A 72,089-nucleotide genomic window follows, 5' to 3' on the forward strand; every position below is an offset into this window, starting at 1 on the left:
TGCTACACTCTGCAAGGGTGGCATTCTAGCTTGGCTCTCACAACAATCAAGTCTACTTCTCAGGCCCTAGTGCCCCATTGGAACGTGTGAAAGACGCATTAATTCTCCATCTCCAGTTGTTTAATAAGCTCAAGATACCTGTAGCATCGTCATTTCCTAAGCATGTGCCCCTATACATACCATATATAAACCATGGTGTGGAACCGCAAGACTTGCGCTGACAGCAAGCAGCGTAGCCGTCAACGGTTCAGTGGCACCGAGGCCCACAGGACTGCGGAGCGCCCTGAACTCAATGTATTGTAATGATCATACATACAATGATCATTGTATTAAAAAGGATGTTTGCTGATCATCCAATGACAGAATCTATTAAGATTATATTGGTTATTGTTGTGCTCACTGTCGTGTGTGGTAGGTTTTGCTCCTACACTGAACATGTTAATAGACCTTTTTGTACTTTTTTTGCAAGAGCCAGCGTGCTGGATACAGCAATTTCTATTCATGTGCAGGGAAAAACAATAAAACAAGAGCAGCGCAGCCACAGAGACTGCCTCAGACTTCCAGTAGCCCTTAGAAGTCGTTTAGTTGCTGTAGTACTTGGACTAAGCCAAGAGGAGACCAGGAAGATGAGGCCTCTATATCTGGCACTGCTCCAAGTTCACTTTCTTGCCCATCAGTGCTCTGCACTGAAACATTCGTCCAGTAATCAAGTCAAGGAAGAATCTGAAAAAGCCCTTTGCATGCTACCAAGGTGCTGCACCAGTGGATGGTAACCAGCAGGGTATGGACCCAGTTGGATGTGGTAAAGGACACGAGAGGCCCCTTGTTACAAGTCAGTGCCCAAGGTAGAAAGAGAGCGACAGAGGGAAATGAAGGTTAAATGAAAGACTGCAATGAGGGCGGCCTTTGAGAACTGCTTCCCAACTGCTAGGTGTGAGTTTAGAGCGTGCTGGTGTTTGGATCTGCATGGGAATAATGTACTACTGGGGACTGTGTTAGAAACTCAGTGGTGATGTGTGATTCTGGTACTGGTCAGATTTAGCATATCGGTTTGGTAAGCTTCATTTTGGTTACCGGACACGCCAAACTAACATGAGCCTGTCTGACATTTTATGCTTTTTGATCAAGAATGTATCTTAAATTTGGAAACGTTCAAGGACTGCGGATCACTTGGACAGTTATGCATTTCCTGTCTGTTACATATTCCTGTGTGCTGCTGTTGTGAAGTTAAAGTTAATACAAGTAAAACAACTCCTAGGCCATAAGTGGGGTGGAGAGGGCCGGTCACACTCTTGGGCAGCACTGAAACTGCACATGCTGTAGTAATGAGGCCTATGCCACTGGCTTTCTGGTACGTCATGCAATGTTTAATGAACCTATGGGGCTCATTACGAGTGTGGCTGTCTGGACTGCCTCCAATGTGGTGGTCTGACCGCTACATTTCAACCGTAGCTGTCGAACTGCCAGCTGCGCCAGGATCTTGGATCCCAGCGGTCCGGCGGTGCCGGGGGTCCTAAATTTCCGCCAGGGCAGCACTTCAAGCAACACTGCCCTGGGTATTACAACCTTGTTCTCCGCCAGCAGTTTCATGGCGGTTCTACTGCCATGAAAAGGATGTCAGAGAACAGGTGCAGGGGGTCACAGGTGGGCCCATGGAGGCCCCCCTGGCCAGCACCATCGCAATGTTCACTTTCTCCTTCACTTTGCAGACAGTGAACATTGCTGGTGCACCCTGCAGGTGACAGTATTGACGCATGCTCGATTACGAGCCAGAGACAATGCTGTAGCCTGTTTCCCACTAGGCCAGCAGGCGGAAACGTAGGTTTCCGCCAGCTGACCTAGCAGTAAAGCCATAATAGCTCCAACAGGGAGGTCACCGCGTAGGCGGCGGACACAATGTCGAGAATTTGGGGGACAGAATTTTCCATCTGCCAAACTCATAATCAACCCCTATGAGTAGAGGCTGGGATCAACCAAGATTTTTTTTATCAAGCTGGTGAGATTTTGTGTTTTTTAAAACACTTGCTAACTGCACAATGTGTATGCAATAAATTAAATAACTACCTGCACACTGTAGTGAGTGAAAGGTTTGTGTTGTAGTGAGCTGAAACTGAGTGTTACAAGGTAATGCTATTTCAATGCCACACTGATCCACTTCCTCCTTCGTATGCACCAAGGTATTGGTTCAGAACAATTACCTGGGCTAGTCACACCTTTATGCAGTTAGAACATTAACTGTCTGGGGTGTCTTACTGGCTGCAGTTTGGTTTGGCTCATATCTCACATGATACCATTTCGTACGATGTCTTTGTCATGCCAAATGTTATACAATGTTATTTCATTCGATATAATTACTTTTTTAGACCTTGAAAGAGCATACCCCTTTTTATTTACAGAAAGTTGGCAAGTCTGCATTTATTGATGTATTACAATGAGAGTAATGCATGCATAAAATAGAATAAAAATGTAACTGCTTCTTTTTTAGGTGATACTCACTTTTTAGCATTTTATTCTGATGTTCTTCTCATTGCAGGGGTAAAAACATAATTCGTCAAACATTGGTCAATTGAAAACTGAGACATGCCAACTCAAAGAGGTGCCTTAGTCATGAGTTGGTAAACATGTTTAGACTGCAACTGAATGTATTTAGAGAAAGGGTAATAACAAGTGCCCTATTGGACTTGTTTTTAGGTCAAGCATAGCAACGCGCGCTACTTTTCTGACATGTTGGTATGTACCTGGGATTTTAACAACACCCACCTCACCCCCATCACTACCACTCGATCGTGGGCTTGCCATTCAAAAATCCTTTGATGACATTGGTAAATGGTTTAATTTTGTCCCCCCTTGGAGAGGTTTTGTTATCGCCTTGGCCATCGTCCCTGTTACATGGCTAATTGCACTTTTGCAGTTAAGTTTGACTGCAAGCAAAGTTCTTTTTCCTTTTGTGTGTCCTTTCACGCTGATGATTACGGTGGCCGTGGCAATGTGAATTGCCCTGCTTATATGAAACTGTTTAACTTTTCATTTTTTATGTGGCAAGAAAAGTCCGGTTAGGAGTTTACAACGGTAATAACTCTAATTTGAGCAAATGCAAGACCAATTCCATTGCAAATGCATGTTTGTTACTCTCATTTCTTGACGCCTAGTCAGGGGTAGTAAGCGCTATACAAATACTTCTTTGTACCAGAATTTTCCTTGCGGGTACAGCTTGTTCCAAGAAAACATGTTCATTGGAGATGGCCCTTTAAGTAACATTGCTATTCCAAGATGGCGACAATATTCGCGTTCCCTTGTGCGGAACGATGCAGAATGTGCCAGTAAGAAAACAACGAGCGCCTTATATATCAGCGTTGGAATTTCAGGCGGTCGCGAAGCCATCTTCAACTATGCTTTTGCATCCACGGCAATAGGACCTCAATAAAAGAAGTTAGGATGACACTGTTTTTTTGAGTGTTCAATGAGAACTACTGTGATGTCTGTGTTCTTGCTCCCTAACCGTGCGATTTAAATCGTACATTAAAGACTTTATCATGAATTATATTTTATTCCTGAAACAAGTCCTGTATGTGTTTAAAATATTAAGCTACACGTTTCCTGACCCGAAGTACGATAACACACTCGGGTGTTGTGCGCACATGCCCGAAGAGCATTCCCTTGACCTCGGTGGTAGGTGAAGCGCCTGGAGGCGGCCCCTGCGCGCGCCGGGCGGTGAGCTCAGCAGCGCGCGCCGCCTCCCCGGTGACAGCAGACGCACAGCATGGCCGGGTACCTGCGGCTCTGGAGCTCCTGCAGGGCGAGGGCCAGAGTGGGGCTCCGTGCCCTCGCCGCCCGCCCCGCCACGCCGACCCCGGCCGCCCCGCTGCGGGCGCGGGCGCTCCCCGGAGCCCGGGGGCCCTTCCACTCCCAGCGGCGGCACCTGCAGACCTCCTGGGCTCGCCCCAGCTCCCTGTCCGGAGGGGACGGCGGGGCCGAGAGCAGCGGAGGGGAGGACGGGGGAGAAGCCTACTCCGCGCCGGTCATGACTGCCCTCGCGCCGCTCATGATCCCCGAGGTCTTCCCCAATGTGCCGCTCATCGCCGTCACCAGGAACCCCGTGTTCCCCCGGTTCATCAAGATCATCGAGGTGAGGTGGGGGCACATGCCGGGCTGGACCCGAGGGATCCAGGTGGGCCAAGGGCCGGGTGGGTGTCGTGCAGGGAAGAATGCTTAACTTTTGGGGTGGCCTGTTCTACGGTCGGTGCATGAAATGTACCCATAATCTGCAATTAATTTGGAAACGAGAATGCCAGCCCTTGTTCTCAGCACCCGTGCAGTAGTTTTACCATCACTTCCAAAAAGTCAGCAGGTACGCTTTAATACTACAGTACCCGAGTCATGTTTACTCGTGGCTGGGGGTGAAGTGATAGGATCACAACAGTTATCCTGAACTTTAGACACCTTGTGAGGTTAGGTGCATAGTGCATATCTGTCAACTTGTTACCAAGTGAACGTTTACCCTCTTAAAATGACCAGAAACAAGGGGTGGAGTTCGGTTTACTGTCGTTTGCAGGGAGAGTCACCCAGTGAAGCCCTTGGTGGCATTTGCCCAGTAAACAGTGTAAACATGTTTGTAAAGTGGATGGCACCTTCCATTGGAGAATGAGTACACGTCACGTAAGAAGGGTTCCTTGCAGTGCAAGTGTAGCAATGATGGAGGAATAGATGCTGTGTAATTATTTTGCATGGAAATTCACTTAATTCAACCAGGCGTGTGACGAATGATGGATTGCCCAAATAGTATAACGTTAACCACTTAATTCTTTTGGTGGTCCTTATATAATGCTATGCATGGGGTATGCCACAAAAAGGAGGACGGTTTAATAACAACATTCAAAACAAAACTGACTAGTTGCACTATTAATTGCGCTAACAAAGTGCTCAGTAGTCCAAGTCCTATGTCCTTGCCGCCTAGGTGTCTGTTTCCTGACAACTGCATGTTGCAGGGAATACGCCCTCCATGGTAGGGGTGCAGTGACGATGAGCAACAACCCGGTGTCGCGGATGCTGCAGTACGTTGTCTCGTAAACATAATGCATGAGTTGAGAAGTACTCATGGTTCTTTACATTGAAGAATAGGAACAAGCTTAGATATCGGTGGCCTCCTGCGAGGACTGTACTGATAAAGTAATACAACTTTTGCCAAAGTAGAAGTTCACATGGGCAGCTGTAAGGCATTTACTATTCAGAGGGCCTTTTCTATACTGTTAACTTGTTCAGGTGCATGATGCTGTGTTGCTCCTATAGCAGTTTGCTGTGGGTGTGTTTCCTTGTGACAAAGACCTGTGTTTTTCAGGGATTGCTAGACTGGTGTGCTGAAGGAACAGTGGATGTGTCGGCGGGGGAAATATGGCATTGAAACGGGGCAAAGTGCTTGAGAGTGTGATGAAGAGTGTGCTCAAAGTAAGAATGTTCTAGCAGTTTGTGTTTTTAGGAATAGCTGATTGGACATGTTTTGTGGAGCAGGGGTCTGTCGCTCCTTTGCTCTGTGGACCACCAAGAGTGATGCCCTACACGGAGTTCCTATCTGAGGAACCTTTAGTATGCTCAATTTGACCTTTGTGGGCTCAATGCGATAGCATTGGCTTTACTGGAGGCACCAGCAGGCGTATGTGCCAAGGCTCTCGAGGGACTTTCCATACAACTTTTAAATTAGCCTGGGATGACCCGAAGAAAACCTTGGTCTGCAAGTTAAATAGTGAGTAGGTGACACATGGGGAGCCTCCTTGGTAGGGCTACAGTCCCACATGCGTTATGACCGGCTAGAATGGCCTCCTGTTCTGTATCTTGAAAGTTACCTTAGTCCTTGGGACTGAGTAGGATATGTTCTGGGTTGCCCTTGAGGGATCACTGCTAAGCCCATATGTTCATGAGACTGGTGGGCCGGCAAAGAAACTTCAGTTCAGTTCCTCCACTGACTCACAGACTTAGGTGCTCATTACGAGTCTGGCGGTCCTGGGACCGACAGACTTGTGGTGGTGGTCAGACTGCCGCCAAAGCAGTGGTCTGGCTTCCACATTACGACCCTGGCGGCACCGCCAGGTTGCCACCAGTTGACAGCCTGGCGGTGCCGGCGGTTTTAATCCGCCAGGACAGCGCTGCAGGCAGCGTTACCCTGGGGATTACGACTCCCATCTCCACTGGCTTTTGCATGGCAGTCCCACCGCTATGCAAAGACTGGCAGAGATGGGACCCCCTGCACTGCCCATGTACTTAGCACGGCAAGTGCAGGTGCCCCCATGGACAGCCCTGTTGCGATTTTCACTGCTCAAATTATGGGCAATGAAAAGTGCGACAGGTGCTGTCGCACCCAACGCACCGCAACATTCTCGTTGGCTCGATTACATGTCTATGTTGTGAGTTTCCAGGTAGCCTAGCGGAAAACTGATAATAGGGCCAGCGGGCGGAAAACCGTAGTGGCGTTTTTTTTTTCCGACCCAAAGAGTTTGTCGGGTGGCCGCCGCCGTCTACCAAACTTTTTAACAAGGGCCCTAGTCAGACTCACTTATTTATCAGTCACTGTTAGATTCAGATTCATTTATTTAAATGTCTGGGTGAGGCAAGAGCATGTTAAGCACTCACACCCCAACAGATTCCCTCCATTCACACGGAGCATGAAGTATCCAGTCTGCGTGGAACGGACAAACTTATTACATTCTCAGATAGCTGCCAACTGCGTTAGAAGTCGAGTACAGTGAGTGATAAACCAGAATGAATCATTTTGTGATCCTAACCAGCTATTCATGAGGCCACCGTGATGATATTGTAAACGTGCTGTTATCCCCAGAGGCAGCAAGCCGGCCTGTTTGCCAAGGATTTGAATAAAATGAGATTATTGCTCTCAGTCACTGGGCATGTTCAGGATTCTGGAGCCCAAGAACCAGATAAAGAAACTGACAGGAAGACTGGGGGGGCTGACACTTAGCAGGCCTCCTGGTGATCGTGTTTTCTGTATGTATGCATGGTGGGCCTCCCCTGTACGTGTTGCTGTCAATTATTGAAGGGGGGTGTTATGATGTTTAAAAGCTGCAATGGGAGCTATTCTGGGAACTAAAGTATACACTACCTTTACAGTGGCTTGAATAAAGTAGCAGGGAGTCAATGGGTTCGATGCTTCAAGGACGTTGCAAACCTATAGTCTGTCTGCCATTTCATATACTCAGTAGCTCCAGCCCTGGAAGAAATTAAACGGTGGTGTCTGGTTCTCCGCAAGCAAGTCATTCCGCAGACTGAAGAAATGCAGGGGTTGTCTGTACACCAGCAGCAAAGAAAGTGTCAACAATTGACATTGTAACAAAAGGTAGAGCCATGACTGTTGTAGTGCTGCGGGTGGGATTGAAAAGCAAGGTTCATTCCCACTAGCTGCCGATAACTAGTAATGCTTCGCTGCCATGTACCTATAACGCACACAGACGACATATCTTGCCCTATTAGAGCTTTGGAAATAGGTAATGAGAAAAAGTATACATTAAAATAACCGAACATATAGTCAGAAATCTTATGTACACACGTCTATTAACACCGATTAGTGCGGTGTCACTCTGGCTTGAAACATGTCTGCCGTGAGCTGGAGCGCTGCGAGGCGGCTTCATGCAAACTGGTTTACAAAAAGAGAGCGGCTTTTTATGTTTTTAACGCAGCCGGAGAGATCTACGAGCAGCATCTTGTGCAACCTCTGCTCACGTCATGCCGGGCCGCGATGGAGGCACTGACCGGCCTGAGCTGGGGGTTTCTGCCTCTTTTCAAGGGCGCTGCTCTCGTCCTCCAACAAACCTGCCTAATGCATCTGAATCGGGACATGTTATGGCAGAACTCTGGCGGTGATGAGGAAATCCGAGCTAGTTGTCCGGGCCAGTGTCGTGTTGTGGAAAATACAGTGTGGACAAGATTATCAGTGAAATTACATGAACAAAAACTGACCCTGCTAGTAAAAGAACGAGCAACAAGAAGTTTGAAAACAAAAAAGTCCAATCCTTCACTTGTATTCTGCGGTGTATTTTACACTTCTTTGCTTTAGTAGTATCACGTTTGATCAGACAGTTTCGTGTTATGGTTTTATGATGTGTCATTGTTCTCAACGGAGTCCTTCGTGCTGACACTTCCAAAGCCTTCCAGGCCTGATGGTGTTAGAAATGCCATCGACCCGTCTATTGCTAGCGAGGTGGTGCTCCAGTCACATGTAAATGTTGTCTCAGGTTGATTCAGAGCACAACCTATTTGTTTTTGTGTAATGCAGGTAAGTTGTGGCTACGCTGATTTCACCTCTGACAAGTGGTCAAGGATCTACTGTACATGTCCGCCAGTGAACTTTAAGCACGTGTTACACTTTGTGTGTGACTGTACTCGGTGTTCATCCGCGACTACACCGTGTGTGTGTTTGGGATGCTCACAAAGCACACTTTCAGATAAAGCTTTCTGTTATCTGCATAGGCGACTACGCATAATTTAATTATCTAGCATGGTTTTGAAGGATCTAATAGAGGCCAAATAGTTGTTGACTGGTCGTAGACCCGAAAGAGGTTGACTTGGAATAGTTAGATCATTTTTCTTTTGACCAGTTCAGCGAGCCCGAAGTTATGTTATTTGTGCTGATAATTTCCTGAAACACATAAGCGTCCAAGAGCTTTGTCTTCCTAGTTTTCTAGAATGGTAACAAGGGTTGAAGACTCATTGGATACTGACGTATTGTCATGGTCAAGAGTTACTTCTTCACGCTTTTTTCACCCAGGTGTAACGTACCACTTCTTAGTCTGACTTTTACACACAAACTGTTCCTGGTGGGCTTCAGTTGTTTGTGTTGTTATGATGCAGCCCAAAGCTTCTCTTTGAATGTATTGAGAAGACAGCTGTCGTGTTGTCAGGAGCCACACCACTTTACCCACAAAACTCACTGAAGATAAATGTGGGTGTGTATGAAAAAAACTCAGGGAGCCAAACACAGTCATGATTTTCCTGCAGGGCCTAATTGACTTCTCGAGCGTAAAGTTCAAGCCACGCCCAGGCACAATTCATAGGTAAGTACTATTATCAAAATAGTCAAGCAACTGTGCCTGATATCCAAAATTAAAATAGTTTTACCTCAGTCCGTAAACAGGAGAATTGACCAGACCAGTTGAGATATCTTCAGTAAATTTAGAACACACACTAGAATAACTTTGTTGCAAAGACTCCAAATCCAATTAGTGAGAAAATAAAAACAACAAACCGTCTGGAATAACCTGCTAAATCCCAGACGCAGGCTCCAGATAGGTTAGTTCAGCCTTCTGCTCTAATGCCCTACAACGTTTTGATCTGTCTCCCCGCCCTACAGCTCGGAGCCATATATGACCGTATTAATCTAATGTTGATCTATTTTGATGCCAGTATATGGATTGAAATTCAACGAATTTTTAGTTCTAACTATTTAGTCTTGTGAGATTATAAATGCTTCATGAGTCACATTATTCCCAGTTCTCGTTGCTTCCCAAATGCATCTTCGGTAGGCCCTTCTTCAGGAATCAAAGGGGAGAGGGAGCTTGTGCTTTGCATGGAAAGAGACCGTATTTTACACACATAAACATGTGTGATAAGTTTTAGAAAGCACAACAAACCTCCAACGTTAAATGCTCCATTCAAATAGAAATAATATAACGTGACATGTATACTTGGCAAGAGAGCACCAAATCTATGATGCATTTCACAACCAACTGTGTGGCGCAATCCAAAAATGTTGCTAGGCATAAGACAAAAAGACTCCCAAACTCACAGATTTTGTTCTGATATTGTTTGTGGCTCATAGCCTTTCACTATCTGAAGACTAAAAAAAGAAAAAGCCCCTCGGGTCAAGCGATGTAGATAATTTATAGCGTTGTACTAGAGGTGCCTTGGCTTGAGAGAATCTGATACCGACGGATGGTCAAGGTTTTAGATCAAATACAAAACCTCACACATGATCACGGGTGACAACAATAGTGTCCCAGATTAGATTATGAGATAAAATGAGCATAGGTCACATATATGATCACCATGTTTGATAACAGTTTACTCCAGGAAAAGAGTAGGTGAATGGGTAAAAGGAAAGCAGTGCTGTTCTTATGTCAGGTTTGATTGATGTAAATTATAACATTCTATTTCTCAGTTTTATTACATTGCGTCATGTTGCCCAACTGAATGTGAGTTGCTTTTCTTTTTGATTTAAGATCAATAAAAAGATGTGGCACTGCTGCTTGATCTGTCCAGTCTCTATATATTTTTTTTAGCAAGAGGCACATATTGAAGTAACACAAAGAGAAACAATTATGATATCCCCAGTTATAAGGGATCTTCCCTGGCAACCCCAAGAATGGCAGAAAAAGTTTAGGATCTGCTGTCTTGGTAGCAAAGCTCTCTACAATGGCAGATCAAGCTATCTTATCAATTTCCTGAACATTGTTAGGGGGCTAAGGGCTTTAGAGGAGTACAAACTCACTTTTTTTGGAACCTCCTAAATTTCAAACCTCTGAAGCTCTAGAGCAGTGTTGTCCAACCTTTTTATCGCCGCGGACCGGTAAATGTTTGATAATTTTTCCATGGCCCGCTTGTCCCATTGTGTGACAAGCGGGCCACGGAAAAATTATCAAACATTTACCGCCCGCCACAGTGGGGCGGCCCGGTGCCGATTGATCCACGGACCGGCACCGGTCCGTGGCCCGGGGGTTGGGGAACACTGCTCTAGAGCAATCTTTTTCGGCTTTCGATGCCTCCACCTGCTACCCCTTTTTTCCACATTTAAGATCAGCACAAAACATTCTTTCATTTTGATAAGTCTAAAGACTTACCTTTTTAAGATCTTTCTTGGTGACTTAGACCTACATACACACCCTTGCCATTAGACGGATTGTTTCCTTTTCATTGAAGAAATGTTTATTCATATTGTTTCGTTTGCGTATTGCTTGTCTTAGGGTAAGGTGTTCTATTACAGTTTGGTGCAGCAGTACTATATAAAACAATCTTAATAAATAATGCTAGACAGATGCTGTGTTGAGTAGGTCTGGAGTGAAGTGCTACTTGAAGAAGTAGCAGATTTTCTTGTTTTGAGTCATTCGGTGATGTCTTTCTTATAGAGGGGTATCTATGCATTGGTGATTTTGGGACTGGGTGCGTGCTCTGTCCTTGATCAGCATATTTTGTATGATTCAGGAGATTTATGTATATTGCAAAAAATGTTATGCATTTTCTTTGGATTCAGATAGAGTTAAGTTTGAGCTGCACAACGAGTTGATTTTTTTTGTCCAGAGAATGGGTGCCTGATGTCTCACCCCCCAAAGCGGTTTTGAAGAAAAAGATCATGCCATATTGAGGACAGTGCTTTTAAAACCCCAAAGGCACATCTGTTTCACTCCCCCCACGTTGGATAAATGTGTTTGTCGTTTTGAAAGATATGACGAATCACAGTAGTCACTCTCACGTTTGGGTCTAGGAAATGCTAAATTTTTGTGTTTTATATCCACAAACAGAAAGAGCCGCTCTTTAAGCAGCTCAATGATTTTTTTTTCTTTCTGAATGGGCAACATAGAACATTCAGGAGTAGAGAGCTGGGGCTATTTCTTGCGATTGCATCATGTTTGCTAGCAATGAATCACTGTTCAAGGATGCTGTGAGCTACCCACTGTCTCTGCTTTCGGCAAGCTTCGTCTGCTTCTGACCCTGAAGAAATGCTGATCACACAAGTGGTTTTAAATGTAATTTCAAGCAAACTCTGAATGCTTTTGTCTTAGTTACAGTTTAGTGCATTCATTAATTTAGAGAGATAGCCAGCTCCCCTGGTGAACTTGTGAATTGATGCCATGGGAGTACATTTTACAGTTTGGAAGTTAGGGGTGGAACACTAATTCCCTACTTAAAATAATTAGGGCTCCTAGTTTCTTAGTATTTATTTATTCAACATTTCTGTCTGTATTTATCCATATTTTTGCTCATTTTTTCCGTATTTATTCATTTTGATTGTGTTTACTGTATAAATAAGCTGCAATGGGTATTTTTATATATTTATTTAACTGATAAATATATACTCATTTGAATGTCCAAAAGGTTTCAGTGGTATAGAGAACACTACCGTTATCGGAAAAACACTTGCATTGTTGAATATTATAAATAACTGTACATCTGCACTTAATTAAGCCTAGTTTTGAAATCTATTGTCTTTTTTCAACACCCCTACCTCTTAATCTGTACACCTACTGACCTGGCACTCGTGGTTGACAGTAGTGAAAATCATCCCTGATTTCCATATTATCAGTATTTAGAAATATATACAGACAGGAAAAGATCAATATTTCTGTTTGTATTTATCTGTAAAATCAGAGAACACAGAAAACTGGGAGCCCTAATAATATTGTTTCCCTTAAATAGCAAGGCTTTTCTTTTCTGTATTTGATCCCAGTGCAGACAGATCTAATTATATGATGAGACTGAGGACATGTGGCCTAATGACTGCTATGATACTAATTCTACTATCTAGAGGGCTCATTTATATTCCGAACTATGGCACTTGACAAAGAATCATGTGCAATTGGGTCCAATCAGTTTATCTTATAATAAGCATACTGTACATATGTTTAAAAAAAAAATACTATTCATTGTTCGGTTCACTATTGTCCAGCTTGTATGTTACCAGTTCACTGTTCACATCTTGTCTTGGTTTCTGTTACTTGGTTATGACTGAACTGGACACCACTCAGTGGTCCGAAGTTTAACACTTCTTTTTCGAAATTTTGCTCCTTGCTCCTGCAGAATCAAAATCAAATGTTATTGTTATTTAAAATTATAATGTAAGATATTAAAAATTAATCGAATGAGGATGGTCCTAAAATGGAGGCACTAAAATGACATTATGCCATCATTGCAATAAGATACAATGCAAATGTTCAGCTCAGTTATTTTCCTGCAGATTTGCCTGCTGCAGTAATTGTTACGATTAAAACACACAACTTCTCCTTGAAGCTCTTACGCTATTTACGCACCTAAAACAGAAAGACGTAATCAGACGTCTTATTGTACAAGTTGCATTATTATTTACTTGTTGTTTTTGATTTTTTTCTGGTTTTGCCGCATGACAAAAGAGGTTAGTGTTTTAAATCTTTTGAATATTTTTTTTAGGTAAAAAATAAGAAGCTGGTTGAGCTGCTGCGACGGAAGGTTCGTCTTGCGCAGCCGTACGCTGGTGTTTTCCTCAAGAAGGATGACAAGTAAGTGGCTTTGAGGCTGCACATCCTCTCAGATGAATTCCCATTCTTGGAGAGCTTACGTAGAATCAAAGAGTAATGCGTATCCACACAAATGCTTTCCACGGATTCTATAAGTCTGGTTATCGGTTACACACTACTACTCTTTCCAGGCTTCTGGGAATGTGCACCAATGTAGTAATTGTTTCATCTAATTTCAAAACAATTATGTTAAATTATGCAAACGTGGTTTACCATGGAAATTTCAGTCAAAGAACATAATAAACTTCACTAGTTTCCAACGGGTAACTGGCTCGAGCATAAAATCTCTCAAGCGAGACATTTTCTGCGCGGACCAATCCCCCACTAGGGAAAATTACCCCAAATCGCTTAAGATTTAAGGGCGTTCTGCAAAATGCACATGCCCCGAAACTTTTAAAATTCACCTGCATAATGAATGTTTTGCCAAGGCCTACTCCTCTTCGCTGTTTTTGCTTGACCTGTTCCCAACCAATAACTCGATTACAGGTTTAGCCTTGCCGTTGACCATTCACTGCCTCATCTCGGCGCAAGGAGTAGGACTGCGACCTCACTAACTAAGTGTTTTTCATGATTGTTACTGGTAAAGCTCACCCTGCATATTATTGCCTTTCGAGTATATTGTTCTTCCCAGATGAGCCGACTCCTCTTGCTAAATAGGACCTGAGGAGGACACTTATGAGGACGTTTCATTATTAAAAAAGAGTTGTTGGAGGACTTCACCTTAAACGTTGGCTCCTCTGCTGGTTTTCACAGATACACACTGTAGAGCATTGGAGGTCAGTCCTTAAACTTGTTCTCGCCATTAGAGCCAGACCAAGAAGATGGTTTGGGCATTGTGTGTTGCTATGCTCTTGGTTCGCTAGGCACTTCAGTTTTTTTCTTCTCTTACAGCAATGAATCGGATGTGGTGGAAAACCTGAATGAAATCTACCAAACAGGGACATTTGTTCAGATTCATGAGATGCAGGATCTCGGAGACAAGCTTCGCATGATTGTCATGGGACATCGAAGGTAACTTGTGGGTTGGTCCTAAAGTTATTGGAAGTGGTGAGCATAGGAGGCGGGGCTGTAATAGCGCTATACCACAAAAAATATAGATTTTGTTTCTGTAGTTGAAGTCATGGGCGGTTTTTTTGGTGCACTATAAACTGTGTAAAATGTTAATGTGCAAATTACTTGCCTGGCATGGAAGTCAACAGTTGTCATGTAGGAAAGCCAAATTGCACCTTTACTCAAATTTGCAGTATGACATTTCTAGGCAGCCTCAGGACGTCACCTGTGATTAAAAATGCTTAAATATCGTTTTGTATTTAATCCTTCTGCCATCAGAAAGAGGGAGAGTGATATGCAAATGCATTAATTCAAAAGTACATGAGAGCTGTGCGTTTGTATATCCTCATTCACCAATGACTAGTACGCAGGCGCTCATTATTTTGTATAGATCCTGCATTGACCATGACAGCTTTCACAAAGTCCTCCTTTGCTAGTATACCGTGCATTGATGTATTTGTGCACACTTCAAAGACCTATATGTGGCTATATTTATATTGATTTTGAGATGAAAGTCCCTTTCCTGTAGTCCCAATCAGTTGATTCATTGTTCCTCGTTAATGAAGCAGTTTTTTTTTCTTCTTGGACAGGATTAGTGTCAATAAGGAGCTAGAGGTTGAACCAGAAGAATCTGAAGATGAGAACAAAAACAAGGTGAGAAGGAAGACCAAGCGGTCCCGGAAAGAGCCAGAAGACAGCCAAGGAGCCAAGGAGCAAGAGGTGGAGTTAGTCGTCGAGCCCGCGCCTGACTCCCCTCGGGAGATTCTCATGGTCGAAGTTGATAATGTGGTGCATGAGGATTTTCAGGTCACCGAAGAAGTTAAGGTCAGTTGCAAAAACATACTATCATTTGAGTGTTCTTTTCTATGCTTATTTACACAGCCAAATAATGATAGCTACACAAATGTTATTTCTTACTATAAATGAGCAACATTGCAGAGAATGAGAAAATGTTTTTGGGATCTGAGGCATATAAGCTCGAATTCAAAAATAGCCAGCCTGTGATTTTCGTGTTCAGAGGTTGTATTGACCTAGAACGGACGGGCTAACAAAACCACAAAGAGATTAGGTTTTATTTGATTTAGAGCATGGGTACTCGCAAACATTTTCCCAGGGGCCAAAAAGTTTGGTCGGTGATGTGACCGAGGGCCGCATCAATGCCAGCGGAATGGCAGTTGGGCGAGGGGATTGGGAGAACTGGCGGTTAAGTATTGGTAGGTGAAGCGAAGGGTATACATCTAGTGGCTGAAATGAGCAATATGTAACTAGAAAACCTGGGACTAATCTTAGCTTCCCCACTTTTCCAAATTGTGTGGTCCTAGGCAATTGCTTAATTTTAGGTTCTGGGTCTGCACCGTACAAATCTGCTTCTGTGTTGGTTTTAATAAACTATAATGTTGTTCATCTCTCATAGGAGCCCAGGCCACTCACAAGTGCACATAACATCTGACTTGCTTGTTTAATTCACTATTGGGTATTTGTCAGGGTAGAAGTGAAAATTAATGTTTCTAAATTCTTGTTTGAAAACTATCACATTTAAATTAATACTCCTCATTGTACTGATACAATAAATTATACTTAGGTGAAATGGACTGCGTGTTAATTTAATACACTTTTTGAATTTTGAAGTAACTGTTATATTTGTACACTTTTGCTGCAAGATGTCTTAAGAAATGAACTTGCTTCTAAAGTGAAGCTCAGGACTCCCTGGTTACTTCCTCTCCTTAACACCAGTTGACCTTGAAATAAAATATTGCCTCTATATTTACGATCTAGTGAAGAGGAACCCTGTACTCCTGTTGTCCCGGGGGCCGCATGTAAAGGTCGAGTGGGCCGCGTGCTGCCCCCGGGCCGTACTTTGAGTATCCATGATTTAGAGGAATCATGCAGAAGGTATGTCTAGCTTAGCAGAACAATTGTGTTTGCAGTATACAGCACAAAAAGCACAACTGTGTATATATTTGAGAATCATAAATCCTTAATGTAGATGGCGCTTAGATGAAGGCACATGATATGGAAAAGTGTGATGCCCCATTAAAGGAAAGCATTAAAATAAGATTGCCACTCAAGCTTTATGAAAATTCCTTACCTTTCTGCTATTTATGCTTCACAGGCACTTACGGCTGAGATTGTCAAAACAATCAGAGACATTATTGCCTTAAACCCACTGTACAGGTATGTGAAATTGATACATCTTTAATTGCTTATCAGTTTGTTGGTCACTCTGTGCTTTGTAATTGAGATTGTTGTCGCCCACCCTGAACCAAAGGGTCAGTCTGTAGACAAGAGGAGGCTGCGATTTTGTCCGCCCTCTCATATCTTTGAAAGCAAATGTGTGATCTTAACTAAATCTAAGGTAGAGAATAGTGGCTGTCATTGTGCTGCAGAGTAGGCCTTTGTGGCAGGAAATAGATCCAGCCCTCCTTGATTAGCCTGTCTGGGGTTGGGTTTAAGGAGAGGTTGTTAAACCTGGTCCATTCAGGTGATAACAGCCAGCCCTTATCTGGACCTTACTCCTGGGCTCGAGTTTGATGTTTCACTGTGGTCATTCTGCCCTTGACCACACTTTCAAGTAACTGTCCAATAAGTTGATATGTGCCCCAGGTACTGGTGACATTATTTTTTAGTCACGTTTCCTTGCCATTCAGATTAATTGTTGGTTTGCATTTATCTACAGTCTGGTAACTTGTTATACTGAATTTCTTCTTTGGTGATCATTACCCGTGTCACTTTCGCTCTCATTTATCATCACAAAGCTGTATGGTTATTTCTTCATAGATGTTTAAACTGAAAATCCAACATTTCAGCAGGGGTTACTGTAGAGGCCTTTAACAATGTTGTTCCCTTGGACAGTATCTGTTCAGTAGTAGAGGGTCGCAGATCTTGCATGAAGAAACAGATGTTTATTTTGTTCCCTTCCAGGGAGTCCGTGCTGCAAATGATGCAGGCAGGCCAGAGGGTGGTGGATAACCCCATCTATCTGAGTGACATGGGAGCAGCATTAACTGGCGCCGAGTCCCAAGAGTTGCAGGAGGTGCTGGAGGAGACGAATGTAAGTAGCCCAGCTTGATCTAAACCTGTTACATATATCAAGGTAGTGATAGTTAATGCTGGGGAACTTCTAACATGTCTCAGCTTGCGTTTGTCTCTGGTTGGTGTAATTTTATATTAGAAGATGGTGGTAGAGTGTGTTGTTGGTATTTAGCAAAGTGTATGACCTATTATATTCCGACAGTGTATGTAATACTGGGGCGCACAGTTATCACCAATATACCTACAATACACAGGACGGTAGCATACAGATAGTATGTAATAAACAGGTAAAGGTTAGAAAATCATTTACATGGACTAACAAAACCTTAATATTACTTTATGCGTTTTATTGATCTGTTGATGTCGACCAAATGTGTAAACCAGAGAGCATACTAGGAAAATTAATTCACTTCCAGTATTTTCTTGTCCATGTAGAAGCCAAACAGCTACCACTTGTTTCGTCCAGGTGGATAGAATCTTCTCCAGGCGGACATGTTTAGTGTTTAGACACACTTATTCTGGAGCAGTAGGCCTATAATAATCAGTGACCTTTTGAACTGGACGATATATATCCAGTAATTTGATAGGTTGATTTTATTTTTAGGCGGTAGTGAAGGTGTCCCCATGATAAAGGGATGTCTAGATCCTGTTTGGTTAGTTGGCAACAATGTGTGTATGAGGCCCGTAAAACAGGCTAGTTTATATCAGGGAGATTAGTTTTTCAGCAACATAAACGCAAATATCTCAAAGTTACAAATATCTGGAAGTAATTTTATCATGTATGTTGACCGGCCATCAGATCTGTTGTTTTGCTCTGATAAGGCTAAAGAAAATACGGGACAAATATATATACCTGAGATCCTTATATACGAATACTGGTGTGCTAACCACCTTAGTGTAGCTTTGGATGTATACATTTTAGATTAGAAAAGTTATTTTTAATTTCCCAATAAGGCCAAGACTCGACTGTAAACCAGAGCCACAGAGTGTCGAAGACACCCAAAGTGTAACTCTTTTAGTTTCATTTAGTTTCTCCTTATTGTTTTTGGTTTTGGTTAATGCTCACATACGTGTGCCGCAGAAAGATTATGGAATCTACTGTGGGTAGCGCCTGTACAGGGATCTGTGAGGCTATAACAAAGTGGGAGCGCTTAGGAGCGGCTGCAAGGTTAATGGTGACTGGGTTATCAGCACTGCAAATTGTGCTTGTTGTTGAACCTGTGAATTTTCATGATTTTCTGGAATGTATTTTTGGTAGGAACTTTTGTGAAAGTGCCCTTGTTGAGGCATTGCTACAATAGTCTGGACAGTTTTCAGCCAATAGCAAGTGATTATCAGGATTTTTGCTTCTTGTTGAGTTGACATTTTCAACATTGAATGTCTCAATGTTATTTTTTTCAGTCTACGGGTGAGTCATTAGTAGTTTTGGGGTGATAGGAAGCAGTGCCATATTCAGAGGACACTGGTGTGTAATATTTGCTGTAAGAAAAAGTATGGCACAGTAAGTCACTATTTGGTCACGGCTGCAAAAAGATCTTAAAACATTTTCAAGTGTGTATTCTCTTTAGAAGTGAAGAGGGTGACTGGTGAATAGCACACAGTTTTAAGTTTATTAAAAATTACAATCTAGAGAAAATATATTTTGCCCTAATTTATGGTTGTCGCTCTAAAAATCAGATTTGAGGTAGAACTGGCCGAATGTTATCTATAGTCCCCAAGAAATTGTTGACTGCTAAGGAGCTTTCTTTAACCACCTGGAGAAGTCCTCTGGCCGGAAGGAGCTTTATTATCTATGAAGGAGTCCAATTCTGTATCTAGTGTGAGTAGAGAAACCTGGGCATGCGGCCCAGTTAGTAAATGTCCATGAAAAAGGTAGAGGTGAACGGTAGGGGAAACAACATGTGGAACGAGGAGGTCAAGAGGTAGTGTTACACCCTCTGCTACGTCAACATTACATGGGTTCATGTGCAAAAGACCTTTCCCAGCGGATTATAAACCACGTGGTGGAGATTAGTTGACTTAATGTTGACAATCGTGTAGATGCTGTAATGTTCTGTGTTTTTGGTGAAAGTTTGTCTCCAACACAATCTCTCAGAGATGTATAGTCTAACATACTAGTGAGGGTGTGCATCATATGTACACATGTTTCTGGAGTACACGGCTTGAACACCTCTGGCCAGTTTGGGATCCATTGTATGACCAGGAGGCTTGGCTCTCTGCCACATATTGAGGTTAATCAGGCAAATCATATTTATTGTGTATAAATGTATTTTAAAATAAAATCCTGACCCTCTTTTAATGGATTCTGTTACAAGGGATCTGAATGCATCCAGGCTGTTTGTGGGCTTCTGGAGGGGCGTCTGTTGCATGACCAGAAAGGGAGGTACAGTTGATTTGTGAGAGAGGTTTGTGAAAGAGACGGCCAGAAGAGCTCTACGGATGGCACATGGACTAAATGTCATGAAGCAGCAAGTAACATCATAGCCTGTGGGTTTGTAGAGAATGAATAGAACAGGTAGCTTCTAGCTCCTTTACAGTGTTATGCATTATTATGGTTATGGGAGTGATTGGTGGAATTTCACTGCGGGACTGGATAAGCCCTGGAGTTTCAGTTGGAATTAACTTATTGTCCTTCATTTGTTTGTCTCTTTCTCCCTCGGATTACTCAGTCATTTCTCCACAGTATCTGAGGTTTCCTAGATTGGGCTCTTGATTTCTCTTTGATAAGCCATCATTGAACCTTTTTTTCTTTTTTCCTATTTGTCTGCCTGACATTTTTATTTTAATTAATGTCAAACCCTTAAACAGAAGTGGCAGCATTTGTGATTTGACTTTGGGAAGGAGACTGTAGGGCACTTTTTAACCCTTGATAGCTTTGCTTCTGTTTGTTGTTTAATCTTACAGTTATGAAAATTTGTAAAATATTTCTCTTCCACTTGCTAGATTCCAAAACGTCTATATAAAGCCCTCTCCTTGCTGAAGAAGGAGTATGAATTGAGTAAACTCCAGCAACGACTTGGACGTGAGGTGAGGCTGTTGAGAAATGTTTCTTGTGCGTCAATGACTGGCCCAGTCTTTGTGACGAGGAGCGTAAAGGCCAGGGTTATTTTTTCTTTTCTTTTTTTGCAGAATGCAAACAGGTAAAATCATACCAATTGGATTATCTTACTTCCTTTAATTACTGGGTGAATTTCTTTATGAAAAACAAAAATTATTTTCCTGTTGGACAATTTTTAGATTGTAAGGTAATTTACCCAGAACCTCTTAAGTATGCAAAACCACAGAGAGTTTTTTCACAGGGGACCACGTTCAGAAAATATATGCTAAATTCTCTCTGCACACGTTACACTATCCTAACTATCCTTTGTGTGGTGCCTAAGAACTGTGTAATTGATTTTAAAAACACCACAGGGCTGTTGGTGTTTTAAAGTGCGCAGGCGCTTACACATACACCTCCTTTTACCCCAAGCTTTGTAAACCTTGCTGCATATATTCTGGATATTGTAAGGCACCAATGAGTGTTCTAAGCGTGGAAAGCCTTCATAAGGTCATCAATAGTCACGCAATATGATTTGCAGTACTCTTATAGAGGTCACTAGTAGGAAAGATCCTTTCTGTAGGGAAAACGTAGCATGGCTTACTATTTTCCCTACCCACATTATTAGTGGACAACATACCACAAGGTGTAAGTGGATAGTATTAGCCCTTCTGTTGAAAGAGCATAGAACTTGCTTCTACTCATGTTGCAGTAGGCAATTTGCATAAACTTGGAGCCTAACATATGTGTAAATTCCTGAGACAATGCCTCCTGTATTCAGCTGTGGTTGGAGGATTGCACAGGTGGAAGAGGGCATGGGTCAAACGCACTGCCACAATTTACGTTGTTGTGGTCGTACTCTTGTTGTACTGGGTATTTGCAGCTCCAGGAAACAGATTGTGCTCAAACAAGAGACTGATAAATATGGCAAAGAGTGTGAAACACAAGATCCCTCAAAGTTGCGGTGCCGTCCGGAGGTATTGTGTAAGGGATGGAATAGCGCCAACGAGCAGAAGTGGGAAAACTAATGCAAATGGATTTGGATCCAATGCAGTAAACAGGTGGAGAAAATATCATCAAGGATAATTTCTCTATAATTGTTATTGTGGTATGGTTCATAGTATATTTCCTTATGATAAAGCTGTGTATGAGTTTGAAATTAGAAAAATAAGTATTTAATTGGAGGCCTGTAACTGATGGGAATAGCATTAAAGAAGGGTAGAATTTAATTGGTAACTTTTTTTTCTTTTGTTTGTCTGCCTGAATAGGTGGAGGAGAAAATTAAGCAGACCCATCGCAAGTACCTCCTTCAAGAGCAATTGAAGATCATAAAGAAAGAGCTTGGGTTGGAGAAGGAGGACAAGGACGCCATTGAGGAAAAGTTCAGGGAGCGTTTAAACAGCTTGGTGGTTCCAAAGCATGTCATGGAGGTCATTGATGAAGAGCTGAACAAACTCGGGCTCTTGGACAATCACTCGTCGGAGTTCAGGTATGAGCCTTGTAAAAGTCAGTGTGTATTTCATTGTGAGTGCCTCCTCACCCACAGAGGAAATTAAAAGAATATTCAGTAGACTGTACCATCGGATGAAAATAAATTTGTGCACTCTTAGTGTCCATTATTATACTTTTCGCCGTAAGTTTTTGCTTAACAATTTAAATGTATGCAAATGGATAGAGTAAATAGGTGTGCTTCTGAAACAATCGTTTCCCGTAGTCACAATGAGAAAACTAATGATTTTATATATTTTGACGTATTTGGTTACATTTTGATTGGGTGCTTTTCCCCTTGTCACTTAGGCCCTCATTACAACTTCGGCAGTCTTTCCACAAGACAGCCGAAGTCGCGGGCGACAGAAGACCGCCATATTAGGAGTCAATTTAAATATTGTTTCTGATCCCGTCGGCCTGGCCGACGGCAGAAGAGGGGTGTTTCCACCACCAGCACCTTCACGCCAACAGGACTCGATATGTAATACGGCGCGGCCGTTACCTGAACGGCAGTGCAGTGCTGGCAGTGGAAAACAAAGACCCATCCCCTCCTGGGTGACCACCTCGCTGAGACAGGTAGACCGTCTGAGGGGGAAGGGTTGTGTGTGGTTTGTGCGTTTATGTGCAGCTTTATGGGTGGGTGTGTGTGTGAGTTCTGCATGTATGCGGAGGGGAGAGGGTGTGTCGCGGTGCGAGTGAGTAGGTGTGTGTATTGGGATGCATGCGAGTGGGGTGCAAGTGTGCAGATGAGGTGTGTGTGCGCCCGCAAGTGTGCAGATGAGGGGGGAGTGTGTAAATGTAAGCGTGCTTGCAGAGGGTGGAAGGTGCATAAATGCAGAGCGGGTGGGGGTGTGAATGATTGCAGAGGGGATGCATATGTGTTAGTGGGGGTGTGTATATCAGTGGGAGAGCGGGTGGGGGTGTTTGTATGGATATGTGAGGTTGGGTGGGGGTAGTGTTGGCAAGTGTGTGGACAGGTGTGGGGGTGTCTGCATGTGTCTGGACATGTGGGGGTGCATGTGCCGGTGACAGGAATGAGGATTCCTATCACCGGGTGCGTCTCGGGCAGGGTTTTCATGGCGGGGCAGCCGCCACAAAAAGCATGGCTGTTCACTGCCTCCCCATATGGCCGGCGGCCTTAGGCCTGCCGCCACCCAGAGGTGCTCCGCGATGGCGGTCCGACCGGACCAGCGGGGCTGGCGGTGTTGTGGCAGTTTGGCTTTGGCCAAACCGCACAACTCGTAATGAGGCAGTCTTTACTGCCGGGTCCACAGCGGTTAGACCACCACCACCAGTTTGGCGGTCTCATGATCACAAACTCGTAATGAGGCTCTTAGTCCTGTTTCTAAATCTTTACTAGGTGTTCAAGAAGTAAGTGCTAATATCAATAAATCGAGAATAAAACAAGCGCCTAAATTGCCTATATTGGGCAGCACAGTTGATAACTGCAGCAGCTAAGTTTTTCACTTTTTACTGTGAGTACCATCACAAATTAATTAATGTAGATACTTTGACTAATTTTTCTTATGGCTGTCCGCAGTTTTATTCTTTTTCACCACTGAGGTATCTGAAAATGGGGTAAGAAGTAGATACTACCATTTAATGGTTTCATGTTGAAAGGAGGAGCTCTGTTGGTAACAGAACAGAAAGGTTTGGATACTATATAAGCCGTAGGCGAAAACCCAGGCATTGATCTGCTGCCATTGGGTTTATGTGGTGCAAATGTCTGCTGGTTTATCAAATATTCCAGCTATTATCAGTCATTCAGTCTGATTGTTGCAGGGATTTGTAGGCCCTTGCAAGGTATCCAGGTTAAGGCACGATCAGGTATTGATGCGCTAATTGTGCAGTAGGGGCCTTTGCAATTTGCAGGAAGGTCATGTCTTGATCCATGCAAGGGCCTCATGATATGAGGTATCAATTATTTAAATACTGCGAGTCAGTGGCAAGAGCTCTTTTTTGGAAGAAACCACTACTGTTGATCCAGCGGCAGATATTCTGGATTTTTACCATTGTTTCCAAACAAATGCGAGGGGCGTGGTGTATAAAACAACTCAGCAATACAGACCAATCATGTTCTTTGTTTATTCTTTCCTCCAGTGTAACTCGCAATTATCTTGATTGGTTAACATCCATTCCGTGGGGTAAATACAGCCAGGAGAATCTGGACCTCGCAAGAGCGCAGGAAGTCTTGGAGGAGGACCATTATGGAATGGATGACGTCAAAAAGCGAATTCTGGTAAAGGACAAATCACATTTTGAATTTAATTAAGGTTATTTTATAGCCGCCTGTTACTCTTCCCTCTTTTAATATGGATTTCAAGACCTCACTATGTGTCAAAGCTGTAAAGAACCAGTTGTTCTGCATTCACCAATGAATCACACCCAAATACTCCAATATTTTAATTGAGTCACTGTGCTGTTCATAAGAAATCTGGGTGTGGCATACGGGTGTCGGAAGACTGACCTCTGTGGGATGCTGTAAACTAAGTGTTTGTTGCCTGTGCTGACGAAAATAAAACATCCTCTTCAACAGCACAGATCTTCCACTTAATAAAGTCATGGCCTTGAACAGTGCCCATTTTCGCCATTCTAAGGTGTATTAATGAACCTCTGTCATGGGCGAGATGCCTTTCAGCGGATACACAGAGAGAGGTCATGGCACCTCAGACTGCGCTAAAAATAAAATCACTCTGATCCAGCTGTCCGTCTCTGTTTATGATCAGAAATATACTTAATTGTTGGCAACACAGCTTGGAGATCCCTCCTGGATAAATCTAATTTATAATTTTCCCTTTAATGTTTTAGTTCTTTTGCCAACGTAAATCCATTTTGGTTTTGGTTTGGGGAGATAGTAAGGAAAATACTAAAATGGGAGGCGCGCTTGCATCAACTTGAAAAGTCCTGATGCCAAACTACTGGAACGTTTTATGCTCACTGAACACACATCAGCAAGCGTGGTCCCTCCGCTAGGGCAGAGAAGCATCTCACACCCTCCCCCCTTTCAAGGAGCAGCAGCTGCAAACCTTTTACTATAAAACAATAATAAACAATGTTTATTATCGTTTAACAAATTATGTTTATTATCGTTTTATAGTAAAAGAGGAATTGCGCATGTATGTTTGGCTGTCTGTCTCTGGCCAGCCGAACACACATGCTCACTGAGCGCTCTCCAACCCGGCACTGTGTTGCCGGATTGGAGGGTGCAGGTAGAGACTTTCACTCTGCCTCGTAGTGCCCTGGCTGGGCACTCCAGCCAATCCGAACGCTGCTGTCATGCTGCCAGCAGCATAACAGCAGCATTCAGATTGGCCGCAGGGCAGGCTGGGAGCTTGTGCTTGAGGCTGCAGAAGAGGAGCAGCGAGAAAAGTACTTAAAAAAAAAAAAATTATTCCCCCCCTGCACGCGGCGCCACTTCAAAGCACCGCGTGCCGCTCCTGCATACCAGGAATAGTACACTGCTGCATGTTGTATTTATGTCCTTTTATGTTTTACTGTGCAATTATATCACTGTTTGGTGATGGTGCTAAGTAAAAGTGGATCAAATGATCTGCAACCACTATCTAACCAATCTGCCCACTATCCACGATTGCCGCTACCAAAATCCTAAATCACAGCCACATCCATGCAGCACTCCTGGACTTTGCTGACCCCTTACGGCTCTTGGATAAAACAATGATGGTGTTTCACTACTATATATTCTAAAATGTGCTTCTCCGTGAAGCTCAATCGCAGGGTGTAGCTGATCTTCACCCAAAGCTGCCTCTCAACCCAAACACTGACAGCACACTGTGGACATTCCATTTACTGTGTATAACCCGTGATCTATCATGCTTGGATTTGTGTTTTAGCTTCTTAAACACTGCACTTTCAGCCATCACACCATTATGTACTCGTCTTTATTTCAGGAATTCATAGCTGTAAGTCAACTGAGGGGGACAACTCAAGGAAAGATCCTTTGTTTTTACGGCCCTCCTGGGGTTGGCAAGACCAGTATTGCCCGCTCAATTGCCAGAGCCTTAAATCGTGAATACTTCCGGTTCAGTGTTGGGGGAATGACAGATGTCGCAGAAATCAAAGGACACAGGTAAGCAACACACCTGCAAGGATTAGGATCGAGAGTGTTATCACCAGGTCCTGCATGGTCACTTATAGTAATGCCACAGATCAGTCCAATGAGATTGACAAGATGATGATCTAGGTTAATGTTCTCGGCAGATCACCCAAGGGTTTGTGAGGGCATATCTTAGTACCTCATTTCCAGCCTCCTCCACGCCAACTGTGAAGCTAACATTGGTGAAGGAGAAGACCAAGGTCGGGTCTCTAGAAATCCAACCCACCAGCAAGTAGCTTATGTGAAAATGTCCAGTTAACTTCAATGACTTCTGTTGGGGGAAGTTATGATTACACATATATGTGGGTGACATATTTGGAATCGATATGTGATACATCTGAATGTTGTGCCCCTCTGTTGACTCCATAGGCTCTCTGCATATGTTGCATATATACTTTTTGAGCTGAGAATTTTTTTTCTCCAAATTGTGGTTTAGATTGAACTCCTTTAAATATTCTTCATTGTTTGTTATGAAATGTTAAATACATTTTATGAACATATAAAAATGTGGCCAAATAATATGTTCTTGGAGCGTGTGCACTGCGAAACACAGATACTGACCTTTATTATTAGAAAGAAATGTCAAATCCCTACTATTGTTTTACTTAGAGGGGAGGGAGAATGAATGAAAATATAATTGTGTTTTAATATAAATAAGTTAGAGATTACTTTTATCTTTGTATTCCTTGAGTATTATGTAACTTGTTTTATAATTTCTTCCCTAAACCAGGAGAACATATGTTGGTGCAATGCCTGGAAAAATTATTCAGTGTCTAAAGAAAACTAAAACTGAAAACCCTCTAGTTCTTATTGATGAGGTACGATATTGATGTTGTTTTTTGTTTGTCCCATTTTGTCCAAGTTGGCGTTAGCAGTGATTTTTTTTTTTTTTTGCATGCCAGCTTGAAAAGTCAAGAAATAGAGAAAGAGTGACTGCCCTACAGCAGGGTGGGTTGGTCCACTCCATTTTTTAAGTGAGATGGCCAATGTGAGAAAGCTGTTTACCGGAACAGCTTGGGCTACCTACGCTGAATTTTATCCTGGTCAGACCAAGTGCATAGAGTTGACTCTTCGTACATCTGGAGGCAGTAAGTGGCTTGTAGAGGAACTCATGAGTTCTGTGGGGACTTAGTGACAGCCAACACTTCACAACCATGAAGAGTCTAACAAGTTGGAGAAGAGCAAAGAATGGAGTGTTGACTGAAAGGGAAGGACGAGATCCTTGTCCGTGAACTCTAGAGCTTGTGATTGGTCAGTGCAAGTAGCAGTACGCCGGTCTGTACTTTGGGATATGGCAGCTCTTGAGGATGTCAAAAGCAGCAGCTCTTGATCGCAGCAGGATCCATAAAGGTGAATAAACTTGTTAAGGCATACAATAGGCAGGCCCTATTTTTATGAAGTAGAGAGGGGATGTGTCCAGCCTGCCTGTCTCATCATTCCTTGTAACTCCTCTTCCCAGATTGTGCATCCTAGAAAGCAGACACACACACACACACACAAAGGCAAAATAACGATTAAGGTGGCAGGAATGATAGATGGAAGGACAGAGTGTTTGGTTCAAGACCGAATGATGAGCATCCAGATAGCCCTAGGGTGACAGTGTTGCACTTTACAAATTCTGATTGATTGGTTGATCCGTGCGGGGAAAAAAGTACTCCAGACCTCCCCAGAGTCCTTGTTTAAGTATTTTGTAGTACCTAATCTTAACCTTTTGAGCATTTGACTTTATCATGTTGTAGCACAGGTTAATTAAAAAGTTGATGTGTCAGGAGGCCACATATACATCCAAGAAACATTTCTTCGAGGCTTTTACAAATAGCATAGTTAAATGACTATCGGGCACGTGTTGGTCTTCTCAACCTAGTTGGATTTATTTGACTGGAAGAGAAATATCAGAAACCATTGTGGGAACCTTTTTCGAGAATGCCAGGGCAGACAGGGTTTACTGGGCTTATGTTGTGACAGTCATAGTCTCTTACCACTGGTCATGTGTGGATTAACTTTAGTCTTGAGCACAAAACTGAACACCAAGTACATTCTTTTAATGCTTGACCTTCTGGGTAGTAGAGCAGAGAAGTACTGGACTTATTCAAAGAGATGGTGAGGGTTCGAGACTTGGAACTCAGTGAACAATTTAAGAGAAATAAATACATCAAGGACCAGTCAGTGATTTTTCCTGGAAGAAAACTTCTTCACACACAACACAAAACCACATAAGATTCTGTAAGACACTGCATTGGTTATACTGGGTCACCTGAAGACACAGCTCCTGCGGTCCCTTCAGAGTCCCTGTGGACATTCTACGATCTTCTTCTAAGATCCTCCTCCTTAAGAGTTTCTCTAGGGGAACAATGCGGTCCTTCAATGTCTGTGCTGCTCCTTGTCGTTTGAATAGATCACCTCCCACCACTTTCAGAGTTCCATCAACTTCAGAGTTGGCAGGTCAAATAATGAAAGCCCCCCCCCTTGTTGGGGTTGTATGCTCCAACAGTACCTTCACACTCTCTCTCTCTAATGCAATGTAGGGCTGTCCTGTACTCCTGTCAGTGGTTGGCAAGCTCATCGTTCCAGGTGGCATGTTCTGTGCACGGCCCACTGAGCCAGTTTGTCACCTGGACAACACCTTGTGGTATGCAGATCTGGCGCTTGCCCAGTCAAATGAGTGAAGGCAGTGATTGCAGCAGCAGTGGATCAGCTGTGTTCAAGCAATGCTGTTTACAGTCTGGGGCCCTTGGCTTGCAGTTTCTTCCTTCAGTCCATACACAAGCCTCCCATCTAAAAAAAAAAAACTATTAAACCTGGCTGCAGGTTGTAATCTTCACAGTACTCTGGATCTTGAAAACAAGTCTGTTCATGGCAACGACTTGGTCAGAAAGTTTAGCGCCATGCACTTCAAGGTGCATCTTCGCCCGGTCGACTCTTCACACGCCACTTTGAGTAATCTTGAGAAAGCCTGCCTAGTGCGCATGTATGCACGTCCTGTGGGCTGAGGTAGGGGTCAAAAAAGTTACACCTAGCTACGGGGAGTTTGGGGCAGGAGTGTATGCTACAACAAATGGGGGTGAGGACCTTTCCACGCCCCAGTAACTGCTTTTACCGCAATTTAGCATAATGCACTACTTGTAGGAAAATGCATATCTTTAAAGATATTTTATTGGTGTACAGTTGTGTCTCCTGAATTGCTGCCGATTACCTTTTGCACAAGAATGTTATATTTTGCTATGCTGAAACTTGAATGTTTTATCACATCTGTTTTGTGTTGTAGGTGGATAAAATAGGACGCGGCTTTCAAGGCGATCCATCTTCAGCACTTCTCGAACTTTTGGATCCAGAACAGAATGCAAATTTTTTGGATCATTACCTCGACGTTCCTGTTGATTTGTCTAAGGTACTTCTTGTGTTAATCAGTTCAGGCAAAAAAACGACAAGGATAGAAAGTACCTTCTCAAATTATTAGACTTACTAAACAAGATACTTTATTGCGGGACTCCTGGCAATTCAAAAGGGATTCAGATGTCAGTTGTGCATTTGTAGTTTGCTTGGTGGGACCACTAGTTTCAATGTTGTTTTCACATCACCTTTGTCCCATGGACGTAACTTAGGCCTTTGTGGGAGCTCCTTCACGTATGTAGACTGCAGTATACCTAAGATCTTTATTTGTCTACGACATGCTAGCCAAATGAATTGTTATCGTAATATGTGCTTTATAAATAGTTTTCTTAACACAAAGTTATTGTCAAGAGCAGACCCTTGTTTAACTTGTTAGAATCTGTTAAAGCTAGTACTAAACCAGCACTTTTCTCCTTACCGTACCCGTCCCTTACACTGGTGGGTGGGAGTAAAAAAAATTCTAGCTTTCGCGTCAAGAATTTTCAATTCTATTAAGGACACAGAGGCGAGGATTATTCTATCTCTTTCTTTACTGAGCCAAACACAGCAGCCAATTAAACATTAGTAAACAAAAAACTTCACATCCCAAGATGCTCTGTACCCCAGTCATGTGCTCCAATCACCTATTGTGACCCTAGTCCATATCAAGCATGACACCCCAATGTCCTATCCTCTTTCTTTGTCCAAACAGATAACAACAATAATTATTTTCCAAACTTCTCTGTAAATGTTGTTTCACTGAATCTTCTCATCCAAACCAGACGACTGAAGATAACTCAACCGAAGTAGCAAGACGAATCCAACATCTTGAGAGCTGAACCAAACGGTTTCTTCCATCAATATCTTTATGATCACCATCATGAATTCTTCTGATCGGATCCTAGGATAAACAATAATAAAAAATAATACCACCTACTGACAGGTTATTACTTATACCATTCTTTAAACATTTCACTATGTATAAAACAGGGACGGCATAAAAGTTATCATATTTAACAACTGAATACGTCAAAATATCGATAAATAATATATGGGAGGGATAATCCTCGCCTCCGTGTCCTTAAAAGAATTGAAAATTCTTGACGCGAAAGCTAGAATTTTTCTTATTCTATGTCAGGACCGGAGGCTCAGATTATGCTAGTTCAAAGCTGATCAATGACAACAGAGGCCACATAAACAACAGGTTTAAAATAAAACTTACGAAAAGTACATTCGGAAGACCAATCTTCTGTCTTCATCATATCTTCCAAACTTGATCCTAGAGTATAAGATTTCGAGGCCATGGCTCCCCTAACAGAATGAGCTCCAAAACTACTGGTATCAGTACCAGCTTCACTCATTAACCATTTAATCCATCTCAAGAGAGTGGCTGATGAAACTGGTTTAAATGGTTTCTGTAAAGAAATCAATAATTGACCATCCATGGTCTGTCTAAACTCTTCCATAACCAGTTCATAATCTTTCAAACATTGTACTACACATAATTTTGAGTTATCTGGGTACAAAGGATAAGTTACTGACCTGCAATTAGTTTTAGTCCTTCTAGTAATATTAAAAGTCACATCATTAGGAGAATACATTCTACCAGATAAATCTAAAGCCTTGACATCTGAAACTCGCTTACATGAAATTAAGCATAATAACATAGTAAATTTTGCTGAAATCTGTTTACGGGATAAAAATCTATTACAGGGCCAAGAATCTAAAAAGTTTAACACAATGTTCACATCCCATAGCACTGAATATTTGGCTTGAGGAGGCTTAGAAAAACGAATACCTCTCATTAATTTACAGACAAGTGGATGTTCACAGTCAATGTGTTTATGTCCAGCCGAAATAGCTGATCTAAAATTATTAATAGTCCTATATGCCGAACCTGAAGAAGCTAATTCTGCCAGAAAATTGAGAATTAATTCAATATTTGACTCCAAGGGATTGATACTCCTTCCATTACACCAACTATCCCATCTACGCCATGCAGATGTATATCTCTTGTGAGTGCTAGAGGCCCAGGCTTCATTGATAAAGCTTTCAGCTTGCTGCGAAAGGCCTGGGGTTTTCCATTTTGCCCTGAAACCATCCATGCCATTAACATAAGAGTCCCCGATAGAATCAGCGGATGTTGATGGCCCTCCAGACTCAATAGTAAATTCTGCCGCGGAGGAATGAACAACGGACGGGCACAGGCTAGCTGTAGTGCAACAGGGAACCAGGGTTGAGACCTCCAAAATGGAGTCACCAAGACTAGGTCCGACTTCTGTCTCTGAACCTGAGACAGTACCCTTGGAATCAAAAGGAACGGAGGGAACGCATAACCCTGAAACTGAGACCAATTCTGTAGAAAGGCATCTGTCGCTAATGCTAGAGGGTCCGGTCTCCAGCTGAAGAATTTCGGAATCTGGGTATTGAGGCGAGATGCAAAGAGATCTATCTCGCAAGTGCACCATTCTTGAACTATCTGTTTGAAAATAATTGGATCCAGTCTCCAATCGCTGGTGTCCGTCAGATATCTTGAATTCCAGTCTGCAATGGTGTTCTGAACACCCGGGAGATACTCGGCCAGAATTACCAACCTGTGGCTTAAGCAATAATGCCAAATCTCATTGGCTATCTCTGCAAGAATCCTAGATTTCGTCCCACCCAGCTTGTTGACCTATCGAACTGCTCAGATGTTGTCCATTCTCAGAAGGATGCAACAGTCTGTCTTGAGAGGGGATAAGCTCTTTATCGCAAACGACCCCGCAAGGAGCTCCAAACAATTGATATGGAGATTTTGCTCCGTCATTGACCATCGACCCCCGGTCACTACAGACCCGCAGCTGGCTCCCCATCCCCACTGACTGGCGTCTGATTCTATCACTACCTCTGGATGTGACCCGAAAATGGCTCTGCCGTTCCACACCTCCATGTGATGAAGCCACCACTGGATTTCCTCTTTGACCTCTGTGGTTAATGGAATCAAGGTCGAGTAACTCAGACCCTGTCTCAAGTACTTGATCTTCAATCTCTGTAGTGCTCGATAGTGTAGGGGGGCAGGAAAAATTGCCTGAATGGAGGATGCTAACAGCCCCACCAGTCGGGAAATGCTCCTTAGAGAAATGGTCGGACTGACTATAGCCGAGCGTAATTCCCTCTTGATATTGCAGATCTTGGACGAGGGGAGAATCAATAGTGCTTGAAGAGAGTCGATCTTGAAACCCAAAAACTCTATCACTTGTGTCGGGTTCAACAAGGATTTCTGAGCATTGATCAGGAAGCCAAAATCCTGCAACAGACTGATTGCCCAGTTCAAGTGTATCTGCAATGTCTGTGGATCCTGTGCCATCAACAAGATGTCGTCTAAATAAATAATTAGACGTACTCCCTTCGATCTCAGCCTTTCCATCACTGGTCTCAACAACTTTGTGAAACACCAGGGTGCTGAGGACAGGCCGAATGGGAGAGCTGTGAATTCCAAGCACTGATCTTTTCACAGAAACTGGAGAAATCTCCTGTGAGGGGGAAAAATTGGAATTGACAGGTATGCGTACTTCAGATCCAGTTTCACCATCCAGTCTCTTTCCAGAAGGATATCTCTTAACATGTGAATCCCCTCCCTCTTGAAGTGCCTGTACACCATCCAAGAATTGAAGTCTTTTAGATTCAGGACTAACCGATGACCCCCTCCTTTTTTGTCCACTACAAAAATGGGACTGCAAAATCCGGAGGGGTGAGGTGTCGATAAAACTACTGCCCCTTTGTCTAATAGGGCTTGCACTTCTGTATCTATAAACCTCTGACTTTCTTGGGAAAAAATAATTTGCCCCGGGGGAGCTAACTGAAAAGGAGTGCTCATAAACTCCAGATGAAAGCCTGACACTGTCTGAAGGATCCAGGGGTCCCCAGAAATTTTTCTCCAGTTGTCTATACACAAGCCCACTCTTCCCCCAAGAATAACTTGTGAAGGTTGAATGAGACTTAACCAGAGTAGGAGGAGTCCTGGATCGCTCCTTGTTGCCCTTTGCGATGCCCACGTCGGAATCTAGGTCTACCACCTCTGCAAAAGGTGGCGTCTGATTGGTCTCCAGACCAATTACCTCGACCTCTGGGATAGTAGTGTTGGGGACTTCCAAAAGAGCCCCGGCCAGGCATTCGTCCACCATAACGCCCGGCCCTGACAAAAAGGCCTCGCTTAAAGACTTTTTTCAGGGACATTTGTGCTTTGTCGAGGGTGGAAAAGGTGGATCAAAATTTTGCCAATTCCTTAATAAAGGATGATCCAAACAGAAGCCCTTCCGCTGCTGGCCCTGCTTCTGAAGAGGCTAAGTCGACTAGTTTAGGGTCCATACGCATTAGAATGGACTTTCTGTGTTCAGCAGAAATGGCACAGTTGGTGTTACCTAACTGGCAGACAGCTCTCTGCGCCCAACTTAAAAGAATATCGGTATCCACAGGGGTGCCCGACTCTTTGGATACAACAGCCAAGTCTCGAATTTAGTCAGGGGGCCTGACATATCTAGCAGTTTGTCCTGACACAAACGCCATGATCTATCTAATCCTTTTTTCGGATCCTTTGAAAATAATTTCAGGAAGGTGACCATAGTAGGATCAATCTCAGGAGTGTCGGCAACGCTATTATCTAAATCTGGTCTAGGGCATTCTGCTCTGAGGCGGGACCGTACCTCTTTATCAAAATTTCTCCTTAACTTAGCATGTACATACTGTGCGACTTCCGGGGATGGGAGCCAATTAGAAGGTCTAGGATGCAGAATCTCCGAAGGATCAAAATCTAACAACTGTGAAGTGGTCTGTTTCTTCGCCTTCTTACTAGGGTCAGAAATATTAAGCTCGACTGAATCCTGATCTGAAGAGTCTCCTGAAGATGAGGAATTATCTAAAGTGCTGTAGTTATGCTCCAAAATGCATTTTTTACACAGTCTCTCAAACACGTCTGCATGCAAGTCGCCAGAGGAATCATCCTTTTCCAGATTCCTTGTCTTAGCCTGGGACTTAGAGGCTTCCTTAGGGATTTTCCCCTCAGGGATAGGAGGTGACTTATCAGGCATCCATCCTTGAGAGTGAGCGTATTCTAATAACGCTCTCACCAAGGCATCATTAACTGACTGTTGCACTCTATTGTCAAGTGCTTCAACTTTGTTTACCACAAGCTGGTTGTCAGTATCTTCAGGGTAGTACCCTGTGTCCTGGTCACTCCATTGAGCCATAACACTAGAAGTGTATACAGAAAAAATCAGTCTTAAAGGGGGAGTGAATAACCCCTTACAGGCACCAAGCTACAATGGAGCCTTTACTGTAGTGAGTGGAGGGAGCTGCCTGTTATCACTCTAGGCAGAGCCTTATATAAATTTTACAACCCAGATCTAAGAGATCTGGGCGTCAGGGAGGCACTTTGTGAGTCTCTGTTAAATGAATAACTTTTCTGCCAAAAGACGCGCGTCCAAATACGAGCCGATCTCTATAAAAGCTAAGGGATAAGAGATCGGCTCGTAAAACACGCGCGTTCGGCAGTGTGTTAAAACAAACGAAAGACTACGGGCGTACGGTGCTCCCGCTCCACAAGACAGGCTCAAAACGGGCCTTAAATGACGCAATTTGTGACACAATCAAAGTACAATAACAAAGCAGAGCACGCAAAATCACGTCGCTATAATTTACACATTCAAATCGATTTTTTTAAAGGTACAACAAACAATACGCATGAAGAGTAAAAATAGAAGTTACTTATCTGCTAAGAAAGAGGATATGACGGTGGGGGTCATGCTTGATATGGACTAGGGTCACGATAGGTGACCGGGGTACAGATCGTTTTGGGATGTGAAGTTTTTTGTTTACTAATGTTTAATTGGCTTCTGTGTTTGGCTCAGTAAAGAAAGAGATAGCATAATCTGAGGCTCCGGTCCTCACTTAGAATTCATATTGCTTGTTCGCTGTGTCGCTTATAAGTAGACCATTTCTTCTGATAGGGAAAATGTATTGCCTGGCTGCAGACAGCAAAGGCTCCCATTGTGCTCCATCTTTTTTAATCTACTTCTGCTAATGATGACCTAACCATGGTCTTCACCCTGTTGTCAGTGGAACAATCTTCTCTTTGCAGCATGTTGTTTCTGACAACTTCTGTACAGGCTTAAATGGAAATATGTCTCTTTTTTTCGGGGTGGAGAACATGCAGGCCGATTGTCTGACAAAGGCCATAAATGTCAGGGAGAGAAAGGATGTGATTTGTTCAAGCGTCATTGGTGCCTCCTGACCCGTATATGAATGTTTGTTTGGGTGATGTCTGATGTGACGCGAACTGAAATTGGTGTGAGTGCTGGTAAGTTGTCTGTATAGTTTATTTGATGTGTGTGTGTGTGTGAGATTCTCAGGTGGAGGACAACTTTCTGTGAGAAAGGTGGCATGGGTTTGTTTCTTATGCTCCTGTGTTGTATTCGCACCAGCCCGGTGGATTGCGTGTAAGAGCTCCCAGCTATCATCTGATTCCGCCCACTATGAGGTTCATATGCTGGATGTTTCTTTTTCTGGTTCCCTAACATTTCTCGGAAAACCTCAAATGGCTAAAAGGTCCCTCCTCTGTGAGGATGGTACCCTGTCCGCCGCTCCTTTACTCGGGTGAAGCCAAGCTTGATTAAATGAATCCCTGTAGCACACATCTTTAGGTACCATCTATGTTGTAAACCAACCTGATCTCTTCAGTCTGCTAAAGGGACGTATATACACCTATATTTTTAGAAAGCATGAGCGTCCAGATTTATTTGCCAATGGACAGTCTCTCCTGCTTTTAGACCCATTTTCCTATGTCCTGCCCGAACTGGGCATGACTGAATATGGAAGAACTGGTAGTCTGTGCCAAGGAGTTGACCTAGTCGATCTTCATCTTCTTTGTACAGATATCAACCTTCCCCTGGTTGCTTTTATTTTAACCTGTTTTTTTTGTGTTCAGGCTAGCCAATTCTTTCCATTGTGGTATCAACTTTTATGTTTTGATCAACACAGTGCAAGTGACAACTGAGAGTTGACCATTGAGATTGGTGTGAGTGTAGGTTAGTCGTCTCTGTTTTAGAGTTCTTCTCATCGCAATTGATTTGCTTCCTGTAGGTGCTGTTCATTTGTACTGCGAACATGACAGACACCATCCCGGAGCCTCTGAGGGATAGGATGGAGATGATCAACATATCTGGATACGTTGCGCAAGAGAAGCTGGCCATTGCCGAGGTACCAATATCTAATTCCTTTTATTTGTGCTGTCCAAGCTGGCGGAGATGGGCAATCTGAAACAGAGCAAACAGGACCAAACCACAGCACAGGTTTAGTAGAGTTACTAACAGGGCGTAGAACAGAATGTATGTAAATTGCTGCATGCATCTGCTTTAAATGCTTAGTTCTGTCAAATACATCTGACATAGGTGGTTCTTCAAACGTGTCAGGCTATTTTTCTGTGATCTGAGACCAGCAAGCAATGGGACATCCTTGTGACAGATTGTGACATATTCCTTGGACACACAGGAGCTATATACTACTGCAAGCTCCCTTAATTGCTCTGTAGCTTTTACATTTCTGGGGCTACCACAGGCCTACACTTGGTTGCTGGTATGAGGTACGATAACTCGATTTTTTTAAAGATATAAGACTTTAAGTGTTGTTTTTAAAATAATCATTTAAATGTCTAAAAAGGTTTATGGCTTTTAGATGACTTTTGCATAGCATGGGTGTAAGGAAATGCCTCCTTGGCATGGTTACCCCCTGACTTTTTGCCTTTGCTGATGCTATGTTTTGAATTGAAAGTGTGCTGAGGCCTGCTAACCAGGCCCCAGCACCAGTGTTCTTTCCCTAACCTGTAGTTTTGTATCCACAATTGGCACACCCTGGCTTCCAGATAAGTCCCTTGTAAATGGTACCCCTAGTACCAAGGGCCCTGATGCCAAGGAACGTCTCTAAGGGCTGCAGCATGTCTTATGCCACCCTGGAGACCCCTCACTCAGCACAGACACACTGCTTGCCAGCTTGTGTGTGCTGGTGAGAACAAAATGAGTAAGTCGACATGGCACTCCCCTCAGGGTGCCATGCCAGCCTCTCACTGCATATGCAAGTATAGATAAGTCACCCCTCTAGCAGGCCTTACAGCCCTAAGGCAGGGTGCACTATACCATAGGTGAGGGCACCAGTGCATGAGCACTGTGCCCCTACAGTGTCTAAGCTAAACCTTAGACATTGTAAGTGCAGGGTGGCCATAAGAGTATATGGTCTGGGAGTCTGTTTTACACAAACTCCACAGCACCATAATGGCTACACTGAAAACTGAGAAGTTTGGTATCAAACTTCTCAGCACAATAAATGCACACTGATGCCAGTGTACATTTTATTGTAAAATACACCCCAGAGGGCACCTTAGAGGTGCCCCCTGAAACCTTAACCGACTATCTGTGCAGGCTGACTGGTTCCAGCAGCCTGCCACAACCGAGACATGTTGCTGGCCCCATGGGGAGAGTGCCTTTGTCACTCTGAGGCCAGTAACAAAGCCTGCACTGGGTGGAGATGCTAACACCTCCCCCAGGCAGGAGCTGTAACACCTGGCAGTGAGCCTCAAAGGCTCACCCCTTTGTGCCAGCACCGCAGGACACTCCAGCTAGTGGAGTTGCCCGCCCCCTCCGGCCACGGCCCCCACTTTTAGCGGCAAGGCCGGAGAAAATAATGAGAAAAACAAGGAGGAGTCACTGACCAGTCAGGACAGCCCCTAAGGTGTCCTGAGCTGAAGTGACTCTAACTTTTAGAAATCCTCCATCTTGCAGATGAAGGATTCCCCCAATAGGATTAGGGATGTGACCCCCTCCCCTTGGGAGGAGGCACAAAGAGGGTGTACTCACCCTCAGGGCTAGTAGCCATTGGCTACTAACCCCCCAGACCTAAACACGCCCTTAAATTTAGTATTTAAGGGCTCCCCTGAACCTAAGAATTCAGATTCCTGAAACTACAAGAAGAAGAGGACTGCTGAGCTGAAAAACCCCTGCAGAGGAAGAACAGAAGACACCAACTGCTTTGGCCCCAGACTTACCGGCCTGTCTCCTGCCTTCCAAAGAAACCTGCTCCAGCGACGCTTTCCAAGGGACCAGCAACCTCTGAATCCTCTGAGGACTGCCCTGCTTCAAGAAAGACAAGAAACTCCCGAGGACAGTGGCACTGCTCCAAAAGAACTGCAACTTTGTTACAGAGGAGCAGATTTAAAGACCCCTGCAACTCCCCGCAAGAAGCGTGAGACTTGCAATACTGCACCCGGCGACCCCGACTCGACTGGTGGAGAACCAACACCTCAGGGAGGACCCTCCGGCGACTCCAAGACCGTGAGTAACCAAAGTTGTCCCCCCTGAGCCCCCACAGCGACGCCTGCAGAGGGAATCCCGAGGCTCCCCCTGACCGCGACTGCCTGAACTCTAAAGTCCCGACGGCTGGAAAAGACCCTGCACCCGCAGCCCCCAGCACCTGAAGGAACGGAACTTCTGTGCAGGAGTGACCCCCAGGAGGCCCTCTCCCTTGCCCAGGTGGTGGCTACCCCAAGGAGCCCCCCCTTGCCTGCCTGCACCGCTGAAGAGACCCCTTGGTCTCCCATTGAAATCAACAGAGAACCCGACGCTTGTTTGCACACTGCACCCGGCCGCCCCGCGCTGCTGAGGGTGTACTTTCTGTGTGGACTTGTGTCCCCCCCCAAGGTGCCCTACAAAACCCCCCTGGTCTGGCCTCCGAAGACGCGGGTACTTACCTGCTGGCAGACTGGAACCGGGTCACCCCCTTCTCTCCATTGAAGCCTATGTGTTTTGGGCACCTCTTTGACCTCTGCACCTGACCGGCCCTGAGCTGCTGGTGTGGTAACTTTGGGGTTGCTCTGAACCCCCAACGGTGGGCTACCTTGGACCCAAAACTGAGACCTGTAAGTGATTTACTTACCTGCTAAAAATAACAATACTTTACCTCCCCCAGGAACTGTGAAAATTGCACTGTGTCCACTTTTAAAACAGCTATTTGTGTTTTATGTGAAAAGTATATAGGCTACTGTAATTATTCAAAGTTCCTAAAGTACTTACCTGCAATACCTTTCAAATGAGATATTACATGTAGAATTTGAACCTGTGGTTCTTAAAATAAACTAAGAAAATATATTTTTCTATAACAAAACCTATTGGCTGGATTTGTCTCTGAGTGTGTGTTCCTCATTTATTGCCTGTGTGTATGTACAACAAATGCTTAACACTACTCCTTTGATAAGCCTACTGCTCGACCACACTACCACAAAATAGAGCATTAGTATTATCTCTTTTTGCCACTATCTTACCTCTAAGGGGAACCCTTGGACTCTGTGCATACTATTCCTTACTTTGAAATAGTGCATACGGAGCCAACTTCCTACAATGGGGAACTCCTGATGCACAGCAAGGGTGGTATAGAAATAGGTAAAAATAGGGACCTTGTGCCAAGCACATTGTCTGATCATGGGAGGATAGACTACTGGGTGCACACGCATGTTGCTGCCACAGGTGCCCATTTCAAGTGAGGTAGTCTTTGTCACCAGCTCTTTGATGAGAAGAAAAGGGGGGGCTGGTGTCTATACTGCACAGCTCTGCAGTAGTCAGCCAAGGCCTCAGAGTATTGGACGAACTGATTAAAGAATGCAAGCCCTTTCCAGTAACTTCAGCTGCTGGCATCTTATTCTAGTGGGAATATGGATGCAGACTTCTGTTTTCTGATGTCACTCTGGCCAAAACAAGGATTGCTGGCACTCTGGAGGGAAGTATGTCACATTAGTGCAGCAGGGTTAAGGAGATCACGACTGGTGGCAGGTGGCCAGCTTATAACTTGGTTTGGCCTTAAAGTATTCACTCTGTGTTTGCAGGAACGTACAAAATTGGCTCTCCTAAAATGGGTCTGCCTCAGGTTCACACATGCATATATCTTGCCTTCCAGATTTTGATTCTGCGTGGACCCTTCCCGACACTGCTTCTTTGTTTCGGACTGGACCGTGATACGGTGTCAACTGTTGTGGTCCAACTCAGCAGTACTCTGATACAAGGCCCCCAGCTTGGTCCATCTTAGCAGAGCTCAGCATGCCACAGCAGGGCGGGCATAACTAAATCTCTTGCTCTAGAGTGTGTGGCAAGTTCTCAGCAGTCTACAGCAACACAGATCTGCTCAGTCTCGCAGGTATTGTCTGTAAGCTTCAAAAGCAAACTAACAAGAATTTCTGCCTTTGGGACTCATTTTAGGCCAATGAATCTTTTGACCCTGATTGAAGACACCTTAGGACGAGATAGCTAATCAGCTTGTCAATTAATATGTCAATAATGTCATCAAAGTTCACAGTAATGCGACAATTCAAATTAATCAAAGACATTTAATAAACTCGTAAACCACCATGACCTTTCAGTCATGAATAACCACACCAATTTAGCAGGATTTTGTGAAGTTTATTCCCTATTGATTACAATTCTACTAATAAGTTTATTAATCTCAAACGAAGAAACACATTAGCATAGTCATAATATGGCAACTCTGATAAGATTTAATCAAAGCAAGAATTACGAATATTAGAACATAGCACGGCATCAACATAGGTTATCCTTAGCGGAGTAATGTTAGCACATTATTCAACAAAGCATAGATTCAGTCATTTGTCTATTTGCGTCAGTTTAGTGAATTCCTCTCTTAACCTCGAATTAGGATTGGCATGTTGGGCTTCATGCAAAACAATTTAGTAACACCAATTTAGAAAACATCTAGTTATGGTCTCTGTCAAAAGACGCAGTTGGTACCTAGAAAGGAAAAGCAAACAGACAATTACATTGTCATATAGTTACCCTCCGTATTGGGTCAGCACTCAGGTTCGGTCTTCGTCCTCAGGACATCAGTTGATTCGCCATCAGCCAGGAATTCAGCAAGTCGGGTAAAGGGGCACTTCCCTCATAAGGAGGTAAAGTGTAAAAGGGCAATATAAGGCAAGAATGGTTTTAAGAACCAAACAGCAAAGTCTCTATGCAGAGTGACAAAGTGTCTGGGTCATAGCAAAAACGTGACAGCATCTCCCTCTCATCTATCTCCTAGTCTCCTATTCTAATTCACCTCCTTGTGTCAAGGGTTTTTATCCCATTTTTGTTGTACATTCCCCTAAAATTTGGTTGGATGAGGGGTTGCACCCCACTATCTTCCTCCAATAGAGTTCCCATTATCTCATCAGATTTGTCACCCCATAACAGTTCTCACGTATTTTATTGGTCCTTATGATTGACGTCTTTAGTGGGTGGAATGTCCGGTATGATTTCATGCTCTCGTGGTCCTTTGCACTTCTTCAGTCAGTGTCCATTGTCTGTACCGGTTCAGGCGACCTTGTACCTGCAAGTGGTTTACACTGTTGCATTCAGCAAGAATGTCTCACTAAGCCAGTCGAATTTCATGAGAACGGATCTACTACAGTTACATTCATCTTCTAGCTTTGGAAAAACAAGAGTTCATGTCCTTCAGCAAGTCGGCACACTGCACGCTAGAAAAACACATTTTATATGAAACCAGGCATCTAGGCCTCGACTCATGCTAACTAAGGCTTAATGATTTATTAGAAAAACTTTAACATATAGGCTTTTATTATAAATGCAAAATTATACTTTATCATAATATTTCAACATTATTTGTCAGTTTCATTAGTCATTGTATATGGTGACGGCCACTCCCCGTGGGTACATTTCAAGCATGTGTTTTTAGCAAAACATATTAATACATTTTTTATGCGGCATTATTACACATTAGTTCATAAACATTTCATGTTAATATTGCTTATATAAGCTACGCTCTCTCAGCCCTTACCTTCCTCTAGAAGCATATTAAATTCAAAGTTAGTCTCAGACCTTTGGAGGAACCAACCAGGTGAAAGTGCATTTTCCTTTTGGCGCCATTTCTCTATCAAAACTAGTCTCAGGTGAGTGGTCTCTCTCCATTTTTGTCTTGCTTCCTGACAACTCTTCTTCAGCAACATAAATCATAGGTTGTGATGGATGGGCAGGATGCCCAGTGCATAACTAACTATGAAGGTTGGTCCGGCCTCACAAACACAGTTCTGTCCCAATCAAGAAGTAATTTCACACAACAGTGACTGGTATGGGCCACGCATCTTTGTTTTTGATTGCTGACATTTACTCTATTTTTGTGTAAATCTTGGATTCTTTTAAAGATACAAGACAAACCTCACACGGAAAGCATGCACCTCTTTGCAGATAGGAAGAATGCCAGTTTGGTGCTCTTAGAATCATGAAAAATGGTACCATCCATTAGTCCGTACCCAGCAAACGATGTTTCATACAGTGGTTGTCACTGGTGGCGATAAGTGTGCAGAATTGAGATTATTGGTTATGTTATGATGGCTCTTAGAAGAGTACTAGCTATGTATCAACCCATTAAAATTTGATACCGCAGGACTTAAATACTGATTCTAGTCTGCCACTGGCTTATTCAAGGATCTTGTATGTTTCGAGTAAGGAGAAGCTTTCTTTAGTTAAATAAGATTGCTTATTCGTACGTAATTTAGAAAATAGATCTGATTTGTATGATCAGTCTGGATTGTCATGGTGCACCCAGACAACGTCAATCTTGTTGCATCAAACTTTGAAATGTCACTGGCTAATGGGCATATAGTAGTCGTAGACGTATAATATTCATTTTGCAACTTTTTTTTTTTTTTTTAAATCACTTTAGTTGTTCTTTGATGCCTCTGGTAATAAGCTCCTATTTGATCTAATGTTTCTCTTTCTTGGTAAAAAAAGTATTTGCCATTTTCTTCCAGAGGTACCTGGTCCCACAAGCGCGTGTGTTATGTGGCCTGGATGAGGTGAAGACCAAGATTACGTCAGAGGCACTTACTGTTCTTATAAAGCAATACTGTCGTGAGAGTGGAGTCCGCAATCTTCAGAAGCAGGTGGAAAAGGTAAGGTAAAGGTTTGATGTGGCTCACATCTTTTCATACACTGATTGGCTGCTGATGAGCTTATGTGAGTTCTACCACTACATCTACAGTGGCTGAAAAGTACAGGTAAAGATTTCGGGTTGAATTGAGATTAAAGTATCGCAGAATCAGCTATAGCTGAATGTTATTTAGGCACCAGAGATCCCAGGCTTAAGGAGACTGGTGTGGGCAAAAAGAAGAATATTTGAATATCATTCATGTAAAAATAGCCAGAGTAACCAAAAGAAAAGATGATCAGGCATAAAGAGTTGTGGAGTGAGATTTGTGGAGGGTTCATTACAGAGCCTTCAGGTAACTAGACCAGTTAACATTGTTTTAGATGTTTCTGAGCACCACAAGTTGCAGGAGTGTTAGGGGAGGCTAGAAAGAGTGTATGGTGAAGCTTATGACCATTTTGGCACGCAAGAGCCCATTTTTGATGCTCAAAAACAAGACTCTCACACGAGGCTATCAAAAGTAACCCGATCCAGATTGGAATTTGGTATTCCTGTTTCGCACGGACAAATAAAAGTGAAGAAAACTTGTTACGATCTTTACTTCATCAAGGTATTACCTCTCAAACCAATTTGCCACAAAATCAAAATGCTTAGTTAATTTGATATTTGATTTGCAAGCCGTGGAAGAACAAATTGAATTTGAGGCAGTCACAAAGAAATATTTTACTTGTAGGCAAAAACCATCTTTCACCTCTGTTGTAAAATGAGAACCTATTTTCCCAGGTTTTACGGAAGTCTGCCTATAAGATTGTCAAAGGAGAAGCAGAGAGTGTAGAGGTGACCCCAGATAACCTACAAGACTTTGTTGGGAAGCCCATCTTCACTGTGGATCGGATGTATGATATCACACCTCCCGGAGTGGTCATGGGACTAGCATGGACAGCAATGGGTAAGTTAGACTTTTTTCAGATGTTTTGGCAGCAGATCTATGATACCTAGGTCTCTTTGTTTTTTGTTGTGTTTTTTTTTGCTTTTTTAAATAGCAGGAAAAATTATTCAGTGCATTTTTGATTAATAGGTAATTATGTTTAATAAGATTGTGGGTGTTTGTGGATATTCAAGACTCCTTATGTGTCTTGGCCAGAAGAACCCTTTATCACTATCCAACTATGGAGGATTAATTGTGAAAGAAAATGGATGAGAGTTTAGTTTTTTCTTTAAAAAAAATAAAGATATGTTTTGCAGTATACAGAGAGAGGATTATGCTGGCCCTGAAGAAATGTAAAAGAAGTATTTTGGAAGATATTTAATAGTGGGCAAGCTTTAGCACAGAAGAAGCTAAGGAAAGTTATCCCTTTGGTTGCAACACTGAAAGATACTCAATTCGTACTGGTAATTCAACATATTAAAGAGTTATCTATGTCCAATGATGACTTTGATATCTTAGTCAATCCCAACTGATTTACGTGTATTTTATTTTTAAGAGTCTGCTTATTTGATTTCATTGTGTTCCAGCAGTTACAGAAAGCTTGGTTGTATTGCACTAATGTGCTCTCGCTGCGCAGTCATGCCTTCAAAAAGAGGCCTCCTGTTGCAGATACAGGTGCGCGACGCACTGCAGACCGAAGAACGAAGCAGTGTTTTAGTTAAACAGGAGCATGGTTAAGTTTCAGTAGTAGATTGTTCCGTCATGTAGGTGCCATTCTCATTGGGGTCTTTCAATAAATACACAGATTGCAAGAGGTTGAGCATCTCCATGCATTAATGCCAAGCCCGCTCCACCCTAAAAGATAATAGTCTGGTTCTCTAAAGTCTATATGACGATGCAGCAAGCAAGAGCTGTGGTGACAATGCCTCTCACCAAGAGGCGTCATGCGCACCATTCTGCTGCCTCCGCACTGGTCTGATCCAATACCTTTTATGTGGGAAGAAAAAATGTACTTGTTGCAACCTCTGAGGTGGGAAGAGAAACTGTTGCATTCCAAGTGTTCAAGAAACATGGAAATAATGCCCTGCAGTGTGTGTAGAAATAAAGTAGTGGAAACAGTTTGAGTGGATTATTTCAATATAAAACCCTTAATTACAGCTTAAGTGTGGGTAAAAATGGTCCAAGGAGCAGCATTATTACAGTCTCAGAGGGGAACAAAAAACAAATTGTTTCAAATATGACCACAGGCTAACTGTATCAGTTGGAATTAAATTTTAATTTAACAAAAAGGAACAAAAGATATTTCAGTTGGCGCATTTTTGCAAAATGCTATAGACAGTGTTTATGATTAATTTTTGGGAGATTGATCATGCAGGGAATTCTGTGACCAGTTAATTTTAACTTGTGAGCAGAATGTGAGCCCTCTGCCTTTTAGAAAGGGATCCCCGTAACGAGTGGTGCGTGTCTGTTGCTTCTCTTCAGTCTTGCTTTTTCCTCACCCCTCTCCTAGGTGGGTCCACTCTGTTCATTGAGACCTCTCTGCGGCGGCTGCGGGATAGGGAGAGCAAGGACGGCTCCCTTGAAGTGACTGGTCAGCTTGGTGATGTGATGAAGGAAAGTTGCAAAATTGCTTACACCTATGCCCGTGCTTTCTTGATGAAGAAGGAGCCTTCCAATGAGTTCCTTTCAACCTCACACATTCATTTGCACGTGCCAGAGGTAAGCAGAATGCTGGCAAGCGTATCTCTGAAAGAGAAGTTCCAGTAACATGCTTTCTGACCCATAGAAATAGTTGGGATAGCGACAAGAGATATAACTGAGGAAACATACCTATGCTATCTGCCCATATTACAGTCATATGTGACTCCAAACCAAACAAAACCCATACTTGCAAGTCCACGTTGTCAGTAGGGACATGATATTTTTCCTGCTTTCTTAATAATTTCCTGCTTTATTTCCAATCAGGGAGCAACGCCAAAAGATGGGCCCAGTGCCGGTTGCACCGTAGTCACTGCCCTTTTGTCACTGGCCATGAACCGACCCGCGAGACAAAATGTAGCTATGACTGGAGAGGTATCTCTAACGGGAAAAATTCTTCCAGTTGGTGGAATCAAGGAGAAAACCATTGCTGTAAGATTTTTCTTTAAATATTCCTTAAAGTTGATTTCAAAGATACAGCCTGTGAGACACGTATATGTCTGTTTCATGTGCACCACTGTTCGCAGTGGTCCAAGCTCCCCAATACGCAGATAGCAGGTTCCTTATGTCCAACCTAATCATATGCGGCTGAAGACCTGGCACATCGTCAATTAAAGGTAAAGCCACCTGACCCTGTCTTTAGTGTCTGTTGTGGTGAGGAGGGCCCCAACCTTGGTTCATCATTACATTTTCCAGTTTCATATAATATTTATTTACATCAGGTCTTCTCTTACTCACTTACCTTAACTCACCAGTAACCAATTCTGTATTGCTTTCTCTGGGGTGCGTCTTATGCTTTGGCCTTACTGTCCCTCAGATCACAAGTCTTTTTTTTTTTTTTTTTTTTTTTTTAACCAGCCAATTGGAAATATTAAGGGTTTACATCCAGGGAGTTATGTAAGGGCTTCTTATAACTACCTAAGCCGCATGCAGGGCCGGCTTTAGAGGGGTGCGACTGGTGCGGCCACACTGGGTGATGCCCTGGGGGGAGCGCTGTATTTTGAAATAACTTATGATTTAAAAGCACCTGAAGCAGAGTTCCATGTGTGTTCAGTTGTCAGGCAACAATAAAAATGTCGAGATAACTCTTGTGATTACTGTTCCTGCTAGTAAGAGAGATCGTAGGTTTGACCAGAGGCAGTTTTGGCTCACCATAAAGTAGCGCAGAAGGTTGATGTGCCTGCTGCAAAGAACAGATCTGTATTTTATGTTGATTGCTGAGTGGATTAGTAAAGCTAACCTTTACCAGTGCTTTAAAACAAATGATATGTATTTGAGACAAGGGCTATTGAGAGATGAGGGGCACTTTCGTAGGATGATAGTGCGGGAATCCGAGGAGGTAATGAGGAGGGGGCGGTGCAAAAAAGATCCACACAGGACACCACCAGGGCTAAAGCCGGCCCTGGCCACATGTCTTATTAGATTGGTGTTATGTTATTAAACTCCATGGAGTCTGGGCTTCCCTGTGCATGTTTCCAGTTGGTAGTTGTAGGAAGTTGGCTCTGTATGCACTATTTCAAAGTAAGGAATAGTATGCACAGAGTCCAAAGGGTTCCCCTTAGAGGTAAGATAGTGGCAAAAAGAGATAATACTAATGCTCTATTTCGTGGAAGTGTGGTCGAGCAGTAGGCTTATCAAAGGAGTAGTGTTAAGCATTTGTTGTACACACACAGGCAATAAATGAGGAACACACACTCAGAGTCAATTCCAGGCCAATAGGTTTTTGTATAGAAAAATATATTTTCTTAGTTTATTTTAAGAACCACTGGTACTTTAAATGAAAGGTATTGCAGGTAGGTACTTTAGGAACTTTGAATAATCAAAATAGCATACACAGTTTTCAAATAAATCACATATAGCTATTTTAAAACTAGACACTGCAATTTTCACAGTTCCTAGGGGGAGTAAGAGTTAGTTAGTTTTTGCAGGTAAGTAAACCACCTACGGGGTTCAAGTTTGGGTCCAAGGTAGCCCACCGTTGGGGGTTCAGAGCAACCCCAAAGTTACCACACCAGCAGCTCAGGGCCGTTCAGGTGCAGAGTTCAAAGTGGTGCCCAAAACGCATAGGCTTCAATGGAGAAGGGGGTGCCCCGGTTCCAGTCTGCCAGCAGGTAAGTACCCGCGTCTTCGGAGGGCAGACCAGGGGGGTTTTGTAGGGCACCGGGGGGGACACAAGTTAGCACAGAAAGTACACCCTCAGCGGCCGGGTGCAGTGTGCAAACACACGTCGGGTTTCCAATGGAAATCAATGGGAGACCAAGGGGTCTCTTCAGCGATGCAGGCAAGGGGGGGGGCTCCTTGGGGTATCCACCACCTGGGCAAGGGAGAGGGCCTCCTGGGGGTCACTCCTGCACTGGAGTTCCGATCCTTCAGGTCCTGGGAGCTGCGGGTGCAGAGTCTTTACCAGGCGTCGGGATCTGGGAAGCAGGCAGTCGCGGTCAGGGGGAGCCTCGGGATTCCCTCTGCAGGCGTCGCTCTGGGGGCTCGGGGGGGCAACGTTGGCCACTCACAGCCTCGTAGTCGCCGGGGAGTCCTCCCTGAAGTGTTGTTTCTCCACAAGTCGAGCCGGGGGCGTCGGGTGCAGAGTAGCAAGTCTCACGCTTCCGGCGGGAAACGCAGTTGTCTTGAAGTTGCTTCTTTGAAACAAAGTTGCAGTCTTGGGTGAACAGAGCCGCTGTCCTCTGGAGTTTCTTGGTCCTTCTAGAGCAGGGCAGTCCTCTGAGAATTCAGAGGTCGCTGGTCCTGGGGAAAGCGTCGCTGGAGCAGTGTCTTTAGAAGTGGGGAGACAGGCCGGTAGAGCTGGGGCCAAAGCAGTTGGTGTCTCAGTCTTCTCTGCAGGGTTTTTCAGCTCAGCAGTCCTCTTCTTCTTAGGTTGCAGGAATCTGAGTTCCTAGGTTCTGGGGAGCCCTTAAATACTAAATTTAAGGGCGTGTTTGGGTCTGGGGGGTTAGTAGACAATGGCTACTAGCCCTGAGGGTGGGTACACCCTCTTTGTGCCTCCTCCCAAGGGGAGGGGGTCACATTCCTATCCCTATTGGGGGAATCCTCCATCTGCAAGATGGAGGATTTCTAAAAGTCCGAGTCACCTCAGCTCAGGACACCTTAGGGGCTGTCCTGACTGGCCAGTGACTCCTCCTTGTTATTCTCATTATCTCCTCCAGCCTTGCCGCCAAAAGTGGGGCCGTGGCCGGAGGGGGCGGGCAACTCCACTAGCTGGAGTGCCATGTGGTGCTGTAACAAAGGGGGTGAGCCTTTGAGGCTCACCGCCAGGTGTTACAGTTCCTGCAGGGGGAGGTGTGAAGCACCTCCACCCAGTACAGGCTTTGTTACTAGCCACAGAGTGACAAAGGCACTCTCCCCATGTGGCCAGAAACATGTCTCGAGTGTGGCAGGCTGCTAAAACCAGTCAGCCTACACAGGTAGTTGGTTAAGGTTTCAGGGGGCACCTCTAAGGTGCCCTCTGGGGTGTATGTTACAACAAAATGTACACTGGAATCAGTGTGCATTTATTGTGCTGAGAAGTTTGATACCAAACTTCCCAGTTTTCACTGTGGCCATTATGGTGCTGTGGAGTTCGTGTTTGACAGACTCCCAGACCATATACTCTTATGGCTACCCTGCACTTACAATGTCTAAGGTTTTGCTTAGACACTGTAGGGGCACAGTGCTCATGCACTTGTGTCCTCGCCTATGGTATAGTGCACCCTGCCTTAGGGCTGTAAGGCCTGCTAGAGGGGTGACTTATCTATACTGCATAGGCAGTGTCAGGTTGGCATGGCACCCTGAGGGGAGTGCCATGTCGACTTACTCGTTTTGTTCTCACCAGCACACACAAGCTGGCAAGCAATGTGTCTGTGCTGAGTGAGGGGTCCCCAGGGTGGCATAAGATATGCTGCATTCCTTAGAGACCTTCCCTGGCACCAGGGGTATCAGTTACAAGGGACTTACCTGGATGCCAGGGTGTGCCAATTGTGAAAACAAAAGTACAGGTTAGGGAAAGAACACTGGTGCTGGGGCCTGGTTAGCAGGCCTCAGCACACTTTCAAATCAAAACTTAGCATCAGCAAAGGCAAAAAGTCAGGGGGTAACCATGCCAAGGAGGCATTTCCTTACAGTAGTCCTGTGTATAGATGTGTTAATTCTTTGCCCAGCTCCTACAGTATGGCAAAATTCCATCCTAAGTTATTCCTACAGGTCCTGAAAAACATGGGATCAAAATGTTTGCTCGGATCAACAGAAAGAACGCAGGCATGGTCTTCTTTCAGAGAGCATTCCTGATGCCTGTGAAATATTAATGTATTTTTCTAAGAAGACTTTCAGTCAGACAGAAACCTAATGTTGTTTTATTTTATTTTTTAGATAGGGTGTCTCTCCCCTCAGTAGAAGAACCCACATGAGTGTCTGATTTTTTATTTTTTTTCCCCATGATGAAAAAGTCTCAAATATGAAAGCCTAGTGATCCTCAAGCTTCAGAGGATGAACATTGCTGACCTGACTAAGCCCTCCTTGGAAATGACATGTCCCTTTTAATAAAGCCTCCATCCTGACTTTCATTGTGTGTAAGATGGGTCCAAAATCTGCTTGCCTGTGAAAAGGTTGTTCTCCGCTCTACTGACTGTATCATTGCAATACGAGCCCAGATGTGACACCCTTAACCCTTGTGTGATACCTCCTGATAGAAAGGAAAGAAGACTTGAAAAATGTGACGAGCAGATACATCCGCAGTTAAACTGCACTACTGTTTTTAACGGCACATGTGAGTGATGCTACATTGTTTCTGTATTTGGTTCTTGAATACACAAGAACCAAGGCCATTACACATGATAATGAAAATCACCATTATAGATGAAACACTGGCTTCCGACAGCAACCTAGATGGGTGGTGCTGCTGGACAGAGCAGTTTTTAGGTCGAGCGTGCAAGCGCTTTGACCTGTTGTATGTATTGTGGGCTTTTAACCACACCCATCACTTTCACTCGTTTGTGGGCTTGCCTTTCAAAAATCACTTGATGTCATTGGTAAATGCTTTACGTTTGTCCCGCCTTGAGGCTGTTTTGTCACGCCTTGCAAACTGCCCCCGGTACATGGATTATTGCACGATTGGCAATCTACTTCAGCGTGGGCAAACTATTTATTTTGTCTCTCCCCTTTGTGCTGCATGCATTCACAGCGAGAACAGGCACAACAGCGTGAACTCGATTGGTGGTATTGTAGCACTGGTCACATTGTTCACAGTTACCTAATCAGTAATTTCTTGTAGCTCTTCAATTTAAACACTTGAAGTTGGTGAATGCTTTATGTAGAACGGAAATCCTCGAAGCAAAAGCAGCTCTCCCGGCACAGCTGGAGAGCAGATACTATGATATTCACTGCACTCAGGGAAACGCAACCCATAATGCTTTGCAGGGCATTAGTTTTAAAAAACATTTTTGCTCATAACTCAGCGTGTGGTGGTCCTAGGACAATAGGAGCACCACCAGAATGTTCACAACAACGTGCTCTTTCTGTCTACGCCATCTTTGGGTCCCCACACTAGGTTAGTGAGGACCCCAAAGTAATAATTACTCCCACCATTCAGTATCCCTTTAAGCTCTCTCATGGCTGGAACTTTTGTTTTACAGCTGAGTGTAGCTTGAGTTTTAAGGCTTTTGTTTGTAATATTCCTATAGACCTGCGTCCCCTGAATATATGTAATGTACTTTGCCCTCTAGGGTCTAAATGTAGGGTTACACTGCATTATTTATTGCCATTTTCTTTTTGTGTGGTTATGCCCTCTAGGGGCTAACTATGTAGTTACATGACCTTGTTTCTTACAAATGCTATTTTCATTGAGGTGTCCTCTAGGGGCTATTTTAAGCATTAGTCATATCAGCATATTAAAATATTTGTGGCACAGAAACTTGTCCCATAATGCTTTGCAGGGCATTAGTTTTACAAAACATTTTTGCTCATAACTCAGCCTGTGGTGGTCCTAGGATAATGGGACCACCTTCATGACATTGACCACAATGTGCGCTGTCTACATCGTCTCTGGGTCCTCACACTATGTTAGTAGGGACTCGAAAATAACCCCTACCACTATTCATTATCTCTTTAAGCTTTATCATGACTGGAACTTTTAGTTTTACTGCAGGGAGAAGTTATGTTTTAAGGGCCTTGTTTGTAATATTGCAATACTCCTGCTAGCCTTTATAATGTGTAATGCACTATCCCTCTACTGCATTACTTTCTCCCTTTTTTTTTTTTTTTTTTTAGGTCCAACTTAAGCATACGACCTCTTGTATACATTTAAGTATACTTCTTCTGTGGGCTTCCGGCTATGTCATTTGTTTGTGTCATTTAAAAACCCTTGCTTGCTAGTGATGCCTCTTTGTCCCTCCTCCTTCTTCTGTGTGGGCACAGGGACCAACTACTGTATATTTACGCTTTGTCCTCTTTAGCTGGTCTGTAGGGCCTTTTTAAAAAAAATTAAAAAAAACTTTGTTTCCTGTTCTTGTCCAGGGAAGCTTCCCTTTTAATTTGCAGAGCATTCTTGCTCTGAGCCTAGCTGTAAACACGGCTATAAACCAGGCTGTTACCTTGGTCACATTTGCTTTTTATGGGCTCTCTGCACCCTCTCTCAGCTGCCTGGTCCCCACCCCCCCCCCCTTCCTTGGTTTGGATTTTCTTTACCAAGTGTGCCTTCGTGGAGGATCACTTGTAATTACTTATAGCAGCTCCACCAGGGCTCTGCAATCCTTAGAGACAGTGCCCACTTCTGCTCCATACTTGGATCCCACTCACTGCTCCATCAGTGCACCTTAGTTCACACGCTCCAAGCCCTCAACTGTGCCAGGAACCTCATGCACGCTATCTGCCAGAAGACCTCAGTTCTTGTAGTCAGTACACTGCTGCTCCAGTACTAGGACCTTGGGTGCAGTTCTATCAGTGCACATCCATTCACACGCTCCAGGCCCCCAGCTTTTCCAGGAACCTCACGCACGCTGTCTGCCAGAGCACCTCAGTTCTTGCAGTCAGTGCACCGCTGCTCCAGTCCTGGAACCTCGGTTCACATGTTCCAAGCCCTCAGCTGTGCCAGTAACCCCACTCACGCTGTCTGCCAATTCACCTCAGTTATTGCAGTCAGTACACTCGGTTGCCGTACTGGAATCTCAGGCGCAGCTCCATCAGTGCACCTCAGTTCTACCCCGGCAAGGTCACTTCCTTTCCTATACTGGGAACCTCTCGCACACAGTTCCATTACAGCAGTTCAATTCTAATATTCAGTCCCACTGCCAAGCCAATACTGGACCACAAAGAGAAAAAAACAGCTCAGCCAGTGCACCTCAAGTCTAACATCCAACACCACTATTGATGGGAACCACCACAGCTTCGCCAGAATCCATTAGTTCTAACATTCAGTGCACATTTCTTCTCTGTATTAAGGCTCACACACACGCCCTTCAGGATTTCTCGCTTCATGTGTTAAGAGACAATGCCACTCCCTCGCCGGGCCCCACTCGCAACTTCACCAGGGCACCTCCAGGCTAATACTCGGACACATTGGCTCCATTAACATACATCACTTCTGACTTGGTGTGCCTGTTACTATTCCAGTACTGCAGCCCACATACAACTCTGTCAGTGCAACTCAACCACAACCTGCAGCACCCCATTATTCCAATACCAGGAATTACACGGTGATCAGTTTCTCATTCCTCATCCGCTGCCTTTCTGTTATTCCAGCACTAGGCCGGGATGCAACTCTGTCCATACCTCCCAAATCCTGACATGAAGCACCCCAATATTGCTGTATTAGGGGTTCACATACAACTCTGCTAATGCGCCTCCTGCTGTTCTGCATTGCATTCTGCTACTCCACACTGACTTCTGTTGGAGGACGTGTGGGAGCCAATTAAATTGATTCTTAGCTGCCATCTTTATTTGGGAGGGTCTGTTTCACCTATCTCACTCAGTTCTTTCTTTTACTCTGGTTACTCTCAATGCGTTCTTTCTCCCCCACTTTTCTCTTTACAGCTCTTAAAATCCACACATTAACAGTTTTGCTCTTTCTTTCAACATGGTTATTTCTTTCCTTGTTTCGTTCCTCTTTTTTCTTCATCAGGTATTCATTCTTTCACAATTTTTTTCTCTTCCCTTCATTCTTTCTTCGTCTTTTTTATTTGCTATTTCCTTTGACTCGGTATGCGTCTTTTCACTTTTTTAAAAATCTTTCTTCCTTCCTCTGTTTTTTTTCTTATCTTTATCTATCAATTTACGTTTTATTATAAATCCCTCGTTTTCCTGTCTGTATGTGGAAGCCACAAGTTACTTGTCAGAACCTGAAGTGTCAAAGTGGTTTTCCCATTGTGTCTGTGGGAAATGTTTCAGCACGTACATACCCTGGCTCTTTCGCTGCTTGAATCTCTCTCTAATGTTCATTTTTTCTTTCTTTTCACACTTTTCTTTTGCTAGCTTCCTTCCCTTTTTTCTTTTGCCTCACTTGTTTGCTCTATTTCTTCTTAGTTGTGTTTTCATTTTCTCGTTCTTTCTTGCCCTTCTTGCTTTTATTTCTTTACAGACCCTTTTTTTTTTTTTTTACTTCAGTCTTGTATTCATTTCACTTCTTTTTTTCTGCCCCATCCGCTTTCTCGCCTGAGGCCTACTTATCAATGGAGCAACAGTTGCAGTGGCACCGGGGCCCAGAGACCTATGGACCTCACTCAGCTCTACTTACTGCTGTATTTTCCTACTGAAATTGCAGTCAACCATTTTTCCAGGGCCCATGACACCGTTACTACGGCATTTGTCCTCTCCATCTTTACTCCTGACTCCCTCTTTCCTTTCACCCTCCAATCCGTCCCAAATTATATTTTTGTTATGGTGTTTAGAGCATTACACTAAAGCCAAACGTTTATTTCTGATAAGTTTTATGTGATAATTGAATTTGTTTTAAGATAGAGGAAGAAGGTAAATGGAAGTGCTTTAGTTAAATGCTGGGCCACTGGAATTATAGGGCAGGAAAAGACGAAATTACGAGGCTGGGTTAACCAATTTATGCGCAAATAAAGTCCAGTTATGAATTTATAATGCCAAAAGCTCTAACTCAAGAAAATGCAAGACCTATTGTATTGTAAATGCTTGTTTTATTTTGAGAATAGGCACGTGCCTAAAGAATTGTTTTCTTGTCTGTAAAATGTATTTGAAACAATATCTCATAAGTGACTGAGCATGTCTTGTGTTCTCTGTAGGCCAAAAGAGCTGGTGTCACATGTATAATTTTCCCCTCCGAGAACAAGAAGGATTACTTTGACCTAGCAGACTTCATCACTGAGGGACTGGAGGTGCACTTTGTTCAACAGTACAATGAAATTTATGACATTGTATTTCCTACCGAGTCTTCCCATAGTGGATGAAAAGAACAGAAGTATAACTTTATATCTTAACTTGCCTCGTTCACCATCGGGATCTAAACTGTTTGGCACATTGAAGCTGAAGCAGTTTTTAATGTTACACCAGTTCTCAAATATTGCTGCTAAGCAGACAGTGAGATAAACTGACCACGGCTTAATTTACTATTGCCTTTTTCTTCAGTGTATATTTCTTAATTTAGTAATGTATTAAATTAAATGAAAATGTATGGATTTTTTTTGTAAATAAATATTTTCAAATCTTCTTGTGAGACTAACAGCCCTTATAAATATGGGGCTGGACGGGGAACTTAATGCATATTGTCTCATTTTCATTCAAGGTCTTCTTAGTGCACGCAATCATGTCATGATGAACCAATTATCCGTCCTGGGCTTTCATTTAAAAACTTGATGCATTCTTGGAGTTGTAGTTCTTGTCCTATCATTTGGAGCCAATGACCCTAATTACTGAGGGTTGGAGGCACAGAAGCCATGCATGATAGAATGGGCACATGAAAAGAAATGTCCAGAATGAATTCAAAATTCCAGGCAATGCTCCATCATACAACTCTGTAATTCCAAGAATGGCTCTCCAAATATCTCATATTAGCCCAGCCAGTGCGCACCAAGGAGTGAGGAGCTGCAAAGATTGCTGCAGTGAATCTAGGGAGACTGAGAACCCGCCCTGAAAAGGAACAGCGACACCATGCACAGGTGGACCTCTGGGAAGCATCTGTTTCCAGTTATACAGAAAATCTTCGGGGGAGGAGGGGGCCTGGTCAGGTGCCCGGGTTCAAGGGCTCACTGTGGCAGGTATATAATAGGATCACAGATCAGTGACTAGGCATGGTTGGAGACACAGTAACTACATCAGTAGAGTTGGGGCTGGAGGTGGGAAAGAGGAAAACACTGGTCTTCCACTGTGCCTGTTGGTCGCTACATGTTTTTTTGGGTCCCCCCTCCTTTCCATACCATCCTGTACTATGTCTCCGCCCACTGATAGCCCAGAGTTACGAGGACTTCAGAACAAGTCTTTGCGAGGAGCGTTCCAGATTGGTAAAGTAATCTGGTAAACGCTCACACTGTTTTGGTGGTGTCCTACAGTTATATAAATGGTTACCTTCTTCAAGAAGGCGTAGTGATTGAATTTATCATTCTGCAATTTTTGTATTTGTGGCACAAATTAAAGAAGGAAAGTAAATGTTCGATGGCATCGGTCGCTGTAGATACGCATGTTCTGCAATAGCTCGCCATCTGGTGTTGGGCCGGAGTGTTACAAGTTGTTTTTCTTCGAAGAAGTCTTTCGAGTCACGGGACCGAGTGACTCCTCCTTTTGTCTCCATTGCGCATGGGCGTCGACTCTATCCTCGATTGTTTTTTTTCCGCCATCGGGTTCGGACGTGTTCCTGTCGCTCCGAGTTTCGGAACGGACAATTAGCTAATTTCGGAAGATTTTCGTCGGTATTGTTGCGTTCGGGATCGGCGTACTTACATTCAACACCGCATCGAAGATCGAAGAGCTCCGGTGCCCTTCGGGGTAGTTTTTTTCGATCCTCCGTCGGGGCCTGGTCGGCCCGACCGCGTGCTGAAGAACGCCGATGGAACGGACCCCGTTTCGTTTCTGCCCCAAATGCCACAATAAATACCCCTACACAGACCAACACTTGGTCTGCAACCTGTGCCTGTCACCTGAGCACAGCGAAGACACCTGCGAGGCCTGTCGTGCGTTCCGGTCCCGAAAAACACTCCGAGACCGTCGAGCCAGAAGACTTCAGATGGCGTCCGCACCGACAGCCCAACGGGAGTTCGAGGAACAGGAAGAGGAAGGTACCTTCTCGATCCAAGACTCCGACTCCGAAGGATTCAACGATACACAAACCGTGAGTAAGACGTCGAAAACCACACAGACACATTTACAAGGCCCAGGGGACGCCACTGCCACCAGGCCATGGCTCGACCCATAAATTCGGTGACCGACCATCGGCACCGAAAAAGGCCCAAACAGTGCCGAGATCGTCCGACTCCGGTCGAGACACCGGCACGCAGCCTTCTCGGGACCGAGAAAGTGCTGGAGACAAGCCTCGACACCGAGATGCCGGTGCCGACACGGCTCGACGCCGAGACAGCGGCACCGAAACAGATCGACGCCGAGAGGTTTCGGCCCCGAAAAAGAAAAGAGTCACCTCGGAGCCGAAAAAACACGCAGACAGGGTTTCGATGCCGAAACAAACTGCAAGCGACCCAGCTTCAGGCTCTTATACAGAAGAGCACTCGCTAACCTCCCAAATGCAGAAGCATAGGTTTGAGGAAGAGCTGCAAGCAACTGATGTGGACCATACGCAAAAGCGTATCTTCATACAGCAGGGGACAGGAAAAATAAGCACCCTTCCCCCCATTAGGAGAAAGAGAAGGTTGGAGTTCCAGACGGAACAGACACCACAACCAAAAGTGGTGAAAAGAGTTACCCCACCACCCTCTCCTCCGCCTGTGATTAACGTCTCACCAGCACAAACTCCATCACACTCCCCAGCTCACACCACCATGAGCCAGGGTGACCAAGATCAGGACGCATGGGACCTATACGACGCCCCAGTGTCAGATAACAGTCCGGAGGCATACCCTGCGAAGCCATCTCCACCAGAAGACAGCACCGCGTACTCTCAAGTGGTGGCTAGAGCAGCACAATTTCACCACGTACGCCTCCACTCAGAACAGGTCGAGGATGATTTCTTATTCAACACACTCTCCTCCACCCACAGCCCATACCAAAGCCTGCCTATGCTCCCTGGTATGCTCCGCCACGCAAAAGACATCTTTAAGGAGCCGGTTAAAAGTAGGGCAATCACACCAAGGGTAGAAAAAAAGTATAAGCCGCCTCCTACGGACCCGGTTTTCATCACTACACAGCTGCCACCAGACTCTGTCGTTGTAGGAGCAGCTAGGAAAAGGGCCAACTCTCACACATCTGGAGATGCACCACCCCCAGATAAAGAAAGCCGCAAGTTTGATGCAGCTGGTAAAAGAGTCGCAGCACAAGCTGCAAACCAGTGGCGCATCGCGAACTCCCAGGCACTACTTGCGCGCTATGACAGAGCCCACTGGGACGAGATGCAACATCTCATTGAACATCTGCCCAAGGACTTACAAAATAGGGCAAAACAAGTGGTTGAGGAGGGACAGGCCATCTCCAACAACCAGATCCGCTCCTCCATGGACGCTGCAGATACAGCTGCACGGACAATTAATACATCTGTAACTATCAGAAGGCATGCATGGCTCCGAACGTCTGGATTTAAACCAGAGATTCAACAAGCAGTTCTCAATATGCCTTTTAATGAAAAAGAACTGTTCGGTCCAGAAGTGGACACAGCGATTGAGAAACTCAAAAAAGATACGGACACTGCCAAAGCCATGGGCGCACTCTACTCCCCGCAGAGCAGAGGGAATTACAGCTCATTCCGTAAAACGCCCTTTCGAGGGGGGTTTCGGGGTCAAAGCACACAAGCCAGCACCTCACAAGCCACACCGTCCAGTTACCAAGGACAGTATAGAGGAGGTTTTCGGGGACAATATAGAGGAGGGCAATTCCCTAGAAATAGAGGAAGATTCCAAAGCCCCAAAACCCCTACTACTAAACAGTGACTCACATGTCACTCACCCCCTCCACACAACACCAGTGGGGGGACGAATAGGTCATTATTACAGAGCATGGGAGAAAATCACTACAGACACTTGGGTTCTAGCAATTATCCAACATGGTTATTGCATAGAATTTCTACAATTCCCTCCAAACATACCACCAAAAGCACAAAATTTAACAACACACCATTCCAATCTCCTGGAGATAGAAGTGCAGGCACTATTGCAAAAGAATGCAATCGAATTAGTGCCAAACACACAAATAAACACAGGAGTTTACTCACTGTACTTTCTGATACCAAAGAAGGACAAAACACTGAGACCAATCCTAGACCTCAGAGTAGTGAACACTTTCATCAAGTCAGACCACTTCCACATGGTCACACTACAAGAAGTATTGCCATTGCTAAAGCTGCACGACTACATGGCAACTTTAGACCTCAAGGATGCTTATTTCCATATACCAATACACCCATCGCACAGGAAATACCTAAGGTTTGTATTCAAAGGAATACATTACCAATTCAAGGTACTGCCTTTCGGATTAACAACCGCACCAAGAGTCTTTACCAAATGTCTAGCGGTAGTCGCAGCACACATAAGAAGGCAGCAGATACATGTGTTCCCATATCTAGACGACTGGCTAATCAAGGCCCATTCGTTAATAGAGTGCTCAAATCACACAAATCATATCATACAAACCCTCTTCAAACTAGGGTTCACCGTCAATTTCACAAAATCCAAAATTCTGCCACGCAAGGTACAACAATACCTGGGAGCCATAATAGACACATCAAAAGGAGTAGCCACTCCAAGTCCACAAAGAATTCAAAATTTCAACACCATCATACAACGCATGTATCCAACACAAAAGATACAAGCAAAGATGGTATTACAACTCCTAGGCATGATGTCATCATGCATAGCCATTGTCCCAAACGCAAGACTGCACATGAGGCCCTTACAACAATGCCTAGCATCACAGTGGTCTCAAGCACAGGGTCACCTTCTAGATCTGGTGTTAATAGACCGCCAAACTTACCTCTCGCTTCTGTGGTGGAACAACATAAATTTAAACAAGGGGCGGCCTTTCCAAGACCCAGTGCCACAATACGTAATAACAACAGATGCTTCCATGACAGGGTGGGGAGCACACCTCGATCAACACAGCATACAAGGACAATGGAACGTACATCAAACAAAACTGCATATCAATCACCTAGAACTTCTAGCAGTTTTTCAAGCACTAAAAGCTTTCCAACCAATAATAGTTCACAAATACATTCTCGTCAAAACAGACAACATGACAACAATGTATTATCTAAACAAGCAGGGGGGGACGCACTCCACGCAGTTAAGCCTGCTAGCACAAAAAATTTGGCATTGGGCAATTCACAACCAAATTCGCCTAATTGCACAGTTTATACCAGGGATACAAAATCAACTCGCAGACAATCTCTCTCGAGATCACCAACAGGTCCACGAATGGGAAATTCACCCCCAAATTCTGAACACTTATTTCAAACTCTGGGGAACACCTCAGATAGACTTGTTTGCGACAAGGGAGAAGGCAAAATGCCAAAACTTCGCATCCAGATACCCACACAAACAATCCCAAGGCAATGCCCTATGGATGAACTGGTCAGGGATATTTGCTTACGCTTTTCCTCCTCTCCCTCTCCTTCCTTACCTGGTAAACAAACTCAGTCAAAGCAAACTCAAACTCATATTGATAGCACCAACTTGGGCAAGGCAACCCTGGTACACAACGCTGCTAGACCTATCAGTGGTACCCTGCATCAAATTGCCCAACAGGCCAGATCTGTTGACACAGCACAACCAAAAGATCAGACACCCAGATCCAGCATCGCTGAATCTAGCAATCTGGCTCCTGAAATCCTAGAATTCGGGCACTTACAACTTACCCAAGAATGTATGGAAGTCATAAAACAAGCCAGAAGGCCATCCACCAGGCACTGCTATGCAAGTAAATGGAAGAGGTTTGTTTGCTACTGCCATATTAATCAAATACAACCATTACACACAACTCCAGAACAGGTAGTGGGTTACTTGCTTCACTTACAAAAATCTAACCTAGCTTTCTCTTCCATTAAAATTCACCTTGCAGCAATATCTGCATACCTGCAAACTACCTATTCAACTTCCCTATATAGGATACCAGTCATTAAAGCATTCATGGAGGGCCTTAGGAGAATTATACCACCAAGAACACCACCTGTTCCTTCATGGAACCTAAATGTTGTCCTAACTAGACTTATGAACCCATGCACTCCTGCGACATACAGTTCCTAACCTGGAAGGTGGCATTTCTCATCGCCATTACTTCCCTAAGAAGAGTAAGCGAGATTCAGGCGTTTACTATACAGGAACCTTTTATACAACTACACAAAAATAAAGTCGTCCTAAGAACCAATCCTAAATTTTTGCCAAAGGTTATTTCACCGTTCCATCTAAATCAAACAGTGGAACTTCCAGTGTTCTTTCCACAGCCAGATACCGTAGCTGAAAGGGCACTACATACATTAGATGTCAAAAGAGCATTAATGTATTACATTGACAGAACAAAAAACATCAGAAAGACTAAACAACTCTTTATTGCATTTCAAAAACCTCACGCAGGAAACCCAATTTCAAAACAAGGTATAGCCAGATGGATAGTTAAATGCATCCAAATCTGCTACCTTAAAGCTAAACGACAGCTGCCCATTACACCAAGGGCACACTCAACCAGAAAGAAAGGTGCTACCATGGCCTTTCTAGGAAACATCCCAATGCAAGAAATATGTAAGGCAGCCACATGGTCTACGCCTCACACATTCACCAAGCACTACTGTGTAGACGTGTTATCCGCACAACAAGTCACAGTAGGTCAAGCCGTATTAAGGACATTATTTCAGACTACTTCCACTCCTACAGGCTGATCCACCGCTTTTGGGGAAATAACTGCTTACTAGTCTATGCAGAACATGCGTATCTACAGCGACAGATGCCATCGAACTGAAAATGTCACTTACCCAGTGTACATCTGTTCGTGGCATCAGTCGCAGTAGATTCGCATGTGCCCACCCGCCTCCCCGGGAGCCTGTAGCAGTTTAAAAGTTACCTTCAATTATTTATATATGTATCATCTCAACCTTAAATAGGTGCATACTTAGTCACTCCATTGCATGGGCACTATTACTACAATTCAACTCCTACCTCACCCTCTGCGGGGAAAAACAATTGAGGATAGAGTCGACGCCCATGCGCAATGGAGACAAAAGGAGGAGTCACTCGGTCCCGTGACTCGAAAGACTTCTTCGAAGAAAAACAACTTGTAACACTCCGGCCCAACACCAGATGGCGAGCTATTGCAGAACATGCGAATCTACTGCGACTGATGCCACGAACAGATGTACACTGGGTAAGTGACATTTTCAATCCTGCAATTAACGTGTCACCGACATGATTAATTAGAATAAAGCCTAAGAGTTGGTGCAAAAAGGAAACCATGAAGGTACAGAACAAACTGTAGCCTCCATTGCTAAGCTGGACAGGAGTCTGTACCAAGTCCTAAATATTTTGCGGCAACCACCTGCTCCCCGAGGAAGGATGAAGTGCAGGTATTCTTAGGCATTGCCTCTTCCCTGAAGTTCGCAGTATTTCTATCTGGAAGGATAAGACTTGTTATTTGACGAAAGATGCATTCGTTGATTCAAATATGTATATTCATGAATTAATATTTACATACCTTCTGTTTCTAGGCTCTGTGACTAACAGGTGATACTAGTACCCAATCTAATGTTCTTAAACTGTTGGTCTTCAGAAAGGAAGAAAGGCTGTTTCGCCTTCAGAGATTCAAACTTGTGATTTATTGTTATATGCAAATGGTTTTGGTTATGTTGAGAATACACATGCTCATGAGAGCGCACTGTAATTTCCCCAAGAGCGCTTGGCTTCGAACGTGGCTTTCAGATCGGAGCGGTGTTCTGTTGAGCCGGTTGTAGGACGCGCCTGAGACTGAGCATTGGGGGACACTTGATTGCTGTATTTAATACAATATTTCAAGATAAACTCACCCTGTTGTGGAAATCCAACTGGAGTAACTCCTTTCACGTTATTGAGGGGGAGACACTCGTTTAACGAGTTGTCCCCTATGTGGGTAATTGAGGAGTCTGATCCAGATAAGAATATTCCGAGTTTGGAGTCTATAAAGGACAAGGTGGGAGGTTCACAAGTGAAGGCCAAGAGTAGATATGATGAGATTAAGAGTAAAAGACATTGTTTTTAAAGTTGGGGATCATGTGAGGGTAAGAAGACCCACAAATTGAAAGGATCCAAGTATTTTCAGGAGACTAAGGTGGTCCAGGTGTCCAAGCATTCTGTGAGGATGGGAAGTGGTGGAGTAAAAGGAAGGTAGCCATTGTGGAAAGGGTTGCAGACATGTTAAGTTTCCAGTCACAGGATAAGGGCTTTGTAGACAAAGAGGGTGGGGCGAGAGATGCAAGTGATTTGCAGGAAGGAAGGATGTTTTATGAGCCTTTGAGTGTTAGATGGTGAGGATCAATTTTGTGCCTCTCATAACCAAATTCCTTTCAAAAACTTAATTCATCTTTAACCTTGAAGAATGGTTTCAGTTCATCCATAACTCGACACCCCCCCCCCCCCTCACAATATAGCCCTTCAAACATGTTAACACCGGATCGTTTACAACTTTGCTTTCCCATCACACTCTTGAAATGACACCACCCGATGCAACAAGGCCATCAACAATTCCAATCACCATCTCCACTCTCACTTATCGGGCATCTGGACAAGAAAGCAGCTCTGCAATTTCCACCCCCTTCAATATGCTTCATCTTGAAATTAAAGACCAGCATTTTAGGCAACAACCGAACCAACCTGGGACTAGCGTTGCTCATGTCTTTGTCGTTCCATAAATACATTAAAGGTTTATGATCTGTGCCCAACAGAAACTCTCTGCCCCACAAGTAAGTCGAAAAATGGTGAACACCCCACACACAAGCCAAAGCTTCCTTCTCAATAGTACTGTAATTTCTCTGAAGAAGAAAGTCTGTGGGAAGCAAAAGCCACCGTGGTTTCAAGTCCCTCATGCAACTGAGTGAGCATGGCACCATTCCCCCAGATTCCTGGCATCCACAGTCACTACAGATGTAGCCTTGACATTGAAAGGTTGGATGGCAGGTGCTTCGATGATCAACTTCTTCAAAACACCGAATGCCTCCACTTGTTCTTCTTCCCATGCATATTTTGCATTGTTCCTTAAAAGTTTCCGGAGAGGTTCACTTTGTAACAATCTTGAGTAGTACTTAAACAGTCCCAGAAACTATCTCAACTGATCCTTGTTTTCAGGCTGTGAACATTTCTTTGCCACTAACAAATCATGCTTAAGTTTAATTCATTTATCGTGTGACCCAAATATTCTACTTCTCAACATAAACTTGCACTTCTGTTTAGAAACTGTCATACCATGCTCCTCCAATATGCCCAATACTCAATCCAGTTTGCTTAAGTGAGATTAAAATATCGTCCTGATACGTCAAGACTCCTCTCTCCGAAGAGCTGGTACATCAATTTCTGGAAAACAGAAGCTGCAGATGCCAACCCGAACGGCATTCTCAAAAATCGAAATGCATCAAATGGTTTGTTAAATCCTTAGACTCATAAGCCAGTTCAACTTGAAGATACACTGCCCTGAAATCAATTGTTGAAAATAATTTTGTGCCACTATGCTGCACCAGCATGTCGTAAATTCTTGGCAATGGAAAACAATACACCTGTATATTTTTATTTAATTACCTCAAATCAACACGTCTCAGATCTCTTGACTTCTTAACAGGTACAACAATGGGAGAAATCCATTCAGAGGATTCAATAGGTTCGATGACCCCATCCACACACAATTGATTCAAATGATCTTTAAGCTTCTGTCTCATGCACAGTGGAATATTCCTAACCCTCTGAGTGACAGGAACAGAATTCGGCTTCAAAATGATTTTGTGTTCATATCCTTTCACAACTCATCCTTAAAAACTTCCTTGTGTTTCAACAAGACCTGATCCAAGGAACCAACACTTTCATTAACTAAAGAAATTGGTTGCGAGGTACCAGGCCTAAGGGCCATCCCAAACTTACCCTGGTCCTTCCACCCAAATATGTTGTATCCACGTTTGGCTACAGATACCTTTGTACAAATAGTTCTGTCCTTATAATGCAAGCTCTCCATGAAATAACCACACAAGTCTAGTTCTTGACCTCCAAAAGCAATCGTGTGTATATCTGGAGGATTCAACTCCACATCATTCCAATTCTCCAAGAAAAATCTGTCTGAAATAAGTTATCGGTGACCCTGAGTCAACTGTGACACGAACGCACCAGTCACCCATCTTCACCTCACACACTGGCTCACCACACCCAAGAACTTCACCTGGAACTGTATCAGCCATCTTAATTGACACCACTACTTTCTTAGAAAACTCATATCACAACACTCCACATTAGACGACTGGAGTAACTCCTTTCGCATTATTGAGTGTGAGACACTCGTCTAACGAGTTGTCCCCTATGTGGGTAATTGAGTCTGATCCAGATAAGATTATTTCCAGTTTGGAGTCTATAAAGGACAAGGTGGGAGGTTCACAAGCAAAGGCCAAGAGTAGATATGAGATTAAAAGACATTGTTTTCAAAGTTGGGGATCATGTGAGGGTAAGAAGACCCCACAAACTGAAAGGATAGAAGTATTTTCAGGTGACTAAGGTGGTCCAGGTGTCCAAGCATTCTGTGAAAGTTGAGGATAGGAAGTGATGGAGTAAAAGGAAGGTAGCCATTGTGGACAAGGTTGCAGACATGTTAAGTTTCCAGACACAGGATAAGGGCTTTGTAGGCTGAGAGTGGGGTGAGAGAGGAGAGTGATTTGCAGGAAGGAAGGATGTTTTATGAGCCTGGAGCGTTCGATGGGGAGGCTGTGGGTGCCGGGCATGATACATGCGGGACGTTGGACCGTCAAGATGAGATTCAAGATGGGTCCTTTAATAGATGCCTTCCTAAAAGAGTTAGTATCAAACCCAAATATTTGGATGATTAGGTGTTAAAATAATCTGTGTTATTGTCGTTGAAGAACGGAGATGTGTTAAATACCAAAGGTTTTGGTTATGTCGAGAATACACACGCTCACGAGAGCGCACTGTAATTTGCCCACAAGCACGTGGCTTTCAGATCAGAGCGGTGTTCGGTTGAGCCGGTTGGAGGGCGTGTCTGAGCATTGGGGGACACTTGATCGCTGTATTTAATAAAGTAACTCAAGATAGATTCGCCCTGTGGCGGAAAGCCTATCTTCTTTAACCACCACATTTATCAATCACCTCATAGCTCACAGGGCTGGTGCCCTGGGCCCTCTGCTGCCTTCTGAATGCATTTGTCCTGTTTTTTTTTTTTTTTTGCACAACGTGGGGCGAACGGTTTTGTTTAAATTGAAAAGTCCTGTATGAACACTGCCTTAACATTACAGGTGAACAAAACACAATAACTTTAAAACAGCAACTTCAAAAACAAGAAGGGGGTGGGAGGTTAAAAGGGCTTCTAAAATGTAGTTAATTACATAGTATGTTTTTATGGATTGGTAGGGAATGCCGGGGACTGATCAAACATACAGGTTGATATGGATATTTTTTTTTCTGTTAACGATTGACATTTACAGCAGGGTTTACCGTCTGATTAGACAGAGCTTTTTTTCTATGAAAACAGGTCAGTTTCTAACCTGTCACAGATGTGTGTTCAATCAGCTCTAGACCCATATTACCAAAGAGTGACTCTTAACTGACCACCAATAATGCTTGCATCCTGCTGCACTATTGAAACACTCCGCCTAGAATCTTCGATTACGTAGGTCACGTTCAGAATAAGGGAAACACCCACTTCCCCGTTCTGTGCATCACTGATAGAATATCATGACTGCAAAACAACAAAATTGTCATAGGATGGCCACGGGCAGCATTTTCCTAGTTCAGAATATTGGAAAGTCTGGACATGCAAATTAAATATGAAATAAAACGTACCTGCTTTCTTCGGGCTGTTCCACATCTTGTATTTTGGCAATGCTACTCCACCCTTTGATCACAAAAGATGTCTTAACCTTGTAGCACCATTCAAGCTTGCCTGGTCAAATCCCGAAGTTTATAGTGACTTTTCAACCTAACCCGCTTCAATTGGTGAAGTCTGGAGATCATACTTCAGGTAAAAGTGCACTGCTATGCATGGTTTCCCATGGTTCAATTTTGGGCTCTCTTCAATAAGCATCTGGAGCCAGAGTTAGTTGTTCAGGCCATGGGAACTTCCCTGTACTGTGTTTACTGACAACATAAAACATCCTCTAGATATTCTCAATCTGCGCATTAGTTTCACAAAACCTAAGAGATTGATGCCAGGTGACTGAGGCCCAACTCAGAAAAACCAGGGAAGAGATTTACTTAGGGTTGTTCTGCACCTGCAGGGTTTTAAGAAGTAAATCAAGGCAGTATACCTAAGCACAAGACAACTTCTTGATGAACCTAGCAAGTAGGATTTCTATCTCCAAAACTGAAAGCCTTTGACTTGTCACTGCCGTCTTCTCTCGATCTTAACCACATATTAACAAGACATAATCCATCTCAAAACAAATTAAGCACATGATTGCCTTAGAATAGCAGCCTGTGCTCTTGCCCATACTATCACAATATCTTCGTAGGTATGCTTCAGTCTTCCCTCATCGGCAAAATTATTCTCTACAACCAGACATAGTTTCAACAAGTCTGACCAATTCATTCCAGGACAGCTTCCACTGGCTACCCAACAAGGAAGTCATTGCATTAAAATGGATAGTCTACATTACAAAGCATGGCAGACGACAGAGCTTTCAGAAGCAAGCATTCTTTGCATCTCGAATTACTCAAATGCACAAGTGCTACCGCCCAAAACTGCAGTACGTCTCTTCTGTCCTTGAGGTTACATTTAAGAAGTCATCTTTCAATATCTCAAGTTATAATGGGTCTTATTAATACCATGATCACCATGTACCGGTTCTGATAAATGGAAAGGGTCCTCATATTATTAATGGTGGACACTTAAGCTTGCACCCCATGCAAAACTTGCACATGCTTGCATAACTTCATGTGTTTCTGAATGTCATCCAGCTCATCCCTTCTGGGATAGAATGCCACTTTACCACCAGTGTTATTTTTTCAGCAACCGGAAAATACAAGTTGCAAATCCTTATGCAGGTCTTGGAAAGATGTCTACACAGAAGTCAAAGCCCTGCTTCTTGTATTGTGTCTTTTTCTTACAACAATGGAAACTTAATTCCGAAACGGTCCAATTGGCACAATACACCCTTTACTGGCTATTGTGTATAGCAAAACATAAAAGTGAGACTTTTTGTGCAGACCTTGGATTCCTGCTGGTGTCAGCATCACTTAGTGAATATCCAAATCAAGATGTGCATGGTAGAGAAGGGAGCCAGACAATGTGATATTGGTGGAGCTAACACAAAATGACGCCCACTGTTCTGTCAAGGATACATTCTCAAAGTACAATTCATAATCTTTTTTTAGAAGCTTTTTCTTCAGTGCCATGGTGCCAACCTGGGCAGTGCTCCCGGGATAGCAGGCAAAGCATTCCCAGGCACAGCACCCTTTCCAACTTACTTCTGTACTTGGAAACTGTGAATGAGATATACATTTTGAGAGGTTGAGTGTAGAAACTCTGAAGATTCGAGTATGTTACACAACACTTAAAATGCAGTTCTTTCACAAAGTGGTGGTTTTATAATGCCCTACTTCCACGTGCTGATGTGGCTAGATTGCAGTAGGCCAATCCTTCATGAGTAAAACTCTGCGCAAGTTCAATCTAATTGAAGTAGATAAAATAAAAAAAGTACCCATCTCAGTCTCATCAGCAGGCTGACTCCCTTCACAGCTGATTGTCTAATGACCATATTGCGTAGTGTACCAGAGTTACAGTTGTGATACGCTTCCGACTAACCAAGGTTGAGAAGTAATCCACATTAATCGGTAGGGAGCACTGCTATCTTCGTTGGATGCCTATGTGCTTCGCACAGCCATATTTGTGTACAACTATATTGAGGGGCATATTTATACTCTGTTTGCACCGAATGTGCGTCAAATTTTGATGCACAATCGGCGCAAACCCTGCCCCATATTTATACTTTGACGCCCGACCCCGTGGGCGTCAAAATTCCACCATGTGCGTCATTTTTTGGAAGGGGGAACCAGCCTTGCGTTAATTATATGCAAGGTAGGAGTTCCCTTCCAAAAAAATGACTAAGGCCTGTGCCCTATAATTATACTTAAAAAAAACGACGCACAGCCTGATGGGTGCCATTTTTTAACGCCTGGGTCAGGGCAGGCGTTAAGGGACCTGTGGGCTCGGAAGGAGCCCAGAGGTGCCCTTCCCTGCCACCCTTGCCCACCCCAGGAGGACACCAAAGGATGGAGGGACCCATCCCAGGAAAGTAAAGGTAAGTAAATTTTTCAGATTTTTTTTGTGGCATAGGGGGGCCTGATTTGGGGCCCCCTACATGCCACTATGCCCATGCCCAGGGGACAGAAGTCCCCTGGGCATGGCCATTGGGCAAGGGGGCATGACTCCTGTCTTTGCTAAGACAGGAGTCATGTCAATGGAGGTTGGGCGTCAAAAATAAATGGCGCAAATCCTGTTCGAGGCCTGAATTTTGCCTCAGACCTGACTTGCCCCATTTTTTGACGCACAACCCCCATTTTCCCATACGCCGGGGCTGTCTGGTGTGAGTCATTTTTTTTGACGCACACCGGTCCGCAGCGCCGGCTAACGTAGTTCCATAAATAAGGCGCCCGCATTGCGCGTTGGAATGGTGTTAGCCGGCTGTAACATTTGACGCACAACTGCGTTGGCGCAGTTGTGCATCAAAAAGTATAAATATGGGCCTGAATGTCTTGAAGTTTACTCTTTTCCAGACTGACATTTGTGTTACTTCTGCTCCCGAGATCTAGTTGCAGGTTAGGTATAAGCCAGTAGTAGCTGGGTCTTCAGGTTCTGCTGCATTTTTTTTTTTTTTTTTTAAAGAAGGCCATAAATGGTAGCAAGTTTGAACAGTGTTGAGACTTGGCAATAATTGACTGACACTCAGCCAATCAATGTCATTGACTATTCATTCTTCTACACAGGACGAGATTATTGGCAATTTTGATACCTCTGCTTTTTTCAGTGTTTAAGAAAACTTTTGGCTATGTGTAAAGAAATTCCGGAAGTATTGTAACCAAGCGAGGAGATGGGGTGTTAATCTCAAAACGTTGGATGTTTCCAATTTGAGATTTAAAAGCAGATTTGGAATTCTTTTACAAAAATCCGGAATTTCTCTAACAGTATTTTAGCCTTGGTCAGCGGTTTCTTTCAATTTCAGGAGCTCTCCTGGTACATTAGGTGTCCTCAAATTTTGAGAAGTGTAGTTCCATTTTAGGCTCTTTGGACAGCTCCATTGTACCTCCCCAAGTGGAATTTGCAATTAGATTTGCTGATTATTTCTCATGGGTAGACTAAGTTGTCCTCTGAGAAGTTCCATATCCAGACCGCATCCTTTCTTCTTAGATGCGCTGTTCGGCACTTGGGCTGTTTCCGTTTCTTACGCCATGCAGCGGAAGACTCAAGTAGTGGAGTCGCTGTTATTCAAAGTATTTAGCAAGAACTCATGGTCTTAGTTCTAAGCTGAACGAGACCGATTCATGAAACAAGGCTCCATTAGTTTCTTGGGATCTTTGAAAGGCATGATCAACTGTAGTTGGACAATTAGAGGTAGCTTCAAAACAGATTGCGAATGTACAGGGATTCCGGAATAATTAAGATGTCAAACCATTATTATGTGATCACAAGAGAAACGAGTTTTTCCTCAGAAGGTTTCACCTTAAAAGTGAAGAAAAGAAAAAAAAAGCTATGCTAACCCCGTTTCTCATTGTCTGAGCTTCTGGAATATTTTACAGGCTAGGATGCCATTTCAAACAAGAAATCTGATGAGAACTAGAACTGGTAGCTGAATACAAATTGTCTTTGAACCATCTCTTACTCAAAGGGTTAAAACCCATTCAATAATGCTGGAAAAACAAAATTCGGGTTTGGCCATAATATGCACCCTGTATGTCCGGTAAAACAGTCCAGTAAATGAGACCGTAATCACACCACAGACAACACCTTGAAGAAAGAAAGACAACATTGAATATTTGTTTTCTTTAACCTTTTATTGTTCGGAACTCTGTACAGCTTAATCCTTCTTGGCAGCAGCCTTTCTCATTGCCGACAGGACATTGCTGAGCTCTTCCCTCTTTCGCTTGGCACGAATGTGAGTACCAACCTGCATTAAATAAACACCGGCAAAACGTTATTTACCTATTGCTAGCTGGCAGAAATCAAATATTGCTAACAAAGCATCACTCAAAGCAGTTGGACTTGTTAAATATCTAAAAATGTTGGTTTTGGAATAATTAGTACATGGACATAGGAGCCACTGTAAACGTATCCAGCTGGGAAAATTATTCACATTTGAAACGTATCTACATGTTCCTGCTGGATTGCAAGATTACTTATGAGTTAGGTGCTCACTTCGAATGCGAAAACCTTGAGGTCTTATATGAAGAGGGGAAAAAACGCCTTGCTAATCTTTCAAGCACTTGAGGGTCAAAGAAAGCATCATGTTTCTGTTGTCACCACCTCAAAAAGCCACCTTTTCGGAGGCGATTGGTTTTTCCACGTGCAAAAACCACCTCTACAGGCGAACAAGCTATTTTAAGAAATGCTGCACCCCAAATGGTATATGCTGAAATCACTACTTAACCCAATACCATAACTTACTCCTTTTCTCGAATTACAGCTCAACAGTGAGAAACGGTAATTTATACCTGGAGGACATTGGGAAACTCACCACTTAAAACCTAGTTAGTAAAATCCACTCACGTTAAAGTGAACAACTGGGGTCATGATGCCTATGAACAATTACTGGTAGTGGTTTAATATATTGAATGGAATCAATAGGCCACTAACGTCTGAACAAAGGCGCTACATATTTTAAAAGCGTGCTTTTACCAAACAGTT

General features: G+C 43.7%; 2 protein-coding genes across 2 annotated transcripts in view; one reads left to right on the plus strand and one right to left on the minus strand.

The window, feature by feature from the left end:
* The first annotated feature begins 3,669 nt into the window (after positions 1 to 3,669).
* On the plus strand, positions 3,670 to 55,583 carry LONP1 (lon peptidase 1, mitochondrial). The gene is made up of 18 exons (XM_069216658.1): positions 3,670 to 4,126; positions 13,156 to 13,244; positions 14,154 to 14,273; positions 14,903 to 15,137; positions 16,426 to 16,487; positions 17,235 to 17,364; positions 20,289 to 20,372; positions 21,651 to 21,871; positions 23,971 to 24,109; positions 25,779 to 25,957; positions 26,715 to 26,802; positions 29,250 to 29,372; positions 36,470 to 36,586; positions 43,188 to 43,328; positions 44,087 to 44,252; positions 45,742 to 45,950; positions 46,197 to 46,361; positions 55,160 to 55,583. The coding sequence occupies exons 1-18, from the start codon at positions 3,761 to 3,763 to the stop codon at positions 55,322 to 55,324; spliced, it is 2,799 nt and encodes a 932-aa protein (XP_069072759.1). The 5' UTR covers positions 3,670 to 3,760; the 3' UTR covers positions 55,325 to 55,583.
* Positions 55,584 to 71,220: 15,637 nt separating this feature from the next.
* Positions 71,221 to 72,089, minus strand: part of RPL36 (ribosomal protein L36) — a 6,375-nt gene continuing 5,506 nt past the window's right edge. The window contains exon 4 of the mRNA XM_069217053.1: positions 71,221 to 71,352. Coding sequence (XP_069073154.1) covers positions 71,263 to 71,352 — 90 coding nt within the window. The 3' untranslated portion in view covers positions 71,221 to 71,262. The remainder of the gene's footprint in view (positions 71,353 to 72,089) is intronic.

This window comes from Pleurodeles waltl, chromosome 12, assembly GCF_031143425.1.
Source record: "Pleurodeles waltl isolate 20211129_DDA chromosome 12, aPleWal1.hap1.20221129, whole genome shotgun sequence".
In the NCBI taxonomy this organism is placed as follows: domain Eukaryota; kingdom Metazoa; phylum Chordata; class Amphibia; order Caudata; family Salamandridae; genus Pleurodeles; species Pleurodeles waltl.

What these genes read in the sequence shown, in the direction of transcription:
- LONP1 (XM_069216658.1), top strand. Translation starts at nt 3,761, where the DNA reads ATGGCCGGGTACCTGCGGCTCTGGAGCTCCTGCAGGGCGAGGGCCAGA. An exon ending in AGCAACGACTTGGACGTGAG is followed by an intron (nt 20,373 to 21,650) that starts GTGAGGCTGTTG and finishes CTGCCTGAATAG; the next exon opens with GTGGAGGAGAAAATTAAGCA. An exon ending in TTCATTTGCACGTGCCAGAG is followed by an intron (nt 45,951 to 46,196) that starts GTAAGCAGAATG and finishes ATTTCCAATCAG; the next exon opens with GGAGCAACGCCAAAAGATGG.